Source organism: Microtus oregoni, unplaced genomic scaffold (genome assembly GCF_018167655.1).
Source record: "Microtus oregoni isolate MIOR12 unplaced genomic scaffold, Mior012 000067F_001, whole genome shotgun sequence".
In the NCBI taxonomy this organism is placed as follows: Eukaryota; Metazoa; Chordata; class Mammalia; order Rodentia; family Cricetidae; genus Microtus; species Microtus oregoni.
This window is the reverse complement of record NW_024543954.1, coordinates 1,405,199-1,476,361: the sequence shown is the minus strand read 5'-3', so window position 1 is coordinate 1,476,361 and position 71,163 is coordinate 1,405,199. Positions and strand designations below refer to the sequence as shown.

The 71,163-nt window shown below is 44.0% G+C and overlaps 3 protein-coding genes across 7 annotated transcripts; 2 read left to right on the top strand and 1 right to left on the bottom strand.

The window, feature by feature from the left end:
* Positions 1–985: 985 nt before the first annotated feature.
* Positions 986–2,272, top strand: LOC121440265 (EKC/KEOPS complex subunit LAGE3-like). The gene is made up of 3 exons (XM_041641022.1): positions 986–1,482; positions 1,821–1,949; positions 2,128–2,272. The coding sequence occupies exons 1-3, from the start codon at positions 1,145–1,147 to the stop codon at positions 2,270–2,272; spliced, it is 612 nt and encodes a 203-aa protein (XP_041496956.1). The 5' UTR covers positions 986–1,144.
* A 13,209-nt stretch (positions 2,273–15,481) lies between these two features.
* LOC121440264 (NF-kappa-B essential modulator) lies at positions 15,482–41,812 on the bottom strand. 3 transcript variants are annotated; one of them, XM_041641019.1, is made up of 11 exons: positions 41,678–41,812; positions 36,783–36,981; positions 35,601–35,812; positions 32,388–32,506; positions 29,115–29,267; positions 28,192–28,267; positions 23,101–23,244; positions 22,657–22,799; positions 19,749–19,810; positions 19,283–19,436; positions 17,439–17,452 (listed from the first exon to the last, which is right to left on the bottom strand). In XM_041641019.1, exons 2-10 carry the CDS (start codon positions 36,964–36,966, stop codon positions 19,294–19,296), a joined length of 1,236 nt encoding a protein of 411 aa, XP_041496953.1. In that variant the 5' UTR covers positions 36,967–36,981; positions 41,678–41,812; the 3' UTR covers positions 17,439–17,452; positions 19,283–19,293. The 3 variants fall into 3 exon arrangements, with proteins under 3 accessions (XP_041496952.1, XP_041496954.1, XP_041496953.1); XM_041641018.1 differs by having other exon boundaries at positions 15,482–19,436; XM_041641020.1 differs by having other exon boundaries at positions 15,482–19,436; positions 32,388–32,503.
* Positions 41,813–42,571: 759 nt separating this feature from the next.
* Positions 42,572–61,412, top strand: LOC121440263 (glucose-6-phosphate 1-dehydrogenase). Of its 3 annotated transcripts, none has more exons than XM_041641015.1 (13): positions 42,572–42,686; positions 43,285–43,411; positions 55,401–55,438; positions 55,541–55,649; positions 56,307–56,524; positions 58,382–58,540; positions 58,759–58,884; positions 59,146–59,239; positions 59,372–59,558; positions 59,880–60,115; positions 60,215–60,291; positions 60,396–60,488; positions 60,588–61,412. In XM_041641015.1, exons 2-13 carry the CDS (start codon positions 43,292–43,294, stop codon positions 60,676–60,678), a joined length of 1,548 nt encoding a protein of 515 aa, XP_041496949.1. In that variant the 5' UTR covers positions 42,572–42,686; positions 43,285–43,291; the 3' UTR covers positions 60,679–61,412. The 3 variants fall into 3 exon arrangements, with proteins under 3 accessions (XP_041496949.1, XP_041496951.1, XP_041496950.1); XM_041641016.1 differs by having other exon boundaries at positions 42,656–42,686; positions 43,285–43,324; XM_041641017.1 differs by lacking the exon at positions 58,382–58,540.
* The last annotated feature ends 9,751 nt before the right edge of the window (positions 61,413–71,163 follow it).

The following is a 71,163-nucleotide window of genomic DNA, read 5'->3' as shown; positions in this document are numbered from 1 at the left end:
GTGCCCAAGGCACTGATACAGCTTGTAGACCAAACCATCATCCAGTATGTTCAGAAAGGCCTGACAAAGGATGCTGTCTGTATCCTAGTGCCCTGGATCCTCCAGAGTCTGTCAAGACATCTTACTAAGGCCACAGGTATGAGGCATCTATGAGTCAGGTACATACATCGCCTGTGGCTCCTACCTCTCCATCACCAACAGGGCCACCAATGACTCTGTGACTCCAGAGAATCCTCATCCTTCCTCCCCAACTGCAACAGCATCTTGGTCTTCAGCATGCATGGTTGCTCACCTTCTTTCTACACCCAAGAGGAACCCACAGTCTCTCACCACCTGAATTCATCCAAGCAGGAAACACAACTGGGCAGACACCCCTCCCCCCCGCCCCCCACGAAACACAAGAGCAGCTCTACCCCTGAAAGCACTCATGGCTTCACTGAGAGTATAAATACATCTCTTCCACGTGACAAAGGGTGAGCTTGTATACTGGGCTCCAAACAGAGGCTGCTGCTGTGGCCAATGGTTTCTATAAGCCCACCCTGCTTGTGGAAAAGTTATCGAACTTACTCTTTAGTCACATTAATCAGTATCACTAGGCCATGCCCAGCTGAAGAGCACTGAGTTGTGTACGAAGGTGTTGTGGGTCCAGGCAGAACCATTTGGGCGGGGCAGTTGTGCGGAACCATCATAGCAGGCTCCTAAGATGTCAGGGTGTTGAGGACACTGGTCAGTCAGCTTGAGCAGGTTCTGTGAATACCCAGGCAGCACCACTCACCCACTCCTGTTGCCGAGCTGAGCTTCCCGAAGCCTCAGGCTTGTTGGGATCAGTGCCACTCATGGGTGGGGCAGCTTGGAAGAAACCTTTATTGGAGGATCCCATTAGTACAAGTCCCTGGGGAAGGTACCGTGTGAGAGGGCTGTACTTTTTGAGCTCTCAGAGACGCCCCTCCCCCACCCGCCATGCCCCTCCCCGTCTGAACAGAAAGCTACTTTAGCGGGAACCAATCCTCGCGAGATCTTGTTTGCACACGCGCAGTTGGCTTCACGTATAAGCCCGCTGACCTTGGCACAAGAACTTCCTTGAGAGCGGTAGGGTTGTGTTAGTGGCACGGGTTAGGGTGCTGAGGGGAAAGCCAGAGTAGTCATGCAGGACCCTGATGAGGGCCTAGATGGGAGAGCAGGGGCTGAAGAAGGCGAGGATGGGCAGCAGAGTCCTCAAGGTTCCGAAGCCCAGCCTAGCTCTCAAAGTTTGGCAACGGAAGGTGACTATGGCACCTTCCCTCAGAGTGGCCCACAAGATTCCAGTAGCCCAGCTGCTCCTGGTAGCCAGGCTGCTCCAGGCAGTCCCCGCCCAGGGAGCCCTGTGGGGTCAGGTGCAGCTGCTGAAGAGGCAGCTGTCTTTCTCCACAATGAGCAGCCACCACTTCTCCCTGGACCCAGCGGAGATACTGCATCAACAACGGGAAATCGACTCCTGGAGTTGTATCCTTCCCTAAGAGACCCTCGCCAGGGGCTACTAGATCATAGGGACGCTAAAACTTCCATGGAAGGCCTTGGGGACACGGTGCACAGCTGACTAGGGAAAGGCCAGACGGATGTGGTGTGGGTAGTCCAGTGCGCCAGTTGACATCCTGACAGGACAAGGAGACTCCTTGCCTTAGCGGACTGAAGGGTGTAGAAAAAGACCCGAATCACTGGGGAGTGGGGAGGTGACTGGACTCTGGTGGCGAGAGGGCTCATTGCCAGGCAGGCCTAAGGAAGTGTATCTAAGCAAAGGGAAACTAAGTGGTGGATGGTGCCTTAACCTTATCTCCTCCCAGCTCTGTAACAGTACCTTTCAGGTCTGCAGTGGAGGCAGACATGGCCCGCAGGTCCCTGGTCGCCAATGCCCGTCGCCAGCAAGTGATGGTTCAGCAGGAGTTCACAGTGAATACCACTGTCTTGTCTGTGTCAGTATTCCAAAAGCCTGGAGTAGGGGTGGCCTCAGGGTTCGGGAGGCAGTGTGTACTCTAGGGGTGTCCTAATGGAGACACTGGTAGATTTAATGTGAGTGGGAAGACGTGGTATGGTGGACCTGAAGAGATCCCCCATCATTTCCCTGATAGTGTCTGTTTCTCTCAAGTTTAGTAGGTGGACTACTGAAGACCCTGTCCTCTTCAGAATTTCCATCAACACTTTCCTTGACCAGCTCTCCCTGGTGATGAGAAACATTCAGCGCCTGGAATTTGTGGCTGTTGTCAAACGAGGCCGAGGAAGAAGTCGTGAATCCTAACATATTACCAGATAAAAGAAAAGTCATGGGGGTTTCATGTTTTGAGTAATTGTTATTTTGCCCTTAAAAGGTCAGTGTTTCAATACTGTGTGACACGTATTAGTCGCACGGTTGGATTTTTTTTCCCGGTTGCTTAAGGAAAAGCAATTTAAATGTTACTGGACAAAATAGAATTTAGCAAATATTTTTCATCTGATTTTACTTTTGACTATGACAGAAACTGCCAGGTTTTCTCATCTGTGTGCTTCTGTGGAGGAGAAGTTCTGGAATTTAAATGCTTGAGTAGTACAAAGAAATTTAAGGAAAATTAGGAGATGGATGGAAACGTAAATTACTTAAATATATTCTTTGAGTATTTAATTGGTCTTTTTTTTTATTTTAGCATGCAATGTAGCTTATTTCCTTGTGGCATTTTCATACATACTTAATTTTTTTACTGGTCTTTTCCCTTCTCTCCCTTTTTTCACAGGTATCCCCACTTTAACCCTATCATCTCCTGTATCCTTCCTTTTTTTTTTCATATCACATGTATTCTGACACCCTTCTCTGTTCTCTTCCATAAAGCTTTTTTCACCTCTGATCTCTAGTGTGCACTCTAGGGTTGCCCTAATGGAGATACCATAATAACAGTAGTTATATGCCTACTTTTGTTTCTGCTGGCAGTAATTTTGACTTTTTCCCTACTGAAGCTAAATGTGTCGCAGTTATTCTTTGAGAGCATACTTATATTTCTGAGACAATATGCTTTGGCTCATTTTGTGCTTTCTCTGCCCTAACCATGGAACCTATCAATTCTCTAATAAACTCCCTTCTCTTAGAATGTTACAAAACATAATCTTCCACAGTGCAGAGCCCCTCATTGGTATCTTCAGCTGTGAAATCTCCCCATTAATGCACTGATTCCCAGATAGTGTAATTACCTTTCACTCTAGCTCAGATATAAATTCCTTACAATCTCTGTGATTCTACATAGCTACAATGGCCCCCACACAGTGTTCAGCAATCTTCTAGAGCAGCCATTCTCAACTTCCCTAATTCTGCAACACTTCATACAGTTCAAGTTGTGATGACCCCCAACCATAAAATTATTTTCGTTGCTACTTAACTGTAATTTTACTACTTTCGTGAATTTTAGTGTAAATATAAGATATGCAGTATTTCTGATACATGACCCCTGTGAAAGGGTCATGCAGCCCCAGCACCACAAAGCTGTCTCAACTCACAACCAAGAACCTCTGCTCTAGACAATGGTGATGGAACTCAGGCCATTGTGACATTGTAACCCATCCTGAACTCTTCTTTCAATCACACAAATATTTAGAGCAAGTTTTCTTACCTTTTTCCACATTTGGACTCCTTTCCATACATATATTTACTATGGAGTCAATCTTTAGAATCCATCAGGCCAGCAAGACACTGTCATTCTCACTGAGTATGCCTTTCTCTCATAGATCTGTGAATCCTCAAAATCTTTCTCAGGCAGGACAGTGCTGTGCTCAGCAAGGAACCAATCTTCATACCAGTCCAACTCTTTTCCCAATGTCCCTGGCTCTCCCCTGAGGCTCACAAACACAATGGCTTTGGGAAGCAGAGCACAAGGGATAGAGGTAGGAGAGACTGGCAGGAAAGTCTGCAGAGTTGCTATTTTTACTAATGATCCCATATTCATATCCCATGATGACTTCAGGTGGCAGTTGTCTTCCTTGCAAATGTCCAAGATCTTTGATAGTTTTCTATGTGTCTTATGTCATATTAGTGTATGTGCACATGGGTGGAGGTTCTGCACAAAATCAAAGGTCAGAGGAAGATGCCAGGTGTCCTTCTCTATTATCTACTCCTTATTCTGTTGAGACAGAGTCTCTTATTGAAACTGGAGATAGACTGGCAGTCAGCAAACCCCAACTAATCACATCTCAGCCTTCCATAGTGCTGGGGTTCGAGACAAATGTAGCCATACTAAGCTTTCCCCATGGGTGATAAGGATCCAAACTCAGATCTACACACTTATGTAGCAAGTATTCTTACCCACTGAGCCATCTCCCCAGCCTCTTATTTGCTTTTATAAGGTGTCTCAGATTTGGTCCAGTGAGATGACTTGGCAGGTAAAGGTGCTTGCCATGCAAGCCTAACACACACACACACACACACACACACACACACACACACACTAATTTTTAAAAATGTCTCTGGTTTGGGTTGACATGACAGCTCAGTAGGTAAAGGCACTTGTATCCAACACGGATGACCTGAGTTCAATCCCTAACAAGTACATGATGAAAGAGAACAAACTCCACACACATTGTATTCTGACGTCAACACACATGCCATGTTGTACCTATGTGCACACATAAAAGGTCATTTTTTAAAGTCTCAAGTTTACCTTGAGTAGATCCTGTCTCATGACTGAAATAAGTCATTTCTCTCCAAGAAGCCCTGATTTCTTTCAGTGGAAACGTTTCCAAAAAAATCTGTTTTTGTTTTTTTAATGGTGCTATGATAAATTGTACTTATTTGAATTTATATATATTCTATACTGAGCCAGCAAGACGGCTCAATGTATAAAAGTGCATCCTACTGAGCCTGACAACCTGAATTTGATCTCCAGGGCCCACAAGATGGAAGTCAGCGCCTCAAGTTTACCTCTGACTTGTTATGCATACACACAGAGAATACATATAAATTTGGTGCCACCTGCTATTGTTATTCTTGTTTTGAGGTCATTTTAAGATGAGAAAAAAACTTTTTTTCCAAAATAAAAATAAATCAGGTTTATGTTAATATTCCAAACTCAAAAGTTTTTGCTTTGTGTTTATAATCACTTTCTTTAGTATCTTATTCCTTACAAGTCTCCAAACTTTTTTCTTCAAATATTTTTGCAATACTTGAGACAGAAACCAAGTGCACACAAGTGCCCTACCACTAAGTTCCATTATCAGACTCTTTTTTTTTGTTTTGTTTTTTCAAGAAAGAGTTTCTCTGTTTTGGAGCCTGTCCTGGAACTAGCTCTTGTAGACCAAGCTGGCCTCGAACTCACAGAGATCCACCTGCCTCTGCCTCCCAAGTGCTGGGATTAAAGACGTGCGCCACCACCGCCAGGCAGTAATCAGACTCTTTTAACTTTTTTATTTTTAATTTTGTGCATTGGTGTTTTGCCTGCATGTATGTCTATGTGAGGGTATTAGATTCCTAGAGCTGGAGTTACAGACAGTTATGAGCTGCCATGTGGGTGCTGGGAATTAAAACAAGGTCCTCTTAAAGAACAGTCAGTGCTCTTAACCACTGAGTCATCTCTCCAGACCCTTTTAACTTTTAAAAAAGATTTATGTTACGCCCGAGCCAGCAACCTCTGTCAGAGCAGGCCCGAGTGAGTGACCTCTGCCAGAGCAGGTATGAGGGAGCAACGGCCAAGGGAGCAGGCCTGAGCCAGAGACTCTGCAGGATCCAGCCAGGGATCTCCATGGGAGCAGGCCCAAGCCAGGGACATCCACGGGAACAGGCCAGAGCCAGTGACCTCCACAGGAGCAGACCCGAGCCAGCGACCTCTGACGGAGTAGGCCCAAGCAAGCAACCTCCACAGAAGCCAGTACCAGGGAGTGACTGCCAAGGGAGCAGGCCTGAGATAGAAACCTCTGTGGGAACAGGCCCAAGCCAGGTACATCTGCAAGAACAGGCCCAAGCCAGCAATCTCGCCAGAACAAGCCTGAGTCAGCAACCTCCACATGAGCAGGTCCAACCCAGTGAACTCCACATGAGCAGGCCTGAGCCAGTAATCTACACAGAAGCAGGCCCAAGTCTGCCATCTCCAAGGAACCAGGCCTGAGCCAGCCAGCCACCTCCAGAGGACCAGGCCCAAGCCAGTGACCTCAGTGGAAGCAGGAACGAACGACCTCCAGGATTGTAGAGCGAACACCAGGAGCACCAAGAAACTCCAGGAAAACCAAGTAACATCCAGGGTGACTGGAACTGTGGCCCCGACTGCACCATAAGGAACAACCATCTGAGCTTTGGATCCACTGGCACCTGGAAGATGGATCATCAGAGACACAGCCCCAACTACACCAATCATAGGAAAAGATGGGTAGACAAGGTAAGAACACGCTCAACACCACAACGAGAAAAACAACACCAACAAAAATTTAGTGGCTCTATAGCAACAAGACTTGAACACCCCAATATAGATGAAGCAGAAGAAAATGACCTAAAAAATAACTTTAGGAGAATGTTTGAGGCCCTTCAACAGAAAATGAAAAATTCCCTCAAAGAAATAGAGAAAAAGACAAACAAAAAAATGGAAGAAATAAACAAATCCCTTAAAGAAAACCAGAAAAAAAACAATCAAACAGATGAAAGAAACAATTCAAGACTTGAAAACCAAAATAGAGACAATAAAGAAAACATAAACTGAGGAAATTCTGGAAACAGAAATTATGGGAAAATGATCTGGGACCACAGATGCAAGCATAAACAGCACAATACCAGAGAGGGAAGAGGGAATCTCAAGCACTGAAGACACAATACTGAAAATAGACTCATCAGTCAAAGAAAATATTATATCTAACAAAAACTTTACACAAAATATCCAGGAAATATGGAACACCATGGAAAGACCAAACATAAGAATAATAGTGATAGAAGTCCAACTCAAAAGCACTGAAAATACATTTAACAAAATCATAGAAGAAAACTTTCCCAACCTAAAAAAAAGATATGCATTGAAGATACAAGAAGCGTACAGAACACCAAATAGACTGGATCAAAAAAAAAAAAAAGTCCTCTCACCACATAATAATCAAAACACTGAGCATACAGAATAAAGAAAGAATATTAAGAGTTGCAAAGGAAAAAAAAGGCCAAGTAACAAATAAAGGTAGACCTATCATAATTACACCTGATTTCTCAATCGAAACAATGAAAGCCAGAAGTCAAGTGTTATGTAGACATTAAGAGACCATGGATGTCAGCCCAGACTATTAAACCCAGCAAAACTTTCAATCACAATAGACGGACAAAACAAGATATTCCACAACAGAACCAGATTTAACCAATACCTAGCCACAAACCCAACCCTACACAAAGTACTAGAAGGAAAACTCCAACCCAAGGAAGTTAGCTACATCCACAAAAACACAAATTATTTGATAGATGATCTCACAGCAGCAAATCCCAAAGAAGGGAAAAAAAAAACACACAATAACATCAATAATGAAAACTAAAATCACAGGAGATAACAATCACTGATCATTAATAGCCTTTAATATAAATGGACTCAACTCAACTATAAAAAGACACAGGCTAACAGACTGAACACAAAAACAGAATCCATCCTTCTTCTGCATACAAGAAACAAACCTCAACCTCAAAGACAGACATCGCCTCATAGTAAAGAGTTGGGAAAGAAAATTTCCAATCAACTGGACCTAAGAAACATGTGGGTGTGGCTATCCTAATATCTAACAAAATAGACTTCAAGCTAAAATCAATAAAAAAAAGGGCATTTCATATTAATCACAGGAAAAATTCATCAAGAGAAAATCTCAATACTGAACATGTATGCCCCAAATATAAAGGCACCCTCATATGTAAAAGAAACACTTCTAAAGCTTAAATCATACATTAAACTCCATACTAATAGTGGGAGACTTCAACACTCCATTCTCACCACTGGACAGGTCTGCCAGACAGAAACCTAACAAAAGAAATAAAGGAACTAACAGATGTTATGACTCAAATGGACTTAACAAACACCTATAGAACACTCCATCCAATCATAAACGAACATACCTTCTTCTCAGCACCTCATGGAACCTTCTTAAAAATTGACCACATACTAGGTAACAAAGCAAACCTCAAAAGATACAAAAAAAATAACCTGGAATAACCCCATGTATCTTATCAGATCACCATGGCTTAAAATTAGAATTCAACAGTAAAAATAATTTCAGAAAACCCAAAAACACATGGAAATTAAAACATGCTCACTTGAATCATCAATGGGTCAAGGAATAAATAAAGGAAGAAAATAAAGACTTCCTAAATTTCAATGAAAATCACAACATAAAATACCCAAATTTATGGGACACAATAAAAGCAGTGTTAAGAGGAAAGTTCATAGCACCAAATGCCTACATAAAGAAGCTGGAAAAATTTCACATTAGTGAGTTAACAGAACACCTGAAAACTCTAAAAACAAAAAGAAGCAAACTCACCAAGGAGGAGTAGATGGCTAGGAAATAATCAAATTGAGAGCTGAAATCAACAAAACAGAAACAAAGAAAATACAAAGAATCAATGAGACAAAGAGTTGGTTCTTTGAGAAAAATCAACAAAATAGACAAACCTTTATCCAAACTAACCAAAAGGCAGAGAGAGAATATACAAATTAACAAAATCAGAATGAAAAGGGGGACATAACAACAGACACAGAGAAAACCCAGAGAATCATCAGGTCATACTTTGAAAACCTGTACTCCACAAAATTGAAAACCTTAAAGGAAATGGACAATTTTCTGGATAAATACCACTTAACAAAATTAAATAAAGACCAGATAAGCAAATTATATAGACCTATAATGGCTAAAGAAATAGAAACAGTCATCAAAAGTCTCCCAACCAAAAAAAAGCTCAGGACCAGATGGTTCCAGTGAAGAATTCTAAAAGATTTTCAAATAAAAACTAATACCAATACTCCTCAAATTGTTCCACACAATAGAAACAGAAGGAACATTGCCAAACTCTTTTTATGAGGCTACAATTACCCTGATACCCAAACCACATAAAGACATTACTAAGAAAAAGAATTACAGACCAATCTCACTCATGAACATTGATGCAAAAATACTAAATAAAATACTGACAAATCGAATCCAAGAACACATCAGAACCATCATCCACCAAGATTAAGTAAGTTTCATCCTAGAGATGCAGGGATAGCCATCAAGGTAATCCACCATAGAAACAAACTGAAAAAAAAATGATCATTTCATTAGATGTTGAAAAAGCCTTAGACAAAATATAATATCCCTTCATGATAAAGGTCTTGGAAAAAGCAGGGATACAAGGAACATACCTAAACATAATAAAGGCAATATACAGCAAGCCAACAGCCAACATCAAACTAAATGGAGAGAAACTCAAAGTGATCCCACTGAAATCAGGAACAAGACAAGGTTGTCCACTCTCTCCATATCTATTCAATATAGTACTTGAGATTCTAGCTAGTGCAATAAGACAACAAAAGGAAATCAAGGGGATACAAATCAGAAAAGCAGAAGTCAAACTCTCAATATCGGATGATGATATGATAGTTTACATAAGTGACCCCAAAAATTCTACCAAGGAACTTCTACAACTCATAAACACTTCCAGTAATGTAGCAGGATACAATATTAACTCAAAAAAAAAAAATCAGTAGCCCTCCTGTACTCAGATGATAAATGGGCTGAGAAAGAAATCAGAGAAACATCACCCTTCAATAGCCACAAATAATATAAAATACCTTGGAGTAACTCTAACCAAACAAGTAGAAGACCTGTATGGCAATAACTTTAGATCTTTGAAGAAAGAAATTGAAGAAGACACCAGAAAATGGAAAATTCTCTCATGCACTTGGGTAGGTATAAATAACATAGTAAAAATGGCAATCTTACCAAAAGCAATCTACAGATTCAATGCAATGGCCATCAAAATCCCAGCAAAATTCTTAAAATTCTTCACAGACCTCAAGAGAACAATACTCAACTTCATATGAAACAGCAAAAGACCCAGGATAGCCAAAACAATCCTGTACAATAAAGAAACTTCTGGAGGCATCACAATGCCTGACTTCAAAATCTACTTCAGGGCTATAATACTGAAAACAGCCTGGTACTGGCATAAAAACAGACAGGAGGACCAATAGGACCAAATCCAATAACTGAATATCAATCCACACACCTATGAACACCTGATTTTTAACAAAGAAGCAAAAAATATAAAATGGAAAAAAGAAAGCACATTCAACAAATGGTGCTGGCATAACTAGATATCAACATGTAGAAGAATGAAAATAGACCCATATCTATCACCATGCACAAAACTCAAGTCCAAATGGATCAAAAAACTCAACATAAAACCAAGCACACTGAACCTCATAGAAGAGAAAGTGGGAAGAACCCTTCAATGCATGGGCACAGGAGACCACTTCCTAAATATGACCTCAGCAGCACAAACACTGAAAGAAACAATAAATGGGACCTCCTAAAACTGAGAAGTCTCTGTAAAGCAAAGGACATGGTCAACAAGAAAAAACAACAGCCTACAGAATAGGAAAAGATCTTTACCAACCCAACATCAGACAGAGGTCCGGTCTTCAAAATATACAAAGAACTCAAGAAATTGGTCATCAAAAGAACATGTAATCCAATAAAAAAAAACCCAAAACTTGGAGTAAAGACCTAAACAGAGAACTCTCAACAGAGGAATCTAAAATGGCTGAAAGACACTTAAGTGGTCAACATCCTTAGCCATCAGAGAAATGCAAATCAAAACAACTCTGAGATTCCATCTTACACCTGTAAGAATAGCCGAGGTCAAAAATACTGATGACAACTCACACTGGAGAGGATGTGGGGTAATGGGAACACTCTTCCATTGCTCATGGGAGTGCAAACTGGTACAGCCACTTTGGAAATCAGTATGGTGATTTCTCAAAAAATTAGGAAACAACCTACCTCAAGACCCAGCAATACCACTTTTGGGTATATAACCAAAGGATGCTCAATCGTGCCACAAAGACATGTGCTCAACTATGTTCATAGCAGCATTGTTTATCATAGCCAGAACCTGGAAACAACCTAAATGATCCTCGACTGAAGAATGGATAAGGAAAATGTGGTACATTTACACAATGGAGTACTACACAGCAAAAATAATAATAATAACAACAACATCTTGAAATTTGCAGGCAAATGGATGGATCTATAAAACATATTGAGTGAGGTAACCCAGACCCAGAAAGACAAATATAATATGTACTCACCCATAAGTGGCTTTTAGACATAAAGCAAAGAAAAACCAGCCTACAATTCACAGCCCCAGAGAACCTAGACAACAAAAAGAGGATCCTAAGAGAAACACTATCCTGAGTGAGGTAAGCCAGACACAAAAAGAGGAGCATGGGATGTACTCACTCATATTTGGTTTCTAGCCATAAACAAAGGACATTGAGCCTATAGTTAGTGATCCTAGAGAAGCTAAATAAGGAGAACCCAAAGAAAAACATATAGGCATCCTCCTGAATATTAACCTTCATCAGGCGATGAAAGGAGACAGAGACAGAGACCCACATTGGAGCACCGGACTGAAATCTCAAGGTCCAAATCAGGAGCAGAAGGAGAGAGAGCAAGGAACTCAGGACCGCAAGTGGTGCACCCACACACTGAGACAATGGGGATGTTCTATTGGGAACTCACCAAGGCCACCTGGCCTGGGTCTGAAAAAGCCTGGGATAAAACCAGACTCGTTGAACATAGCGGACAATGAGGACTACTGAGAACTCAAGAACAATGGCAATGGGTTTTTGATCCTACTGCACGTACTGGCTTTGTAGGAGCCTAGGCAGTTTGGATGCTCACCTTACTAGAACTGGATGGAGGTGGGGGTTCCTTGGACTTTCCACAGGGCAGGGAACCCTGATTGCTCTTCGGGCTGAGGAGGGAGGGGGACTTGATTGGGGGAGGGGGAGGGAAATGGAAGGTGGTGGCGGGGAAGAGACAGAAATCTTTAATAAATAAATAAATTTTAAAAAAATTTTAAAAAAAGAGAAACATACATGGATCTAATCTACAAGGAAAGTAGAAAAAGACAAGATCTCCTGAGTAAATTAGGAACATGGGGATCATGTGGAAGGGTAGAAGGGGAGTGGGAGGAAGGGAAAGGAGGAAAGAAAAATATATAGCTCAATAAAAACAATTTTAAAAAGATTTATGTTGGGGCTGGAGAGATGGCTCAGAGGTTAAGAGCACTGACTGCTCTACCGGAGGTCCTGAGTTCAATTCCCAGCAACCACATGGTGGCTCACAACCATCTGTAATGAGGTCTGGTGCCCTCTTCTGGCCTGCAGGCATGGAGGCTGAACACTGTGTACATAATAAATAAATATTTAAAAAAAAGATTTATGTTGCATTTATTAATGGAGGAGGTGGGAGGGTATACATGGAAATCAGAGTCCTCCTTCTTCCATGTGTCCTGAGGGTTAAACTCGGGTAGTCAGGTTTGGCAGCAAGCACCTTTACTCACTGAGCCATCTAACTGGACCTCTTTTCTTTGGCCATAAGTCTGCATTATAGAAACTTCTGTTTGTGAGCATCTCATCACATTGTGAGGTTAGTTTTATGGGATTAGCTGCTGCTGCTGTTTAATTTCGGCTTTCTCCGTGCAGTGACTGCTTTGCAGTGCTTGCTAGGGTAGACACACAGCCCTTCACTCCAGCTGCCAACAACCCCTGAATATGGGGTAAGTCATTATTTCTAGGTCTGATAGATATGTGTCTACCATGGCTCTGCCAGACTAACAAATCAAATTTCATCCTCAGTCCAGATCCTGGGACACCTGACACCAATGGAATCTTAAAAAAGCTGTCATGCTTAGAGGTCTCTGCTTCCTCACTGCCAAGTATCTACCAAACTTGCCCACCTAATTCTGTTCGTCTGATGAAGCAGCAGTGTCCACCTGTTGGTCAGCCCACCAGTCCATGCTGGTTAGAGGCAGCTGCTAGTCTTCAGTTAGTTCCAACCCTAGGACTATGAAGAAAGGACATGGTGTGATCATTCTATTTCATGAGACAAATCAATCATACATGCCCCACCTCCAGTTCTGCCTTTATAGTTAGTGGAACACCACCAAGAATCCATCAATATGTCACTTGTCAAACAGCTTCAAATGCAAATATTCAACTCTTTCTGTATCTTCATCTGCATTGTCACAAAAGTTTCTGGGATACTGCACAGAACTTAGATAACATTTTAAATGTCAGTTTTATTGTGGTCTAATCCATATACAACATGTAACTCATCTGAAGTGTACAATTTTAATGGTTTGCAGCATATTCAGAGGTGCATGAGAATCACAGTGACCAATTTCAGAACATCCCCACCCCACCCCACCCCCAAAGAACTATGCACCTACAAACTATCACTCTCTCTATACCCCACTCATCTCCAGGAATTCACCAATTGACTTTTTGTTTGTGTTGAGAGAATCTTGCTATGTAGCCTAGCCTAGCCTGGAACTCATTAGCATCCTGCTTCAACTTCAAGTACATGCTCTACCAGACAGGTCTAACTGACTTTCTTACCAGCACTCAAAACCTAATGGAAAATCTAGACTTGGGTCTAAACTAAAATTGATTTGTAGTTTTACAGATAAGAAAGCAAAGGCTCAGGGATTTCATTAATGTTCAGACTGGGATTTGTCCATATGACCTCAGAATCGGTTTCCTTTATACATTATGAAGCTCACATGGTCCACCCTCCCAAATTCTGTTTTTCTTATCTGAAACCAAGTCTCGCTTTGTAGCCCAAGCTGGCCTCAAACTCCTGGTACTCTCCCTGTCACTTCCTCTCAAGTGCCAGAATTGTGTGTACCACTACGTCCAGATACCCATTCAAATTCTGAACAAAATGAAAAATGCTAGTCAGGCATAGTGGAACATATTTGTAATCCTAGCACTGGAGAGGCTGAGGCAAAAGAATGGCTGCAAGTTCAAGACCAATCTGAATTACATAATAAATCCCAAGTTAGGCAGGGCTACAGAATGGGACTATCAGAGAGAAGAGTAGGGAGATACAGAGAAAAGCTGATAAACTGAGACTGTAGCTCAGTGGTGGTGTGCATGCTTAGCATGTGCAAGAGGCCAAGTTCCATCCTCAGCACCAAAATAAAAAGCTATAGCTACAGTTACTATAGTTATAAAATAAGATTTCTGTACTATCATTCCTAGTACATTAATGTAATAACTTCTATAAATCACCAATTGTGGTGATAGGTGATGTCTCTGAAAATATTAGCAGGGGAATCCTGATGTCATGTCAGATAAGTTCAGCTATCAGTAAACACAGAGTATCCCTGTGATGAGCTCCTGTATAGTGTTACTAAATTGAATTGACAAGGCTTCTGTCTCCCTCTAGTGGGAGGGAAGAAACAACAGAATACAAAAGGTCAGTTTTGTTGATGTGAGCAATGTGATTAAGTTGAAGGTAATGTGATTTAGGATGAAGACTTCAGATGAAAGAACTTTTGTTTACACTTACATCTGAATAACAAAAAAAATCAACTGTACAGATTAGAGGACAGAGCCTTCTCAGCAAAGGAGACAACAGAGGCAAAAACCTTAAAACACAGAAGTACTAGTGGGTTTGAGGAAAAGAAAAAAGGTCAGTGTGGAAGGGCTGGGCCTTTAGGGAAGATGATATGAAGTTAGAGCAACACAAGGCTGAGGATGGAGTTTAGATCTGAAGAAACAGAAAATCAGTGAAGGACATTAAGCAAAATGGAAACAGATTTACCAGATCACGCTGGTTGCCAATAAGCAATGGATAAATGAAAAGCCTGCAGTTTCAACGTGAAACCACCCTAACAAATCAAGGCAAGATGAAGGGACCCAGGACATCTCACACTGAGCCTGGCTGGATCAGAACTGAACACTGAACTGTTTCTTTCTCACAACTCTGGCATCCCTTTCCTTAGTCTTCCCAGTGGTAGACAGATGGCCCAGGTACCCAGGTGTGAAAAACCAAAGCCCAGTAGTCATTAGATGCCTCTTCCTCTGTCCTCCATATCCATGATGTTGACCACAGCTCCAAACCTAAAACACTCATGATGTTCTGACCATCTCTGCAGATTGGCTCTTTCTATCACTGTCACTTATAATATTTTGTCTGTGCTCTAACAAAGTTTGCCTGGAGATCAAAGGATGGTGCTAGCCACCTAGTTAACCACAGAGGCCAGGCAGTGGTGGCACACACCTTTGATCCCAGCACTTGGGAGGTCTAAGCAAGAAGATCAGGAGTTCAAGGCCACACTGGGCTACGTGAGATTGAACCAGTACAAAAGAAACAGAGCTCACACCTTTGATCCCAGCACTTGAAATCTCATGTCTTTAATTACAGCACTAGGGAGTTGGAGACAGGAAGTGATATCGCTGTCCCAGAGAGGAATATAAGCTGGGAGGAAACAGGAGTCTGAGGATTTCATAGAGGTGAGAACTAGTGGCTGGCTATTCTGTTTCTCTGATCTTTCAGCTTTCACCCCCTAATATCTTACTCCAGGTTTTTATTATTAAGACCAATTAGAATTCATAGTACAATCACTAAATACTGAACAAAATGTTTTCATGTTACCAAATATTCACCTTTGTTTGATATTGATATGCTTATAAAAAAGGAAATACATAAAGTGACCATGTGACAAAAGTGGCAGAGCCAGAGTTGCAGGTCCAACCAGAGAGCACTAAGAATTGCTGGGACCTGCTACACAGTGGGAGAGAGGCCTGGAATGGGTTATCTCTTATGAGGAACCCACTCTACCCACACTTATCTCAGACCCCTACCCTCAGAATAGGCGGGACAGGAAATCTCTGTTGCCTAAGCCCCCAACATGTGGTACTTTGTTGCTACACTCACAGGAAATCCAGGCCCCATGTTAGTTGATTTTTGCCCCTTGCACCACCCTGTTGTGTCAACAATGAGCTTTTCTCAGTCAGGCAGAGGAAACCTCAAACGCATGTGTAACAGCTACTTCCTATATAATGCATGAGAATTAAAGGCATAGAAATAGCACAAAAGAAAAACTTTGTTTCTGGCAATTCTCCCCCTACATCCACCAACTGAGGACAGTATGCATGCTTGCAGGTCTTCTTTATTTCACACTATTTTTTAATCCTCTGTGTTCCATGTAACAAAATGTTCACAATGCTGGCTATGCAGGCCTGTGTCATAAGATATATAGCCTATTTCATCACAGCCTTTGGTGGTGACAAACATGGTACTATGAGAGCCACTCCAATTAAGTAGTCACTGTGAGGACCAAGCTGTCAGATAGAGGGCTGAGGATGTTTCCAAAGTGCTTGCTCCATCTCACCAAACACCCACCCCTTCAAAGGGGAAATGCTGCAAGGTCTCACCATGCCTGACGGCATCACACACAGGACTACAATTGTTCCTATTTTGACATCATCTCTACTTACAATCTGCACCTTATCATTTGTTACTACAGTGGGTAAAGTACTCTGCACTGTCTCTTACTGACTCTCTGGATTTCTCTTGGTCATAGGCCAACAGGAAGAGAGCATAAGTAACAGTAACGGGACTTCTGGGAAGGACATGTTTCTAGCTGTCTGAATCTAGAAGCTGTCTGCCAGGGGCACAGCTCTTAAAAGCAAGTAGGCTAATTCCCTTGAAAGAAAAAAAAACAACAACCAGTTTTTCTAGGTCTAGTTAAGTAATTCCAGAAAAGAAAGAAGCATGTCCCATGTCAGGGAAGATGGTATAATCTCAAATCCTTGATATCTCATGTGTAGTTAATCATACACCATACTTCAGTGCAAGGAAGTGTCAAGGGCTCCAACCTTCTGAGAAGGGTATTTAGTCCCAGCCACCACCTGGGCCACCCTCATATTTTGGCATGACCAGACCATAAAGCCCAAACCAGAATGTTTCAAGCTCCCGGGTGATCCTGCTGTAAAACCTGGGTCACACCTGCTTTCTGAGTCCCTTTGAGGATAAAGTGCTGGTCAGAAATGTACCTATGTATCTCTATTTATCCAAGAAGCATGAACCCCATACAGCCACTGGAGACAGTCCAACTGCTCTCTCCCGCTGTAGCCTACCTGTCTTTTTCAGTCACACCTTCTGGCCCTGCTGGGAGTGTAGCATCTATAAAGGCCTGACCTTCTCCAAATTCTGAAGCCTAGTGGTCACCATCACCCTAGAGACCAAGTCTCTCCAGCAGAATTGCAAGGCTTAAAGGCACATGTCTTTGGCTGCATTTACTCAGGTTCTTATGATATCCCTACCCTGGGTTGTGTAAGTCCAAACCCCCAGAACTTGAGAACACGACTTTATTTGGGAAAAGGGTCTTGGTAGGTGTAGTGAGGTAAGTGTCATGAGCTGGAGATCCTCCTTAATTACCAGACAGACTCCACATCTACAATACAGAAGTAGAGGAGGAGACCATGAGGCACAAGAACCAGAGATTGGAGTGATAGGTCTATAAGCCAAGCAACACCAAGGACTGCCAGAAACCAAAAGCAAGGAGAAAACCTGGAATTGATTCTCAGAAGAAACTTAACATCTGACTTCCAGGCATGAAAGACTGATTTTTTTTTTGTTGCCACTTCAAGTCTCTGAGAATTTTTAGAACAGCTATAGGAATGCCATATACCACCACAAAACTGAACTGAATCAAACCAAACCAATAGCACTTCTGAAGGAAAATTAGAATGGGTATTTAAATGAAGACCTCATGAGCAAAGAACATGTCTGTTCCTTTAACATTTTCCCAAAGATCTGTCTAATAAATACCTAGGAACTAGAAAATGGAAAACTTGCTCCCCACCCCCTGAGAATTCTGAGGAAGAACCCAGCTCAGGCTTACTTTTTAAATCCCTTTTTAAATCCTGATTCTACTCAGCCTTCTCACCCTTAATAGGCAAGAAGTCTTGTGAAAAAAAGCCGCAGACAGGGATGGATTTACAGATCCCACTCAGAACTATGAAAGCATTCAGGAGGGCAGGAAGGGTTTCAGATCTGAGGAGTCAGCAAGGCACATCTATTACTTTCTCAACTCCAACTTCCTTTTCTTTACTAGAATTGCAAGGCTAATACCAATGACTGTAAGGCTCCAGAAAATGTCTACAGCCTTGCCAAACAAGTGAAGAGTTTCCTTGTTCACAATCTGCCAGTCACTACTAAATGGCTCCCAAGACAGAACATTTGGGCTGGTGCAGAACATGCCATCACAGACTCCTGGAGTGTGATGAACTATGGAAATCACCATTCACATAAGACAAGAATGTGCTTCACAAAGACAAGAGCACACTGGTGCTGGAATAAGAATAACATGTATGTGAAATAGTCTTCTGTCAGACCACAAAGCAGCCATAACTCCAAAGCCAAAATATGGAGGAAAGCATGGGTGTGAGTACATAAACAGCTTCTAGGCCCCAAAACAGTAACACAACCAAAATGGAACAAGGTGTGCAATTTCTGTGATAGACAAGAGCTAACCTGACTGATGATCAAAAAGCTTCCCAAAGCCCAAGAACAAATGGCAATGATACAACAGGAAAATGGGTAGAAAATATGAAAATCCAAGTTACATGAGTGGAATTTAAAAAGGCCCATATACCCCAGAAAAAGACACTTTGGCATACTCTTTAGTAAAAAAAACAGCATGTCTAGCAGATGGCAGAAACACAAAGGTCCACCAACCTCCTCCAAGGCAAGGCTCAATGCTACGTCTAAGCATATGTCTTAAAGGTACACACAGATCAGTGCACAAGTACTTTCACTGCACCGTTACTTACAGTAGCAAAAGACAGAATACTTCCCAAATGTCCATCAGAGGCAACACATGTTATGGCCTTACGTGCCATATGCCCTGGGAGAACAGCCTGCAGCTCAGGGCAAGAAAGGTACCAGCTGGAGGAAGAGCTGCACCCAGTCCTGCTTAGAGAAAGGGTGCTCCCTGAGAGCCTCTGGCCTCCATTCTAGACCCCCTAGGAGAATGGGAAAAGGGGGAGGAAGAAGCTAGCAGAGGCAAGTGGCTCAGGCACATAGAAAAAAACGGAAAAAAAATTCCTGACTAGGGCTGTCTACCCTAGTGAGGAACTAGCAGACCAAAGAGCTAAGGCAAGGGTCCTGCTAGGTCCTAGGGCCAGCTCTTTGAGATCAAACCCTTAATTGTGGACTATGCAGGTGAAACAGGAAAGCATAAGTTGCATAGTACAGGACATGGTATTACAAGTGGCCTTACATCTGCTGCTTCTACTCTATGCACTCCATGACATGTATCTGTAGAGTGTCCATATCAGGAGCCTGATACTGGCACTTGGGACAACGCATGTCAGGTGGTTCCTCAGGAGGGCTTCTCCGCTGGTTGGGTAAGGTCAGATGAAAGGAATGGTGAGCTGAGAAAAAAAAAGAACAGAGGCCAGCTCGGTAGGCTTCATGCACAGACTGGGTAGACCTCAAAAGGAAGGAGAGGCTAACAAGGTATTGAAACTTACTGATCCCACCATATTTGACTATATGTGTGGCTGGTAACCATCTCTACCAGGACATTCCTCCTTTTGCCTCAAGGTGGTGCAGGCTACTGATGGGGGTAGCCAACAGGAGCTCCCCAAATGAAAGCAGCAGGGAGGTTAATGCATGCTTTCCCTCAGCACAATATTCTGCCCTTCCTGTCCATCTCCTCCACCATCTACAACCTGCTCACTCACCTGATGCAGGGAGTAAAGGGGGCTGAGAAGTCTCTACATGCCGCTTCCTCATGTCCTCAATCCTTTGAAAACAAAAACCATTCAATCAATGCCTGCAGGGTTTTTTAATGAATAAACACCTTCATTGAGATATAATTCATACACCATACAATTCACCAATTTAATCTGTATTGTTCACTTGTTTTTACTATATTTAGCATGTCCATATATCATCTGTATAACTTTAGAATCTTTTCATCTCCCAAAGGAAACTTTGTACTTATTAACAATTACTCTTGGGTTCCCCCCATCAGTTTCCTCAGAACCTCACTACAAACTACCACATACCTAGTGGCTTAAAATAACAAAAATGTACTCGATGCAAGCAGGTGCCCTAAATCAACATGTCAGAGAACTGGACAGAAGTACCATGCTCTCCTCTACTGGTGGTAGTTAAATGACTCCTTGGCATTTCTTGGCTAGTAGCGGAATCCCAGTGTTGGCCCTGGCCTTCTTGGGGATGCCTTCTGTATCTTAATGTGATGTTTCTATAAGGACCACAGCCAATTAATTAACCTGATGTGACCTTATGTTAACTAATTACATATGCAAAGATACTATTTCCAAATGAGGTCAGATTCTGAGGTTTTAGGTAGAGAGAAATTTGAGGGAATTCTATTTGTACTGGTTAGGTTCTTTAATTTATTGTTTTATTTTTATCAATTTGACTCAAACTGAAGTATCTGATAAAAGAAAACCTCAACTGAGTAAATGTCCCCATTAGATTGACCTGGAGGCAAGCCTGAAGGGCATTTTCTCCATTGATAATTGATGTGGGAGGGCCTAGTTTACTTGGGATGGTGCCACCCATTGGGTAAGCACCTGGGCTGTATAAGAAAGCAAGATGAGCAAGCCATGAAGAACAAGCCAAAAAGCAGTTCCTCCATGATTTCTGCTTCAAGTTCCTGCCCTGACTTCCCCATGATTAACTACAAGCTGAAATAAACTCTTTCCTCTCCAAGTTGTTTTTAATCTTGGTGTTTATCACAGCAACAGTAACCAAACTAAGACAGACATTAGTACCAGGCTCTTGGGGAACTGCTAAGACAGACCTGGCCATGTTGTTTTCTGGAAGATTGTGGAAGGACTTTGGAACTTTGGGCTGGAAATGCCATTAAGTAGTTAGAACTTTATGGACTGTTCTTTGGGAGCCAGGAAGATAAGAATACTAAGAGCAATGCAGATGATAAAGGCCTAGCTTGTGAAGTTTCAGAGGGAAGCAAAGATTCTATCATGGCCATATATGTGGTATTTTGAATTAAGAATCTGTAGTTCTGGTCAGCTGGTGCTGAAGAATCAGGTGGGATGAACAAGAAACCAGAAGCACTGAAGTAAAAACCTTTCCTGGGATACTTGATGCTGGTTAACTGAAGCTGATAAAGCAGCTATGATCAAGAAAAGACTAGCATGATTGAGGCGAACTCTTCTAGACTCTAAAATCTAGAGAGTATCTCCTCAGGGTTAGGACAATGAAGCTCTGGTCCAGATATGGCCAAGGCTGTATCTCATGCTATCAGTCAAACAGGGTAATATGAAGGGGTCATGAAAAGTAGCTGAGGCTTGGCACTACTTGAAAGGTCAGGAGAAGCTATTGGTGAAGGTGCATCCTCAGAGCAGTGGAGACCCCAGCATATTGGAGATTCCAGTACCATGAGACAAGAACAGCAAAAGCTGTGGAGCAAAGCCAACCTGAGCTTATGAGACAAGCTATGTGTACTATAAATGGCAAAGCCAGAGAGGTATAGCTGCCCAAGCCCTTTGGAGCTCAGAGGATCATGAGTGTGGGTCCTAGACATCAAGCATTGCATTTACACTGTTGAATTTTGGCGTTGCTTTTTTATTTGATTGTGACTGTGCCATGGCTCTTCATTCTTAGAGTAAGAAAATATGTAACTTATTATTTTATAGGAGCCCATTTAGACGTTTACAGAGACATTTATTTTTTTAATGAGTGGTGGAATGTTTTAAAGACATTTATGGGGGTTTTTTGGTTGTTTTTTGGTTATTGAGACATAGTTTCTTTGTGTAACAGCCCTGGCTGTCCTGAAACTCACTCTGTAGACCACGATGGCCTCAAACTCAAAGTTTCATCTGCCTCCCAAGTGTTATAATTAAAGGCATATATCACCAAGCCTATTCTAAATTTATGTTTTATATTGTGATTTTTAACATGAATTGGAGGACAAACAAGTAAGGAAAGGTTATGGTTTAATAGTGGTGTGTTTGTATGTCAAGTTGACAAGGGGTTAATCGTGCTGATTGGCTTTTGACAACACAAACTGGAAAAAGAGAATCTCAATTAAGGAACTGTCTCAAATAAATTGTAGGTAAGTTTGTGGGGGCTTTTTCTTGATTAAAAATGAATGTAGGATGCCCAGCCTACTGTGGGTGGTGCAACCCCTAGACTTCTGGGCCTGGGTTATATAAGAAAGCAAGCTGAGCAAGCCAGTAAATAGCATTCCCCTGTGACCTATGCTTCAGTTTCTGCCTCCAGATTCTAGCCCTGACTTCTTTCCATAATGGATTATAAACTGTAAGCTAAAATAAACCCTTTCCTCCCCAAGTTGTTTTTGGTCATGGTGTTTATTACCAATAGAAACCAAACTAAGACACTATGAAACCTAATATATCCCCACAAAAACTCCAGCCTTAGATACCTCTCAATACATGCATTTCAGTGAAGTTTCTAACTGGATAAGTGTGAAAGGTCACTGTTGAAAGGACAAGACACAGGGAGAGCAGAAAGAGGTACAGGGAACTTAACACAAACACCAAGAGCCATCAACCTCCTGTAGCTACTTCTGGTTAATGCTAGTATATGCCTGTTTTGTGTGTGGCTGTGCTCCTGTCTGTACTCTTAGAGGCCCACCTGGCTGACTCATGGCAGCCAGCCTTCAGTTTGCTGAACTCGCGCTGCAGCTGCTCCAGCTGCTCCTGCAAAAGCTCCTTCTTCTCCACCAGCTTTTCCCGGGCATGCCTCTCAGCTTGGAAGTCAGCCTTGTAGATATCCGCCTGGCAAATAGAAGAAAAGTATGTCAATCATCCATCAGCTGCCTATCAAGCATTCTATGCCATGCCCCCAGAGGAACAGAGTCTTGTCCCGTCCCCAAAGATCACATGATAGTACACCAGGAACAGATATGAAAGCCCGTGATCCCAAGGGCACCAAGAGATCAAAGACTCAAAGGAGGTGCAAAGGACTCACGAAGACTAAAAGAGACCACCAAAAATGATGCCAAAGGGGTACACCAGACCCCACTGCCTGGAACAGTAGGCCACTCATGTGACAGGCAGGCAGGAGCAGAGCTCTCACCTGGGCCTTCAGGACTGGCACAGTCTCCATCATAATCTTGTGCTGCTCAGCCTCTTCTTTCAGCTTATCAATCAATTCCTGTTTGGCTACCAGGGCCTCCTCAGCTTGCTGGAGCTGTTGCCTCAGATCTTCTAGCTGCATGCCCTAGAGAGGACAAAAGGCAGAGTCTCTTGGCCCACAGTGGGGCCAAACTACTTCCCTGGCTGGCCACTGTTCTGAGAACTAAGAAGGAAAAGCTGGAGCAAAGCCAGTCCTTTGGACTTCGGGGCAAATGTCAAAATCTCAATGTGTGCAGGGAGAAGGCTGCATCCTGCTGTGGCCCTTTAATACAGAAGAAATGCCGAGGTCTTTCTTAGGATGCACAAAGATCTTAGGACTGATAAGAACGTTGAGGATATATAAAGCACTGCCTCCTACTCTGCGTCATCCCCTTCAGAGAATTTCCAGCTAGGCAGCCTTCCTCTTAACTCTTCAAGGACAGGAGCCATCCTCTCTTCTAAGGCTTCCCACTCCAAAGTGAGTAAGTACTATGCAGTAACGCTGTACATACTGCAGGCCCACCATACACCAGACAAGGCTGCAAAAGGCTGCAACCCACTGCTTCTTCCACTCTGCCACTTGGTCAAAGGTCTGCTCTCTCTCTCTCTCTCTCTCTCTCTCTCTCTCTCTCTCTCTCTCTCTCTCTTTCTCTCTCTCTTTCACACACACACACACACACACACACACACACACACAACACACACACACACAAAATACATATGCACCCATGCTCTCAAACAATAATTCCCTCCAGAGATTAAGCAGCTATTTGTAAAAGATTTTCTCAGCCACAGTGGATGATCTTTTTGATGTGTTCTTGGATTTGGCTTGCCAGTATTGAGTATTTTTGCATCAATATTCGTGAGTGAAATAGGTCTGCAATTCTCTTTCTTTCTTGAATTTTAGTGTGGTTTGAATATCAGGGTGACTGTGGCCTCATAGAAAGAATTTGGCAATGTTCCTTCTGTTTGTATTTTGTGTAATAACCCAGACGGAGAAAGACAACATATTATGTACTCACTCCTAAGTGGATATTAGCTATAGAATAAAGGATAACTATGTTGCAATCCACAGACCCAGAGAGACTAGCTAACAAGGAGAGTTCATGGGGGACACCCAGTGCAGTGATAAGTTATTTATGTTTTAACAAATAGAGCTTGCCTGGAGATCAGAGTGCAAAGCTAAGCCACTAGAGGCCAGGGAGTGGTGGCACACACCTTTAATCCCAGAAGTTAGCAGAGGGGTCTGTTAGTTCAAGGCCACCCTAAACAACAACAAGACTGATTCTGTCTAAAAGACAAACAGAACTCACACAAAGGAAATCCTAGCTCTTGGGATCCCACACCTTTAATTCCAGCATTGGGAAGTGGAGACAGGACTGATATGGCTGGGCGGAGAGAGGAATACAAGGCGGGAGGAGACAGGAGCTCAAAGCAGTCTCAGGTTTGGTGGAAACGGGCAGTCTGAAGAGACAATTTGAGGACAGGATTGCCCCTTCGGTCTGAGCATTGGTAAAAGGAAAAGGTGTCTCTAGTGGCTGGCCACACTGCTTCCCTGATCTCTCAGCTAATATTAATTGCATATATTTATTATTATTATTATTAATTATAAAATAATTATTATAATAATTCCCTAAAATCTGACTCTGGGTTTATTTATTAAGACCAATTAGAATTCATGCTACAACCCAAATCTCCCTGGCAAGAGATTTCATGAGTGAACTGAGGATGGGTGGGGATGGAAACATGAGTGATCAGGTTGGAAGGGGCACGGAGGAAGAGAGTACTGAGAGGGACTGCTGGGGGAACATTTGGGAGTCAGGTGGAAGCCTGGAGCAGGGGGATCTCCCAGGAGTCTACAGGGAGGACCCCAGCTTAGACTCCTAGCAATAGTGGATAAGTAGCCTGAACTGGCCATCTGCTGTGACCAGATTGGTGTCTGGCCCAATAGTCATCGGAGAGGTATCATCCAGCAACTGACCCACAGCCAAACATTAGGTGGAGTTCAAGAATCCTGCAGAAGGGGAGGAAAGAGTATAGGAGCCAGAGGGGTTAAGGACATCACAGGAAGGCTCACACAATCAACTAAACTGGATTCATAGGTGCTCACAGAGACTAAACTGACAAACAGGGAGCCTGCAAGGGACTGACCGAGGTAGCTTGGTCCTCTTATGAGATTCCTAACAGTAGGAATAGGGACTGTCTCTGACTCTCTTACTAGCTTTTGGAACCCTACTCCTCATACTGCATTGTCTTGCCCAGCTTTAATACATGGGGAGGTACTTAGTCTTTCTGCAACTTGATATGCCATGTTTTATTGATACTCATGGGAGACCTGTCCTTTCCTGGACGGAGACAGAAGAGGAGGGGATTGGGGATGGGAGGGAGGGATAGGAGAGGGCCTGGGTGGGGAGGATAAAAGGGAGTCTGTAGCCACAATGTAAAATAGATGGAAATAGATGAAAAATAATTTTAAAAAACGATTCTTAATTTACATATGTGTGTATGTGTGCCACATGTGTGCAGGTACCCACAGAAGTCAGAGATAGTATCAGATCCCCCACAGCTGGAGTCACAGGTGACTATTAGCCACCCGATGTGGGTGCTAGGAACTGAACTTGGGTCCTCTAAAAAAAACAAGTGCTCTTAACCATTAAACCATCTTACTAATCCCTTAAGCAGCTATTTACAGTTCTTCATCATGTGACCTAGTTTTATGCTTAATATTTATATATCTCTGGGTACATTATGGATGACAATGTCCTTCTTAAAATGTGACCATTAACTTGAGTAACTATGCACAATTTTGTGTTAGCTTTCAAGTTTTTTCTCATTTGACTTCTATTATTAAAGTAATTATTTAAATTTTAGGCAAATAAGAAAACGTAAGTTTTTATTTTTAAATTAATATCTGAGTTAACTCATTTCATAATAAATTTTTCATGAAGAGAGGTCTTCATGCTTTTATTATTTGAGCCCTCCCTTAATGTATTTGCTAGGAATAATAGTATTCAAATATTTTTAATCTACTTGTGTAATACTATAGTGTCTTTCAAAAGTTGTTCATACAATTTCTGAATTAAGGCCATATTTAAGGGCTAGAAGAGCTCACCTTTTCACAGAAGGTAAAAAAATTCATAGTTGTAACTGCAGATGAAAAAATGTTTTCATGGAGATGTAGTAATCATTATGGCAGTGGAAACACCCAGTTCATAGTCTAAAATTTTAAATGCATGTTTAGGGAGGGGTTAGATTTTAATGACTGTTTTAACCACAACTGGTTATGTTATAATAAAATATATATAAAAATACAAAAATTTGTTTAACTAAACTCTGCAACTATAAGAATTATTTTTATACAGTTGTAATACACACACACACACACACACACACACACACACACACATATCATGGGGTTTGATTTTGTCCAACTGCCTTTCCATCTAGTTCTCATTTTATTCATGGGAAAACAGATATACTCCATTTTTGTGAATCCCTTCATCTTGCATAGCTGCACTGAACTAGAACTGCACAGATCTTTATGGTAAACAATTCTAAGAAATTTACTGAGAGTCAGAAATGCTTTCAGAAAGCAGTTTCTCTAATCTGTTAATACCATTTGGCTTCCCACTGCTCTCTGGAGTTGTTAATTCAACTGGGGGGTTGTTTGGGGAGGGGAGTTGTTTTGTTTTGAGACAGGACCTCTTTCTATAGCCCTGACTATCCTGGAACTTACTATGTAGAGCAGGCTAGCCTCGAATGCACAGAGATCTGTCTGCCTCAGCCTCCTGAGTGCTGGGATTAAAGGTGTGTGCCATCACAGCCAGCATCAATATGTGAGCTTTTGATAACCTTGTTAAAATGTCTTATATGAGCACTAGGATGTAAAGAATTACCAACATTATCCATTCTATTTAGGAGAAAAAGAACAGCTAATAAACTTTATTATGGGGGAAAATGTGACCACTAGAAAACTAGTCATCATGGCACACACTTGTTATCTAGGCACATGGAAGATGGAGGCAAGAGAATCAGGAGTTCAAGGCCAGTCTCAACCACTTAAGAGTTCAAGTCCAGCCTGGGTTATATAGGACCCTGTCATTAAAAAAACACAAAAGAATAGGCTATGAAGATAGTTCAGTCAGTTCAGAATTCAAGCCCCAGAACCAATGTAAGAAAAAGAGCTGAACATGTATAGCTCCTAAGGAATAACACCAATGTCATCCTCTGAATTCTACATACATTAATACATATGCATACGTACAAAGTGAACACTAGAAACTGTGCCCAGCTTAGGGTTGATGAAGATAAACTACCAAAGAGCTCCAAATCATCCTAGAAATGTTTCTGGGGGATGAAAGAAGAGGCTGGAAAGACGGCTCAGCAGTCAAAAACACTTGGTGCTGCTGGAGAGGACCCAGGTTCAGTTCCCAGAACCCACAAGGTGTTCACAACCATCTGTAACTCCAGTTCCAAGGAATCCATCATTCTTTCCTGTCTTCCAAAGGTACCAAGCACACACTTAGTGCACATACATATACGCAAGCAAACATTTCTATACATAAAATAAATAAGTATAAAAAATGTTTTAAGAACAGGGCAGGGAACCCTGACTGCTCTTCAGACTGGAGAGGGAGGGGGAGAGGAGTGGGAGGGGGGGGGGAAATGGGAGGCTGGGAGGAGGCAGAAATTTTTTTTTCTTCAATAAAAAAATAATAAAAAAAATGTTTTAAGAGAAAAAGAAATGTTTCTGAGACTTCCCTCCTGGCTCTGAGCATGAAGGAATGACCATGCAGAAAAGCATCCTTACTCTATAAACTGAGTATTTGAAGGTCCTATGGATGCATCCCATCTTCTTGTGGCCATCTCTAAACTGTCAGAGCTGCAGCCCTAATGAAGGTGTCAGGCAATTTGAGAGTCCCTTCCAAAAGTTAGATGAGCTACATCTCAAAGGTCCCATTGCTCCCCTTCAAGTACATGGGAGAAGAAGGGAAAAATCTTTCCCTGGACAGCCCAGGGCAGCCATACTTACTAGCTTGTGCTCTCCACTCACCTTGCTGCTCTTGATGTGACTGTCATAATCTTGGAAGAGCTGGTGATAGGCTGCCTGCAACTGAGCCAGTTTCCTCCTGTACAAAAGGAGCTGTCACTGAAGAAACAGCTTGCCTGGTACAGCTTCCCCCTCTTTCTTCTTGTCCCATAAAAGACCTGAAATGTGGGCTTCCTGGATTACATGTGGACTCCTGAGGCCGTCAACTCTAAGGTTGGCTTTGCTTACTACAAGAATACAGTGTAACTGATTTGGATGCTACATAGTTCATGTTTCCTTAAAGCCAACATCTTGGGGTGTTTCTAACAAGGGCTAGGGTACAACTCAGGAGTAGAACCTTTGGCTAGTGTGCTTGAGGTCCAACGCTCCATTTCTAGCACCAAAAAGAAAATAAATGGGTGAAATGTTTATAATAAAACAGCACTTGACTGCACTCTGTAGAAAACAAAGAGGCAGGGAAATTGTTCTAAATTAAAGAAAACTCAAATGGAAGCTGAACCAGATGCCAATAGCATGTTTAGAGCCTGTGCACAGATTGTGGGCCCAGATGAGTCTTTAGGGCCAGCTTGAGGCACCATGATTCCTTGCTTTCCTTACACCAAGAGCATATTTCAACTGTGATGAAAAAAAAACCTGTGTAGAGGGGGAGGGAAATGGGAAGCGGTTGCGGGGACGAGGCAGAAATCCTTAATAAATAAATAAATTTAAAAAATAAAAAAAAAACCTGTGTAGGACATATAGTAAACTATGAATATGAATGGAAAATATTTCTGTTTACATAATAATAGTTGACTCTTTCATTAGCAAGGCAAAGGGAGAAAGTCAGCTCTTCTAAACACAGCCAATCCCTACCAGGACTCCCCAAAAGACAGAAAGCACCATGGGTGCTCTGAAATCTCTTGGTTCCGACCCTCCCAGCCACTCACTTCTCCTCTGAAGCAGCCTGACGCTCCATTCGCAGGGCAGCATCCACACTCTGGTTCTGCATGCGCAGCTGGTCCACCTGCACGCTGTGCTGCTGCTGCAGCACCTCCCGTTCACTCTCCAGCTGTCTAACCTGCTCACTAACAGCTCGCATCCTGACATACAACAAAAAAGAACACACTGAGGTGGCTGGAACAAGGCAGCCTGGGGAAGGGGTCAAGTCCTGAATAGCCAGTGTCCGAGAACTAATTCTGGTGGCAAAGTAAAAGAACCATGGCACCCAGAAAAAAGAAGCATCTCCTGGAAATGGCCCTGAAGTCATTAAGAGTGTGAAAGCTATCCCTGCTCCTCACCAGTTACAACGCTTAAGAGAGCAGGCCCTATACCTCAACTGGGTAACACAATAGAGCCAACCTGGTTGGCAGAGGTGTGGGTGAGACGGCCCCAAAGTTGTAAGCATGGGAGAGCTATCCCCACTACTTGCCTGTCGTGTGACGATGTGGGAGGGTGAAAGATGCCCCCCCTTTACCCCTTGCCCCTTACCACCTCCAACAGACAAGAGAGCTGACCCTCCCCCTTACCAGCTGTAGCACTTAGTTAACAGTCCCTGCCCCTTGCCTAGGCAGCACAGAAGAGATGCCCAGTGGCTGAAGGTGAGGGTGACCCAACCCTGATGTTATGAGCAAGGGAGAGCTGCCCTCATTCCTCATTTGGCATGTGGTAGCCCCACCTCCGGCCCATTAACACTTGAGAAGTGTGGAGGAGCTGACCCTGGGGTCATAAGAGAGAAAAGCTGTTCCCACTCCTCATCAGCAGCAGTACTTAGGAGAGAGGCCCCTGGCAACACAAGAGCTGGCCCTAACAGTGTCAGTGTGAGAGAGCTGATCCTGAGGGCATGAAAACAGGAAAACTGGCCCCACCCTTGCTCACTGCTGAAAGAGGTGAATTAGCCAGGGCAGTGCTGGTGGTGAGGACAGGGGAGAACTAGCTGGCAGATCAACCCTACAACTGCCCAGGCCCAGATCCAGGGTTATGAGTTGGCCCACCCCAACATCCACCCATCTTTGATCTGCTGGAGCACGTGAAGGGACCTGACCCAGACACCCAATGCTGAAGGATCTCCACGGCACAGGGTGACAACAGGATATCCAAGAGGAGTCCTAGTGAGGGCCCAGCATTGATAATGTAGTGGAAACCAAAAGCCTCAAACCAGACCAGTGACTCTTTGCAATGAACACTTGCAAATAACGATATATGAACAAAGGGATTTATGTTGTGATTCACTGTGTCACACTGCAGCTTCCATGATGAAATTTTTAATTCTTTCCCTTTTTAATTTTTTTTCCTTTTTTCTCTTAAATGTTGTTTTATTTGGGGGTGCAGGGGAGAAAGGAGGATCAAAAGGAACAGGGAAATAAATGGGATCAAGATACATGATGTAGGGGCTGGAGAGAAGGCTCAGAGGTTAAGAGCACTGACTGCTCTTCCAAAGGTCCTGAGTTCAATTCCCAGAAACCACATGGTGGCTCACAACCATCTGTAATGAGATCTGGTGCCCTCTTCTGGCATGCGAGCATACATGGAAAGAATGTTGGACACATAATAAAGATACATGATATAAAAGACACATATAATAAATAAAAAGAAACATCTCCTGACATCTGTTTGCTTCTTATGCCCAACAGACAATCACATGCAGTTGGCAAGGAGATAAACTAGGAAGGGGATTTAGGTACCTGCACCCCAAGCTGCTGCTGGGACCAGGTGGGAGGAGTCACTGGGAAGATGCCAAAACAGTCTGGGTAAAGTGATGTCAAGAGACTGTTCAGAGTCCCAGGCACCCTCATTGGAGGCTCAAGTTCCATACCTGGGGTATACAGCCTCATGGAACAGAAGATGGCATCAAAGTCTCAAGAGAATTCATCTCTCCCTCTATACTCTCTCACTGTAAAAGCTTTAAGTTGTCTCACCTATATCACCCATAGTCCCTACATCTTCTGATCCTGGTCCACAGTACCCCACAGTTTCCCTTAAACCCCAGACCCCAAGCACTAGCCTCATCACCCTGGTACCTCCCTATGTATCCATTACAAAGGCAATAATGGGCATATCCATGGGCCTCTGAAGTAGCCTCTGACCGCAGGTCACCTCAACTTTGCCAAGGCAAATCTAGACTACTGGGCCTGCTCCCCTTTGGCTTTTGCTCACATTGTTCGTCCCCTAGCCACCACAACTAGTGGTCTCTGAGCCCAAGTCGAACTGTCCTCCCTTCCACAGGACAGAAGCCCCAACCCACTGCTTCACAAACATAATGACTACCTACTGTACTGAAAAGGCCAAGACTACCCTTCACCAACTATCTGGAGGACAGCAACAAGGCAATGAGATAGGCACAAAAATGCCCATGTCTGTGACATGGTCTCACGTGGCAACCCTTGGCAAGACCTAAGGCCACTACTTGGCAAAGTCAATCAAACACTCTTTTCTGCCAATGTGATCAACTCCCAACAGAAACATGGGGTTCACAGTCTCTAGTTAGAAATAGCTCATGGGTGCTCCGTGCTGTTCATAGGAGTAAAATGTATTCAGTCTTCTTCATCTAGGACATTCTGCCTTGGTAGAATCCCATTGCATGCCTTTCCCATGATAAACTTTAGTCTGATTAGTGAGATCTTGCGTGTAGTTTTAGGGGGCCCTGCAATGGTTCCTAAAGAATAAACTGATCCTGAATGTAATGGTTTGAATGAAAATAGCCCTCATAGGCTCATATGGAGCAGCATTATTTGAAAAGATTAGGACATGTGGCCACGTTGGAGTAGATGTGGCCTTGTTGGAGAAAGTATGTTACTGGAGTGGGCTTTGAGGTGTTAGAAGCTCAAGTCAGACCCAGTGACTCATTATCTCTTCCTGCTGCCTGCCAATCCAGATGCAGAAGTCTTAATTCCTTCTCCAGCACTATGTCTGCCTGCATGCTGCCACACTTCCTGCCATGATGATAATCAACTAAACCTCTGAATGTAAGCAAGCTCCAATTAAATGTTTTCCTTATAAGAGTTTCCATGATCATGGTGTCTCTTCACAGCAATAGAAACCCTAACTAAGAACACAGTAAAGGGTCGGATACTGGAAACAAAAGTGGAACTAGATTCATAGATGTTGGACCAGGGCCACCCTGAGGGCCCCAGGAAATCAGAGGAACTCCTAGGGGCTCCTACATTTGCCTCATTCAAAACCCTGGAAAGGGCCTCATGGGCTAGATTCCCCTCCCCACTCACCTTCCCTCTAAAGTTTGCCGTTCTTTGGTGGCAACCTCCAAGCGACTCTGGCTTTCCTGGAGTTCCCCCAGTAATGATGTCACCTGGGCTTTCACAGAGGCCTTGTCCTCAGCCATCTGCTGCAAGAAAAAAGGTCATTTCCTATCAGTACTACTTTCTCCCACGATGCCCACTTTTAGCATCCACAAGACCCGAGGCAGTCTGCAAGCAGCTGATGTACTAAGGGATTCTCCTGCCCCTTAGTACCTATTTGGTGCAGGAGAATTGTCTGTATTCTGTCAATCATGTTATAAATAAACGCTGATTGGCCAGGCAGGAAATACAGGTGGGAAAACCAGACAGGAAGTAGAAATGATGTAATGAGAACAGGAGAATTCTGGAAAGGAGGAAGTTGATTCCTCCCACTCCTGCCCAGACCACCAAAGCAGCAGGATGGGATATGCCCCACTGAAAAAAGGTACTGAACCACATGGCTAACATAGATCAGAAAAATGGGTTAATCAAGATGTGAGAGTTAGCCAGTGAGAGGCTAGAGCTAATGGGCCAATCAGCTTATAATTTATGGAGACCTATGTGTGATTTTCTTTGGGGATAAACAGCTGGGGAACTGGGCAGGACAAAAACCACAACAACAAACAAGCAGGCCTGGCCCCTCCATGTTACACCTATAAACCTAGGTATATTGGAGCCTCATTAGCCCAATAGCTATCTGTCCTCCCCAAGTCACCAACCTAGACTGTCAGCTGATAGTGAACCTTTCTCAGTCTCTTTGAAACTCTGTAAAAGGAGACCAGACTCAAAGACATCCACAAAAATTAACAACCTAGTCTATATACACAACAGGTAAGAAGTCTCATTTTAAAAAATGGAAGAAAATACTGAATTTTTTTAAATACTAAGAGCTGAACCAGCAAGAAGACTCATCGGGTAAAGGTACTTGCCACCAAGGCCCATGACCTGATTTTGATCTTTAACTCAACTCCCACAATCTGTCCTGAGTGCTGAGATTAAACTATACTCAGCTCAGCCAAACTTTAAGGTTGACCAAACCTTAATATATCTTCAAACAGCTTAAGATCACATTCCTAGAATGTCTCAGGCCCCTTCCTAGTTCCTACTTGCAAATACTGAGAGCTGTTAAAGGAACTATTTTAGCCAACACTACATAGGCTGGAAGGCTAATAAGTACTACCAGTCATGACTCCTTCTTCTATCCCTCTCAAAGTCCACGTATTTCCTAAGGTCCTAACCCTGTCTCAAAAACCTGAATGCCACTCCTTTGAAATGAAATCATCAGAAAGGATAGGACTCAGACTCCCAGTCTCATGGTATAGTAAAATCCTACATTTGATTGTACAAGACTGTAAATACACTGAACTCATTACATTGACACTAATTCCCTTTGTCATTCACTTGAGCTCCTTCTCCTGCCCAAATCCTTCATTTTCTTTCTACCTCTATTTCTGTCTTTGTCTTATTTTTTGAAGTACTAGAAACTGAATTCCAGGCCTTACACATGCAAGTACATGTACTGAACCACACTCTGGTCCCTATTCTTATTTTAAAATTCCCGGTCATTAGGTAAAGAGATGACTTAGTGGTTAAGAAGAGTACTTGCTGCTTTTTAGAAGATCAGAATTTAGTTCCTAGCACCATGACCATCTAGTAGCTTACAGCTACCTAGAATTCCAATTCAAGGGGATTTGACACTCCCTTCTGACCTCCAAGGGGCATCTGCACACATTACATACACAGACAGACACAAACATCCAAACACATCAATAAAAATAAATCTTAAGATAAAATACCCAGTCACCTTTGCAGATCACCCACCAGAGCTCAGCTAGCCCTTTCCCTCTCACTGATATCAGTTTCTGAAAAAAAAAAACCTGTTTCCATGACTTTAACAACTGTCCACCTTTATGTTTCACATTGGTATCCTTATTAAAAAAGAGGAGGATTTTGAGACAGCTCAGCACGTCTCAGCAGGTAAAGATGCCCGTCATGAAGCCTGACAACCTGCATTCAATCCCTGGGACATATATGGTAGAAAGAAAACTGATTCCTGCAAGTTGTCCTCTGACCTACATGTACACAACATGACATATACATGCCCACATGTGTGAGTGCTTGCACAGACACACACACTACACAAAATAAAATGTAATAAAAATTTTAAGAGAAGAAGAAAAGACCATGTGACAAGAGAGCTGGGGCGCACCAAGGACTGCCAACACTGATAATACACTTGGAGAAGTACCTGGAATAGCCCTTGTGAGGAACCTACCCATACCTCCATCCTAGACCTCTAACCTCCAAAACTGGGGACAATCTGTTACCAAAGCCCCAAGTATGTGGTACCTTGCTGCTGTCTCCCTAGATAGAAACCAAATGCTTTGACCAGGCACTCCCAGCAGCACTGTGAACTTAGCCCTATATTATAAAAACCTGACTCTGGCAGGTCTTCCCTAACCTTTCTTCCAGGATTACCCCTGCCAGATCCATAATCCCTGCTCAACTACTATCACTGGGGTCCTGAAATCTGCTGATCCAAATGGCCCCAAAATACCCTGTCATCCCACACTAAGCACACCATCCTTTGGGGACAATGCAATACAAGGGCCAACTTAAAGGCCTGGAACCATATACTTCTCCAAAGGCTCCTGAGGATCATCTCTGAGCCCCCTGGGAAATCCTGCCTGATGAGAGTGCCTTGGTTTAACAAGGGTCTAGGCTGTCTGGGCTGATGGCAGGGTATAAGTGAGGGCCTTAGAAACATGGTATGGTGCCAGCTGGACTTCAGGGTGGCTAGGACCTAAGCAAGCTGGGTCAGGTACCCAAGCACTCCATGCCTTCATAAGTGAGCCCAATATAAACCCAAGACATAGGCATGCTTCCTGCGTGACATTGCTCCATGTACACTGTCCCCACCGCCCACAGCAAAAGCACTGCTCCCTGAGAAGCTCACATCTGTCCTCTCCTGGCTCCTGCCCTACTTGCCTTGTACCTTGGATAATTTAAATGTGGACCCTTTCAATGTAATAAACTAACAATGAGTGTGATGGCTTCTCTTGATTCTCAAAGTGCCCCTACCAATCAAGCCAGAAGAGGTCCTGGGGGGACTCCCAACAACATGCCTCCTATGAGAATATGCATGTTATTACAGTCTTCAAACACAAGTGAGGCAGAAGGGCCTGCCCACCCACGAATTACCTGCTGGCATTTCTTCAGGTGCTCCAAATCCTTTAAGGCCTGTTCCCTCTGTCTGTGCAGGTCAAGCTTCTCCATGCTTAGTCTCTCTACCAGCTTCCTGGCTTCCTGGAATTTGCACATGAGGAACTCCTTCTCCTCCCGCTGGCTGACCTGGAAATGCAGCAGCTCCTCACAGCATTCTCTTAGCATCTGATTGCTCTGCCGGATGGCATCTGGGGACAGGGAAGACAGCAAAGGAGATATGGGTCCTGACAGCCAGGCACTCCCGTAATACCAGGTGGCCTTTCTCAAAGAAGTCAAATCAATTCCACTGATGATATGCTCCCAAGTGTCTGCAATGCATTACTAAACACATCATATTCACTTGAAGGGATACATCAAATGCAGCTTTCTTTTTAAGTACTTCATTTATATTCCGGTCAGTTGGAGGTAACCCTACCCTGGAGCACTCAGTTCCAGTCTCCCAGGCCTGCATCTCTGTCTTCAAGATCAGGGGATGCTAAACATGCCTACAGACTTGGGGAGGTAGGGAGACAGTCCCCAAGACAAATCTCACTGTGTAGCTTCTGGCTACAGCCTGGGAGTCCAGAAGGTGCAGACAGAACAAGTTAGTAATATCTGAGTTTCATCATCTTCAGCTGCATATTCAATAACAGTTAACAACCACCTTGCAAAAATAAGGGTGGCATGAGAAAGGACAGGCTGCCTGTGCGGGAGACACACTCAAAGACCTCTTATCACCAGAGCTGACCATGCCCTTCCAAGAGCAGGCCACACTACATCTTAGGACAAAACCCTCTCTCTCCCAAGGAAAACCATATTCTCTCCCACCTTAAAGCTTGCTGTGTCCTGAGAAAGATGAAACCTACTCCCATTGATCCATATAGCCCACTTTTCCCCCCTACCCACCATGGCTTCTCAGCTTGTCCTCTTTCCCCTTTCCCGTCTCCTTCCCCCTTCCTGGTGCTGGCCCTGAACCACATTATTTCCTATATGTGAATCTTCACAGAGAACCCCACCTGAAACCAAGCAGGAAGATGGCTAAGATGGCTGGTTCTTAAGCAAATCATGGCCTCATAGCCTACCAATAATGAGGTGCAGGTGAAAATAAGTTTTGTCCTTAGTGTGCCAGGCCACTCCTGACTATTTTACTCCATGCCTCCCTCACACTGCAACCTTCACCTCGGAGCTCTTGGTTCTCTTCCAGGCAGCGCTGGAGGGTCTCGGGAGTACCCTGCTCTGAAGGCAGATGTAACATTGCCGGCTTTCCCAGAGATTCTTCACCCGGCATGTCCTGGTCCCCTGCTGGGCCACCACTGGGCTGCACCATCTCACTCAACTGATTCTTCCAGAGGTGCCTGCTCATCCAACAAAACAGTATCTAGAAAAAGACAGTAGGAGTGCATGACACAGAGCAGAATTCTGTCAACCTATACAGAAGCCCTAGACTTTAATTCACAGCAAAAGGCTGGACATTTTATCTGGTGGAACCAGGTACAATATAAAAGTGGAGTCTGGGTCTAAGATGTAGCAAATATTCCCATTCCAAAGGAGAGTTATTTGTGGAAGGAAAGGACAGTGTACTGGGAATCCTATCTCCTCCATATACCTTCAAGTAGAAGCAGAGAGTCCTGGCCCCTCACTTAATGTAGTAGAATGGTTCATATATCCATGTCCTAATCCCTGCAACTCAAACATGTCCTCTCTCTGGAGCTGACCACACCCTTTCAAAAGAGACCACACTCCATCTTGGGGGGAAAAAAAACTTCTCTCCCAAAGGAAAACTATATCCCCTACCACCAAATGCTTGCTGTATCCCAAGAAAGATCAAACCTACTCCTACTGATCCCTACAGCTCACTTTTCCCCCTACCCACCATGACTTAATAGCTTGTCCTCTTTACCTACAAATGTGACTTTACTTGGAAAAAAAAGGATCTTTACAGATGTGGTTAAATTAAGGATCAAGTCAAGAATGGTAGTGCATACCTTAAATCCCAGCACTTAGGAGACAGAGTCAAGCAAATCTCTCTAAGTTCAAGGCCAGCCTGATCTACATAGTAGTAAGAACCAGTCTCACAAAAATTAAGGCCCTCAAATTGAGATCATCATAAGTTACATGGGTGGGCCATCACCCCAATAACAAGAACCCTTCTCAAAGACAGATGAGACAGGACTGGAAATGTAGTTCAGTGGTAGAGCACTTACCTAGCATACACAAGGCCCTGGGTTCAATTCCCAGCTCCTCACATACACACAAAAGAGACAGAAGAGAGAAGGAAAACATACAGGAAGACAGGCATGGGAAGACAGAAGCTGAGAATAGACTGATATAACCACAAACTAAGGAACAACTGAGCCACCAGCAGCATCAACAGCTAAAAGACACAGGAAGGATGCTCTTGTACAATTTGCAGATGGAGTGTGGCTTTGTTGACCCTCTGGTTATATTTCCCTGGCCTCCAGAACTGTGAGATATCAAATTTCTGTTGTTTTATGCTACCAGGCCTGTGGACATTTCTTATAGGACTCACAGGAAACTCAAATACTTGGTAAGAGAGACTTCAGGAGATGATACTGTACGTGAGGACAGAAGAGAACCCTGGTGTCTTCTGTATGCTAAGAATTTTGAAAGTGGGACTTGGGTTGTCAGTGTGAGACACATGACCCCTGATCTGTTTAGGTTGGCTTGTAAGTCAAATGGAGGACATGCAGGGCAGAGTTTACCTAGAGACTTTCTAAATCCTGCCTGATTGACTATCAGGAAGAGTATAATTTCAATGCAAGCTTCCAGAAGTGGGCCTTCAGTAAGGGAGGACACCTGTAACACTTGAAGAATCTTGGCTATTTACACTAAAAGTGTTGATACCCATAGATCCATTTGCCTGAGCTCACCCAGCTGACCCTTCCCTCTTCTTCACCTTTCTTCCTTCAGCTTCCAGAAAAGCCTCTTCTGGTGTCTCTCACTCCCTCAAAGGATGATCCTGCTGAGGCCCTTTCACTGAGTTCCCATTCCTTCATGTTGAGGTGCCTGGGGGCCTATTTCCTAACTACATTCACCCCTGCAGCAATTCTAGCCAGTCTCATGGTTTTAACCCAAATTTTAATGTTGATAATATCGCAAACAGTTCTCACTTCTGAATTCCAGACTCACATATCAAAATACTTGGATGTTTAGAAGTCTACTCAAGGGGCTAGAGAGATAGTTCAGCTGTTAGGAGTGCTCAATGCTCTTCCAGAGGAGCCAAGTTTACTTCCCAGTACCCATGTTGGGTAGCTCATAACCATCGATAACTCAAGCACCAGGGATCTAATGTACTCTTCTTCTGGTCTCCTAGGCGTGTGCACATGCGTAAACACACACACACAAAGAGGTAGTTTCAAAATTCATTTCTCAGGGCTAGAGGTATAGCTCAGCAATAAAGCACTTGCCAAACATTCACCAGATCCTGGATCCCAGCACTACCCAAAAAAGTGAGTCTCCCAAATCCACTTCTACCCACAACTTCCCTTACTATCAGCTGAAAACAAATCCATCCCCCAATTATCAGAACAAAAAGCTTGAGTATTTCTGTGGTTTTGTTTGCTTGTTTGTTCAAATAGTTTCTCTGTTCCTTTTCTTCTCCCTCCCTCATCATAACAAATTCATGAAGAACCTCTATAAACATTAAGTATTTTAAGTGCGATAATAGTATTGTAGTTATGTTTATTTAGAGTCCTTTCTGAAAGAGATGCATAATGAAATACTCACATGTCTGAAATTCACTGCATAATAAAAGGGAGATGCCTAAGGATATATCCAAAAGAAATGAAAACACAAGTCCATATATAAATGATCACAGCAGCAGCATTACTCAAAGCAGCCAGAGGGGAAACAATCCAAATGTCCATCAACTGATAAATAAGCAAAATCTAGCCGGGCGGTGGTGGCACATGCCTTTAATCCCAGCACTTGGGAGGCAGAGGCAGGCAGATCTCTGTGAGTTCGAGGCCAGCCTGGTCTACAAGAGCTAGTTCCAGGACAGGAACCAAAATGCTACAGAGAAACCCTGTCTCGAAAAGCCAAAAAAAAAAAAAAAAAAAAAAAAAAACTAGTACAGCCACATGCCAAAACAATAACACATGCTCTAAACTGCTAAGAGAAATGTTACCAAACGCTAAATACTGTATGTACTTCCACTCATAATAAATATCCAAAAACATGTAAATCCAGACAGAAAGTAGTTTAGTGGTTACTTAGATTAGGTGGATTGGAGTTTCTTAGGATTTCTTTTGGGGGTGATGATGATGTTCTGCAATTAGTGATGCACACTCCCATGAATCCACTAAAAAACACTGAATTAAAGACCTTAAATGTGTGAATTGTAGCCAGGTGTGGTGGTATACTTCCCAGAACTTGGGAAGTAAAAGCAGGAGGGTTAGAACTCAAAAGAATGGGATCCTCATGAGACTCTATCTCCAAAAATTTTGAATTATGGGCAAGTGAGATATCTCAGTGGATAAATGCCCTTGTTATGCAAGCCTAGAGATCTGAGAACACATATAAAGGTGGAAAGGAGAGAGTTGGCTCAACAACATTGTCCTCTGACCTCTACACATTCAGGCCACAGCACCTATACTATCTCCCCCACCCTCACCCCCCTACCCACACAATAACAGTAAATGAATATTTTTTTAAACGTAAATGGTGCAGCATGCAAATTATGTCTCAAGAAAGCTGTTACTGAAAATCATAATAGGTGGGGCAAGAGAGATGATGACTCAGTGGTTAAGAGCACTTGCTGTTGCTGTGGAGGACAGTTCCCAGCACCCACATGGTGGCTCATAAACATCTGTAACTCCAATCTAAGGGGACCTGACATCTTCTTCTGACCTCCTTTAGCACCAGACAATCATGTAGTACCCATACATACTCAGCAAGCATGAAGTACACATACATACTCACAGCCAACACACCCATACACATAAAATAACATCTTTTCTAAAGAAGAAAATAATCATGGTAAAGGGTGTGAATTAAAGTTAGCTATGAGTTGATAGAGAAAGCTAAAGAAATGTGTACATGAAACTTACTTTTATACATTTTTTTTTGATTTTTCGAGACAGGGTTTCTCCGTAGCTTTTGGTTCCTGTCCTGGAACTAGCTCTTGTAGACCAGGCTGGTCTCGAACTCACAGAGATCCGCCTGCCTCTGCCTCCCGAGTGCTGGGATTAAAGGCGTGCTCCACCACCGCCCGGCTACATTTTTAAAGTTTTCAATAATAAAAGGCTGACAGCACTATCATCTTCCCCATGGATGACTGCAAAAATCTCTTTACAAATCACAATGCTTTGCTTCTTCCCTTGCCCTTTACAATCAACCGACCCCACTGGGACCAGTTACCTCAAAGATAACTCAGACTACTTCTCCCTTCTACTAAGAACCCTATCAGAGTTCCCATTTCTCCCAGTGCAAAAAACAAAGTCTGTACAACAGCCTACAAGGCCCAATACTACCTATTTCCCCTTCTTTCCTTCCTCTCCACCAACTATTCCTCCCTCACTGCTTCTGCTACCGGTCCTTCATTTTTTCTAAGAAATACTAAGACAACACATTCATTCTCAGATCAGATCAATGGTATGAGAACAGACCAATCAATTACTAATCATTTGCAAAGTGAGCAGAGGTGCATAAGATATTTAGCTGTCAAGATACACTTGAAAACTTTTTAAAGACTTCAAATGCACTCAAGTTTGATAAACAGCTTGGCCTAGTGGCGCACACCTATTACTCCGGCACTCGAAAAGGCTGAGGGAGGAGAATCTTGAGTTCGAGGTCTGCCTGGCCCACATCGCGAGACATTGTTTCAGAAAACTAAGTTTGATCAACAGAAAAATGTCTCCGAAGCCTTTAGGCGACAGATGCAGCAGAGGGAAGCTGGGTCGCGAATCAGCACTCCTGAACCAACGCTCTAAAAGCATGCGAAAGCTTGCGACAGAACAAACTGGGCCCAAGGGGGGTAGGGTGGGGACTCAGGAGCCTCGGAAGCTGCGGAACGGCCACGGATGGAGCCCTGTCTTTGGAGAAGAGGACCGCACCTGTCAGCAAAGTCAGCCAGAAGTGAAGAGGGCGGGAACAGCGGGATCCGACCTCTCAGACTGAATCGGAGCTCCCAGAAAGTCGTAGTTTAAGCGGTCACCCTTCCTTTGTCGGCTGTGGAAACTCCCGCTTCCGGCTTCCGGTGTCGTAAGTGTGGGATCCGGAAGTAAAACACAGACTCGAAACCGTGGAGGTTAACTGTAGATGCGAAGCTAAATTAGTGCTGCATCTTGCTCAGAAGAGAAGCCTCAGAGCTCCAGCCTGCGTTGGCCATCCGAACAGCGAAACGCTCCTCACTGATAAACATCACCTCCACGCAAACTCTTTTTTTGAGACATGGTCTCTCTCCTAGCTGTCCAGGCTGGCCTCTGAATTCACAGCGATCTACCTGCCTCTGCTTCCCGAGTGCTTGGGATTAAAGGCGTGCGCCACCACACCCACACTCGCCCCCACTCCCACTCCATTTTCAAGGCGTCGCATCCACACTGAAACATCTTAGTTTAAGTCTGGTCACTGGGCTCTCTATCACTGAGTCCCTACGGTGAAAAAAGCTTAGAAGAAGCTGCGAAACGAAGCCAAACCGATCACAAGGGGGGGCGTGGCTATGCTACTAGCGGAAATGGGGTCATACTGGAGGGCGCAGGGACACGAGGGTCCACCGAAAAAACAGACCATACAGTGTGCCTGGGGTGGCGATGGGGACCCAGAAAAACTGTGCGGAGCTGCACCTATGCCAGCAAGGCATCGCTATCGCGGAGCAGGAGAAGCAAGGACTGCCAACAGGATAAGGCTTGCAAGGGCTGCGTGCGCATTTTACTTCTACTCCTCTCCCCTCCCTCACCGATGAAGTAGTCGGAAGCTCCTCCCCTTCTGCCTCTCCTGAGGCGGGTCAGCTCAGCCAAAGCACCCGCCCTCCTGCGTTAAATGGGCCAGTGAAGGGCAGCCCCCCGGAAACGAGCTGTGCACTCCAGAACTGTGAACCTGTTTGGCAGCATCAACTAAACGCAGGTAAAGGGGTGGTCTGATGGCACACCGGTGGAGGGATGTGCGCCGCGTGTCACTTTGATTCGCTCTATTTGTCATGCTTGGATATGGAAGAAAATCTACGAGGTCTTAACCTATCCCTTTGTACCCCACACTTCCCCGCATTGGGCCCATAAGAACTAGACTTTTAGAAGAGAAGGAACTTTCCGGGATCACCTAGCTTGGCTAGAAGAGAGCTGGAGCTGAACTCCATCATCTGCACAAACAAGCTCAGTTCATTGTGGTGTTTCTGACAGAGTGCGATGGCCCCAGACACAGTGCGATGCCCTGGCCGGATTTTATCTCGCTTCCCAGAGTGGATGCACTAACTGAATTACATTAATGCTTATAGTGATTTCGTAATGTACAGCCCCCCGAGAAGACAACATACGGGGGTATGGCTGAAGCCCAGAGGCGGCAGTTTCTGACTCTGCATGTGCGAGCACACACAGCATTCCCAGTCAGTAGCTTCAGTCAGTAATCAGTCATTAGCCTGGTGAGAGCCCATAGGACCCTTGGATAAGGTTAAGTTGTCAATGCTCTTCTGTTCTCCTGCATTATCAATGAGCCTTTCTTCCACCAGAAACATCATGGCAGAGCAGGTGGCCCTGAGCCGGACCCAGGTGTGTGGGATCCTGAGGGAAGAGTTGTACCAGGGTGATGCTTTCCACCAAGCTGATACACACATATTTATCATCATGGGTGCATCGGTGAGTCTCCCCTTAGGCCCGAAGTCTGAAAAAAAAATTCAAATGTGTACCTCAACTTTCCCAGCTGACTGCTAAGGGGCCACACAGGTTCTACTAGTTTGAACTTTATGGCGTATGTTCCCACCTGTGTGTCTTGATCATCACAGCAGTACCTGCTGTACATCATGTACTTGTGTTGAATTTCTCACTTGCAAGGCGTTTCAGAAATCTATGCTCAGCAATTGAATGTGGACCAGACATCCATGTTATAAAGCATCCATCTAGCTGAACTTCTTCCTCCTGGATGGAAAAAAACTGAGGTGCAATTAGAGAATGCTCTTCAGTATATTTTTTTTCCAAATCTGTAATTTGACAAATGTTACAGTCAATTTCAGTGAAAGGATCTGAGGTCCTGCCTCTGCCTCTTTTCTCTCTACTGAATGAAGCTCCCTAGAGACAAACACCTCCTCTTTGCCACATCTTCCAAAACCTACTTCAGATTTCTGTTAATTCCACCTGGTTTCCAGTTGTCCAACTGGAACAACTACCATTGTGCTCTGTTAGGATAACCTGAAGAACAGAAGCCCAGTCAGAGGGGTGGTATTGATGGTACCCAGTGAGACTGGGACAGGTGGGGGCACCCTCTTATGTGCTATGTGGCGGGAGGGCATGTTCAGTGACCAGAGTTTGATGGCAAAGGTAAACTCAGTTGCTTGCTTTTTAACCCTGGAATCAGCTCACCCTCGTATGACCATCTTCACTATTAACTTATTGTGTAATCTTGAGCAAGAACTTCATCAGAACTGGTGTGTTCTTGAGAAGGTAGCCACTGGCTCAGCACCTTCCATGCTCTGGGCCCCTGAATGCTGGAGGAACTCTATGGTTCTTTGTTTATACATAGCATTACCACCCACTAAGGGCTAGGGCTGTAGCTCAGTGGTAAAGTACTGACCTCTTATGCATGAGGCCCTAAGTTCAATTCCAGTACTACCAAAAAAAGGAAATCAGAACATGCCACCCCCTTTGCCAAACCTGTTCTTTGACAACCTGGTATTTCTGAGAAAAACTGGGAGTGGGAAAACTTAGAAAAGGAATGCAGAAGCAGAGGAAAGGGGCTCTGCTCCTGAAAGGGCAAGGGAGAGACACCCCAAGACACTGTGTCCTGACTCCCTGTAACTCTTAAGACCCAAGAGAGGTACCCGGTCAGAACACACAGTACAGCAGTTCTACCCTCAGTCCTGGCTGCAACCTAGTCCCCTTAAAAGAGCAATGTGTGCATGTATCAACCACAAACCTTAGTATATATGACTCTGTTAGGCCCTTCGATCTAAAGGGCCATCTGGAAGAGAAAGTAACTGAGGATGACTTCCCCTGCCCCACCCATGCTTTCATAAGCTTGCAGCAACAATAACCCAAACAGCAAAGATGGTTTCCAACTGCAGGACCTGAACTCTTAGACACCTCATTGATAGCTTGTTGTGTGACATGGAACAAATGTCTACATTTCTCTGAGCCTTAGTAGTTTTCATCTAACAAACAAGGGCCAGCTTTATCCAAGGCTGATTATGTGAGTTTTAGCCTGAAGTTGAGCAACTTCATTTCACTGCAATCAGTATGGTTCCCCTTTTACTCTCCTCTGCTCTGGGAGTGAGAACTAAGGCTTCCAGAGTAGAAATGGGAAGTGCTAGCTCCAGCAGAAAGAAGGGAGTGGGGAAGAAAGAGAGGTTTGCTGAAGAGCACCATTGTTTCTCTCTGTTCCTCTCAGAGGGCCTGAGACCGACAGACCCTGTGCTGTGACAGCCCCCAGAGTATTTCCTGCCTGATTCTGAATGCACGAGGCAGGCAAGGTGCTAGCTGATCTAGGAGACCTGCAAGTTCTCCATTCATTCAATGTAGCAATCAAGTGTCTCTTGCAATCCACAACAGCCTCAGTCCCTATCCTCCTTGTGGGGACACTGTATTTTAGGAACAAACCAACCAACAGGGTTTTAGGGAGCTGTATGGGGCAGAAGTCACAAATGGGCTCTTATGTACTAAGGCTTCTGCAATACACAGGTCCCAACTTGAGGATAAGAGGGCAATTGTCCTCTAGGTTGGGAATAAGCTCAGTGTGATTTTGAGACTAAAAGGAATCCAGTGACTGGCAGGCCCAACCCTAGGACACTGGGACACACCAGGGCAAGTTGAGCCCAAGTAGCCGTCCTCTGCCCCTTCTTTCTCCCCTTCCTTACCCAATCTTTACCCAAGTACCTAGCTTCCTACCTAGGGGCATTCTTATGCTGCCTCATTGTAGTTACTCCTCTTTTCAAGACCCCACCCAAACAAGGAAGGAAATAGAAATCCTTACCATCCTACTCCAGTAAACCCTGTCCTTATGGATCAGTAGGGGGAAGAAACTGTGGACCTAAAAGGGCATCTCCCCCAGCCAATAGGACCTTGGTGAGACTGGAAAGGAGTTCTTTCCCCTTATGCAGAGAAAAGGAGTAGGCCTCGGGAGTCCATAGGGACAGATGGGCTTACTACAGGGTTCATCTTTATACATCAGTTTCCCCGCCTAGACCGTGTGACAGCCATAGACTGTGGGTAGTCAGGGTCCATCCTGCTGACAGGCCTGTGTGAGGTGTGACCTGGCATTCCAAGCCCATCCCTCTTCTTGAGTCATTTCAGATCTGACTTCTCCCTTGGGCTGGTAATATTCTTGCTGTGTCATGATGACCTTGGCATTCTCTCAAAAGCCTGGTGACTCATGGGGCCCCAGAGTATAGGAAGAAGGCCTTTTGTTAGATTTTTTTTCAACCAAAACCTACCTCACATTTCCCCCTGTTTCATTCCAACGGCTGGAAGCCAGCTGATCCCCTTGGAGATTCAGCCCAGAACTCCACCTTGGGAAGCTGGGGAGGGGGGGGGGGGGGTCCCTCATTCCCAACAACCCTTGCGTGTGATTTGGGTTTATAAAACAAGAGGTCAAACCTCAGCTGATCACAGGTCAGTTGGTACTCAGGTCTCTTTGCCCTTATCTGGCTGGAGATCTTAATCATGCTCTAATTATCCTAAGTCACCACACGTCTAGGTGTCTCCTTCCCCTGCCATGATCCTTGGGCAATGTGAGGGGGTGGCAAAGATGAGAGACTTCCAGCTACCTCTCTAATTGCCCCCACTCCCACACATGGTAAGTTTAGATTTTAGTTCTTCTCATATCCCTTATTTAAGATGAGTTCAGTAAGAATCATGAAGCCAGCAGGACAGGCAAGGTCACCCCCATCCCTGAGAAGAATGGCTGTTCCCCCCACCCCCTGCTGGCCCCACTGTCCTTAGTCCTACCTCACCTCCCTTGAGTGACTTGAAGCCAGGCAGGTTGCCGGTTGCAGAATCCGAGATAAAACAAGGAGAGCAGGTTCTATGTCTGGTTAATCCCAAAAGGAACAAGAACAAACAGCTCTGGGTGTGAGGCAACTGTGACTCAGCAAACCTGTCCCTTACCACCAATACATTGGCTGGAGTCTGTCCCGATTCCTCCCAGTCTGTTGGGATTTGATCATGAGCAAACACTGCCTGCTAGGAGAGGTTTGCAGGCCAGGGTTCTCATTGTTTCTTTCAGTGCCTAGTTTCCAGCAAGTCAGCTCTTTCTGGAGTGTGTGAGGCCAAGACAAAGTCCTCTGAACATGAGCAGTAACCTACATCCCACTGATGGGAGATGCCAGAGGCAGGCATTGAGGGTACCCTAAGGAACCAAGAACCATCCTCAGGGGAGATCCTGGCCCAGAATGAGGCTTGTCTAAGCTGACCTTTGTGGGACCTGTAAGAGCAGCCATCTGGCACAACAGGGTAAAAGCTTTGTCCAGCAAAGTGACTTAGGGGACAGTAAGTAGGACAATCAGGTGGCCAGGCTAGGTATCACATGAGGGAATGACAGATGAGGAGGCTCTAGAGCAATAGGAGCCCAGCTGGCAACAAGTCTTAGACATTTTCCTAAAGAAAGTCATCGTAGAGCATAGGGCTAGAAGGTGGCCATTGGGCTCAGACTCCCAGAAGTTTATAGGAAAGATAGCAGGTATCATATGAACCCACTCCACAGTGCTCAGGACTTTAATCCTGAGAAGTTGGGAGATGTGGGCACTGAGTGGAGGGAATTGCTCCCTCAAGCCAACACAGGTTGCCAAAGTTTGGTAACCACCCCCTGTGGAAGTTTTGGGAACCCAGTAGAACCTGGAAATGACCTGCACACATTTGCTTCCATAGATCTGTCACTCAGCAAACCTCTAAAGACAAACATTTAAGCCACTGGAAATCCCTGAGTGCCCATAACCATTCTTATCCAGAATTGCAATTTCCTATAGAAATTAATTCATCAATGCAGCCCACATAGCTCAATCTCTTGTTTGTTAATACGTTACTGGGGAAATACCTCAGCCTCCCCCACAAGCCTCTGCCCCCATTTTTTAAAACAGGCTCACTGAGTTTCCCTGGCTGGACTTGAACTTGTTATTCTCCTGTCTCAGTTATTCTCCTCCCAAATACTGGGATTACAGGTATATACTACTATATCTGGCTCAGTCATTTTTGAAGTTTGTATCTAAAGTTGTATTACCTCTTTAATGTTTTGATTTTGTGTTATTTATTTTATGTATATGGGTATCTTGCCTGCATATATGTCTGCACAACTTGCATGCCTGGTGCAGTCAGGTCAAAAGAGGGCATGAGATCCCCTGAAACTGGAGTGACAGATGGTTGTGAGCCACCATATGGGTCCTGGAAATCAAACCAGGATCCTCTGAAAGAATAGCCAGTGCTTTTAACTACCAAGCCACCTCTCCAGCCCTACCTCTTCATTTTAAAAAGCTAGTCAACATGGGCTTATGCGGTATACTAGTTCACTTGTGTTGGCAGGAACTTTCCTATTGGTTATTGTACTAAAGGGGTCAGCAATTCACTTCACTTTCTGAAGGTCCCTGGTCCATGGAGCCCCACATCTTTCCAGGTAACAGTGGGCCCAGGTAAGGAGTATTGTTCTGGCTGTATTCTGCGATAGCTTGTTTAAACTTAGACCAACTCCATCTGAAAACTCATACCAAACATCTGGGAAATTAGTGCCAAGATACCTTGTTAGATAGAGTGGTGTTTTGAAATTTTAATTGGATATCCCTGTAATAAAAGTTTCAACAAATTACTTTTGCATAAATATTCAGGTCCTTAACACTCAGAGTTGCTTTTTCTGTAGAGTGAGTTGGGATACAGATGGGACCAGTGCATCACACCTGGTGCCACTTACTCACCTCTCCAAATGTAGTAGCAGTACCCTGTGCAGTATGGGTTTGCACCCATCCCATGTTCCTAATTATAGGGTTTGAGATGAAAGGGCAGATGCCCTACTCTATTCTTCAAGAGCTTGGTAGCCATTTCAGCCCCTCCTTTTTATAACTTGTTTGGCAGGGTGCAAAATGAAAGCATGTTGGGCTGTTTATGATAGGAGATTGAACTGGGTGTGCATATTGACTTAGAGAGGAACATGGGGTCTTAAATAGGTCATCTTTTAATACAATTGGATCATTTTCTCTGTAAACCCACACATGTATTCTATTGAACTTATTTCTAGGTTCTTTATAATATTAACTTCTGTAATGGTATTGTTTTAAATTGCTTATTGTGGCAACTGCTTAATGTTAGTAAATAAAAGAAGTTAACTTGTATCTATTAAAATTTATAGTGTTTTTTTTGTGGGGTGCTGTTTAGTTTGTTAGTTTTGCAGTGCTAGGGATCAAACCCACTACCTCATGCCTGCTAAATACTTTACCACTGAACTCTATTTTTACCCCAAGATGATTGTAATCTTTATTAAAAAATATACATCAAAAAGAACACAGACCTTAAGTGTGCAGCTGGGCAACATTTCACAAACTTGGCACACCCTTGTAAATTTCTCCCACATTAAGAAATAGGCTGGAAAGATAACTCATTGGTTAAGTGTACTTGCTACTTTTGCTCAAACCCAAGTTTGGTTCCTAGCACCCACAACAGGCAGTTAACAACTCCCTATAACTCCCAGTCCAGGGGATCCTGTGCCCTCTTCTGCCTTCTGTAAGTGCCTGTACTAATGTGCACATGCCACCACACATACACAGAGTTAAAAATAAAATAATTATTTAAGTTAAAAAAGAAACAATTATCATCTGAAGTCCTACCACTTAGGAGACTGAAGCAGGAGATTCACTTCAGAGAAGACTAGCCTGAGCAACATAGCAAAGCTCTTGCTTAAAACAATATAAAATATATGGTGGTACTCCTGTAATTCTTGAGAGGTGGGAGCAGGAGGACTAGGAGTTCAAGGCCAGCCTTGGCTACATAATTAGTTTCAGGCTAGCCTAGGATACATGAAACCCATTCTCAACAACAATCAATTTTAAGTAAATAAAGCCAGGTGTACTGGTACTTACCTATAATCACAGCTCTTAGAAGACTGAAACAAAAGGGTTGCTTTGTGTTTAAGGCCAGTCTGGGCCACTTTGCAAGACCCAAATTAAGATTACATAGCCAGATCCTGTTTCAAAACCTTCAGTAAAAATCTGTACCCAAGAAGTCTCCCAAATTCCCCACTTTGTAGTCATTGCTTCCCAGGAGTAATATCAAACCTCCTCTCTACCTTTTGCTCAATTTTTACCCTCTTTTCTGAGTACACATTATAATGCATAAATGGTAGCTGTGCTGGTAATGGCCTAATCTAGAACATTTCTGTCTCCCCACACAATTCTTGGGTACCCTTGCTAGCTAGTTTTTTTTTGTCTAGATTCTGTGGTCTAGCATAAAGTATTTGAGATTTGCCAACACTGGAATGGTAGCTCATTCCTGAGTAGCTGAATACAGATATACAGTTTTTCTATCTGTGTGCTGGTTGATTTGAGCATCTCTGGACTCCATTGTTGTTGTTGTTGTTGTTGTTGTTGTTGTTGTTTGAGATAGGGTTTCTCTGTGTAACACTGGCTATACTGGAACTCAATCTGTAGACCGGGCTGGCCTCAAACTCACAGAAATTCACCTGCCTCTGTCTCACGAGTACTGGGATTAAAGGTGTGTGCCACCACCACCTGGGTCCAGGCTATTTTAAATTAAAGTTGCCATGACCATTCTTGCACAGATCTTTGGGTGGCTGGCTGCCTGCTTTTTTCTCTAGGGTAACATTTAGTAGAGTAATGGTGGGTCATAAGATAGGTGTAGGTCATAAGATAGGCTGCCAGAATGTTTTAGATTGAACTATTGCACATTTCTACCCACAGTCTGTGAGTTCCATACCAACAGTTTGATTTTGCAGGGGAGGGAGTTCTGTTTGACACGGGGGTCCCATGTAGCTCAGGTTTGCCTGGAACTATGTTGCCCAGGCTAGCCTTTTACTCATGAAGTTCCTCCTGGCTCTTGTAAGTATGTACCAACGTATCCAACTATTATCAACTACAACCATTCTAATGAGTATGAAGTGGTGTCTTATTCAATTTGTATTTTCTGTCACCTGATGATCTTGAACACTTTCCATGTATTATTTAATGGCCATTCATTTTCTTTCTGGTGAAATATCTGGCCAAACCCTTTACCCATTTTAGCTAGATTGTTTTATAGTGTGTCATAGGAGCTATTTAGATATTCTGAATACAGATAAGTTTATTAACTACTATCTCTAAGGCTGCATCTTATCTTTTTGGTGGTAGGAATTATACTCAGGGCCCTGCACATGCTAAACACATGCCCTACCACTGAGGCTGTAATGCCAGGCTTGCCTACCTATTTCTCTTTCTTCCTTCTTTTCTTTGTTTTATAATACTGGAGACTGAACCTAGAGTTTCACACATGCCTTTCATATTTTCATCACTCTCCTCTCATCTCTCCCTTCTCTCTGTGCAAACCTTGAATGCAAGTATCTAAGGATAACTCTGAAGTCCTTATCTTCCTCCTACCTCCACTTCTAGAGTACTATGATTACAGGCTGCAGTACAGTGCTGGCTTATGATTATTACTTTATATCCTAAGAAATAACTACCTACTCCTATCACTTTTTTTAATCTAGCAACTTGGCCAAACCCTCATTAGCTCTAATAATTACACTGTAGGTTGATTTAAGGTATTTTTAAATAAATAGCTATCATTAATAATGACAGGTTTTTGTCTTTTTACCAAACCTTATGCCATTTTCATTTTCTTGTCTTATGATACTAGCAAGGGCTTCTAATTAGAGACTAACTAAGGAAGCAATATCAGGCATTTAGACTCTCCTTTTAGACACCCAGATAATCATATTTACAGAAAGATTTAACTGAGGAAGGGAGACCTACCATGAATGTTCATGGTGCACCCTATTGGTTGGTATCCCTGACTGAACAAAAGGAAAACAAGGGAAAGTGAGCTGAGTATCCAGATTCATCTCTTTGCTTCTTGACTATTGACACAAAGTACTTCACACCCCTATCACCATGTCTTCCCTGACATGACGGACTGGACCCTCAAACTGTGAGCCTGAATGAACTCTTCATCCCTCTAGTTACTTTCTGTCAGGTATTTTGTCACAGCAACAAGAAAAGTAACCAATGCCCCATCGTGTATGGTGTTCTTAGGGTGTTTGATAGATGTCCAAAATCAGATTAAAGCGATCCCCTTCCCTCTTTGATAAAAATATTTTTAAATAGAATTTTTTCTAGACCCCTTTATCTGCATTTGTTGAACTTAACAGAGTTGCTATAGTTAAATCATTACACAGAAATAGGTGAAGATTTCTCCAAAGGCCTAATTGTGCAGACCTCAAATCCCAGCTACTCAGAACTCTGGGACAGCATTCAAATCCAACATGGACTACAGAGTAACTTCCAGGCCAACCTGAGTAAGTTATTGGGACCTTGTCTCAAGAAATATTTTAGGCAGGCATGGTGGTACATGCCTTTACTCCCTGGAGGTAGAGGCAAGTAAATTTCTGTGAAATTGAGGCCAGCCTGTTCTACATAGCAAGGTCAACCAGGGCTAAGCAGTAGAAGCCTATCTCAAAAAAAATAAAGATCTGGGACTATCCTAGTTAGAGTTACTATTGCTGTGATAAACCACCATGAACAAAAGAAAACTGGGAAGGAATGGGTTTATTTACACGTCCATGTCACTGTCCATCACTGAAGGAAGTCAGGACAGGAACTCAAACAGGATAGAAACCTGGAGGCAGGAACTGATGCAGAGGCTATGGAGGGGTGCTGCTTACAGGCTTGCTCCTCATGGCTTGCTCCGCCTAATCTCTTATAGGATCCAGAACCACTAGCCCAGAGGTGGCCTACCCACAATGGGCCGGGCCCTTTAAATCAATCACAAAGAAAATGTCCCACGGGCTTACCTATAGACTGATCTTATGGAAGCATGTTCTCAATTAAGGCTCCCTGCTCCCTCTTTTCTAATGACTCTAGCTTGTGTCAAGTTGACATAAAAACTAGCCAAGATAGAGATTATAGCTCAGTAGTTGAGTACTTGTCTAGCATGATTGAGTCCCTGAGTTTAATCACCAGCACTACAAACACACACATGAACACACAATGACTTTTTGCAATTTTTCATTTAATTTCTCTCGGGGGGGGGGGCTTTTTGTTTGCTTTGGTTTGGGGGTGAGGTTGTTTGTTTGTTTGTTTGTGTGAAACAGTTTCTCTGTATAATAGCTCTGGCTATCCTGGAACTCACTCTGTAGATCAGGCTGGCCTCAAACTCAAATATCTGCTTGGCTAGCTGGCATTAAGCTTCAAGAATCTGCTGTCCCCACCCCTCAGCTCTAGGGTCACAGATGTGCACTTCCCTGCCCAGCTTTTCACATAGGTTCTGGGGATCCAGACTTACTTGGGTCCTGGTCTACATAGTAAGTTCCAGGACAACCAGGGCTATGTAGAGAGACCTTGTCTCCAAAAAAAAAAAAAAATCAATAAGTAGAAAGGCTTTTGCATCTGCCTTTGTCATCAAGTTGTAGAACTAAGGTTGTCAACTTAGCTTTAGGAATACTCCCCTTTTCTTTTGTCCTCAGGGGAAATTTGCTTCAGACTCAAATTCTCTCTTCCTTGATTTTGATAGAAGCCACTGGCAATGCTATCCAGGTCAGGGGTTGTCTTTGTAGTCATTGCCTTTGCTCCATTATATGGTAGGTTGAACTTTTTCCAGACATTTCTCCCTCTTGCTGAGCATGGTGGCACATGTTTGTAATCCCAGTACAAAGAAGGCTAAAACAAAAGGACTGTCTGGAGTTTGAGGCTAGCCAGTACTACATACTAAATTTAAGACCAATAGGACAGGGCAAGTGACACCTATCTTTAATCCCAGCACTGGAAGATTTCTGAATCCAAGGCCAGCCTGGTCTACAAAATTCGCCCCAGGACAGCCAGGACTACACAAAGAAATCCTGATTTGGGGGAAGAACAACCTGGGTTACATGGCAAAACCCTGTCTCAAAAAATAATAATAAAGCTGGGCAGTGGTGACACACATCTTAATCCCAGCACTTAGGGGACAGAGGCAGGTGGATCCCTGTGAGTTTAAGGTCAGCCTGGTCTACACAGTGAGTTCCAGGACAGACTAGGTTGTTACACAGAGAAACCCTGCCTTGAAAAAAAAACAAAATTAATAATAATAATAACAATAACAATAATTCTCTATCATTCTAAATTGTAAGGTTTTGGTTGGTTTTGTTGTCGTGGTTTGGTTTGGATTTTTGTTCGTTGTGTTGTTTTGGTTTTTGTTTTTTGAGACAGGGATAGGGTCTTACGGTATATACCTCAGGCTAGCTTTGAAGGCCTGATCCTCCTGCTCCAACTACTCAAGTACCAGGATTACAGACCTATGCCACCAAGCCCAGTTTTTCTTTTTTGTTTGTTTGTTTTGTGTTTGTTGTTGTTTGATTTGGTGCTTAGGGAAGTTGGTTTTACTTTGGTTTGGTTTTTTAATAGTTCTTAATTTATTCTTTGAGAATTTCATACATGTATATAAAATATTTAAAGTATATCCACCCTCCATTCTCCCTCTAACTCCTTCTGGACCCCCTTCCCCCTCACCCTCCCAACTTTTCTTTTTTCATAACCCACTAAATGCAATTAGTGCTCCATCATCCACTCTTTAAGCAATCAGAAGCCACACCCATGAAGAAAAATTAAACTCCCCAGCAACCATCAGCTGCCAGTAGATCCTAACCTAGGGGTAGGAGCTTATGAACCCTCCCCGCCACACACACACTCACACACTCCCTATTGGCATGTGACTGGCTTGATCTTGTACAAATATTGTACAAGCAACCACAGCTGCTGTGACTTCTTCATGTGTGCCACAGCCATGTCATATTCCCAGCTCTCCTCCCCATCCTCTAGCACTCTTTTATTAGTTTTCTATTCTATTTCAGTTTGTTTCTTTGTTTTTTAGTTCAGAGATAGAAATGAGAATCTGCACCTTCTTCAAAATCATTGAGCTTCATCCCTGGTCCAATTTTTTTATTGTATTTTTTTCATTTCTTCCTCATAAATGTTTTATTGTCTTAAAATTCTGATTTGGAGGAGAACTTTTGGAACAATTTCTCCCTATATGTTGGAAAGTTGTATGCCATCAAATCTGGCCTTTATATTGAGAAAACCTCACTGCATCATCAAGCCCGGCTTGCTGTCATTTTTCTAACTTCATTAATTGAATGCCCATCTAATTACTTTGTAGCCTCTTTTATGCTAATGTGACATCTGTCATATCTCACAGGTTTTATTTTTGTTGGATGTGCTGCCTTTATCATCCTTAAGTTCTAATGAACTCAATGTCTGGGTTTTCATTTTGAACCCGGCAGACTCATCTATCTATTCACCTGTATTGCTACAAGGCTGGGGCAGGCTTGACTCTCTGAGTTCCCCTGATGATATATGGGGGCATAGTAGATCTATTTGTAGCTGAGTGGTAACCCTAAATGAGGACCCAGATCACCAGTGGTAGGGAATGACCAAGGTCATGTCAGCTCTTTCTGACCACGTTTCCTCTGCTGCAGGGTGACCTGGCCAAGAAGAAGATCTATCCCACCATCTGGTAGGTATATATCTACACTACGCCCTAAAAACACCTCTACTAGGGACAGGCTTTGGCCTTCCCTACCCAGCCTGAAAACAGTCTTATTGTACGTACCCTCAGGTGGCTGTTCCGGGATGGCCTTCTACCCGAAGACACCTTCATTGTGGGCTATGCCCGCTCCCGTCTCACAGTGGATGACATCCGCAAGCAGAGTGAGCCCTTCTTTAAAGTGAGTGACATTGGAGTATACCAGAGCCTAACCCACAGCAAGACTAGCTCAAGGCAGCCCATGAGGAGACATGTCCCATTCCCATCATAAGCAAAACTTCCTTTCCCACTTCTCACTTGACTGACTGAGAAACAGGGCCACCCAGAACACTCAAGATCTGTTTCCCAGCTCCACTATGACCCAGCCTCTCTGGTTCTATCCTGCTGTCCTCTGGTGCCACATTGGGTCAGGCCAGCAGCTGGTAAATGAGCCATGTTGGCATTTTCTCAGCACCTATGGTTTGCTGTTGATAATTTTGAAGAGACATCCTTCCAACATTCTTTTCTCTCAGGTCATAGTTTCCTGAAATCAGATTTCAGTTCTAGGCATGAGGAAGGACCCTGAGGATATGTAAACTATACCAGTGATTTGCACCACCAGCATACAGTAGTAGTCCTGCTGTATGCCTCAACTTCTTCCCCATGGGTATACAAAGTTAGCAAGATGGATGAAGGAAACTCTTGTACTTGTGGAGTCAGGACAGTTGACTCAAGGGAAACCCAACTTAGCTGTGGAGTAAGACATTGTAGAAGAATGAGATGCTTCACTCCTTTAGGGCAGAACAAGTGTAGACTCTGAGAGAAGCAGAGCTGACATTTGTCTGTCTATCTCTCCCAGGCCACCCCAGAGGAAAAACCCAAGCTGGAGGAGTTCTTTTCCCGTAACTCCTATGTGGCTGGCCAGTATGATGATCCAGCCTCCTACAAGCACCTCAATAGCCATATGAATGCCCTACCCCAGGGGATGCAGGCCAACCGCCTATTCTACCTGGCCTTGCCCCCCACAGTCTATGAAGCTGTCACCAAGAACATTCAAGAGACCTGCATGAGTCAGACGTAAGGCCTATCTTTCTCTCCTTGTTTCTGTCTGTTTGCTTTTGCTTCTGCTACTCAGGTCAAGCCAGTCTAAGCAAGCTGAAAAGCTGAATGCCTCCTGTTTGTTGTCTAGATGGATTAGCATTCCAAAAAAAGGAACAAGCTATAAGTACTGGATTTTTCTAACAGCCTTTTATTACCACATATACTTCACTGGGCAGCTTCTAGCAACAGTTCCCACCATGACCACTAGATGACAGTGTTGCTCCACAGAACAGCTACTATGCGGTATTTCTCCCCACCACTTGTGTGCATGTGTGCGTGCGTGCGTGCGTGCCTGCGTGTGTGTGTGTGTGTGTGTGTGTGTGTGTGTGTGTGTGTGTGTTTCAGAATCCCCAGCAGACTACTGCAGACTAAATACCATCTTTCTCTTGCTCCTGATTTTGAATTTAGAAAACTTTAGTACTCTGTTATGAGCTGCAAAGAAAAGAACCTGTTCTTTTAAAATCAATGAAAATCTGGGCAAGGTGACTCACACATTATAATCCCAGCACTGTGGAGACTTAGGCAAGAGGAGTACTTGTAGTTCAAGACTAATCTGAAATTCAGAGTGAAACTGTCTCAAAGAACAACACAAAAATTTAAGGAAGGTATACTACTGGTACACACTTGTAATCCCAGTATTCAGGATACAGGAGGATCACTATGTAGTCAAGGCTAGCATGAACTACATAGTGAACTTAAAGTTAGCCTAGTCTTTATAGTAAGAGCCTGTCTCAAAAAGAAAAAAAAAGTTACTTTAAAAACCAAATAAAACCAATAGAAGTCAGTTGCACTGAGCCATGACTATAGTCCCAGGCACTCAAGGGATGATGCAGGACTACCCAAGAGTTTCAAGCCAACCTGAGTAACATTGCATGACTTCATCTCAAGAATATAAAACCAGTGTCTAGAAAGAGACTCAGTGGTTAAGAGCACTGATTGCTCTTTCAGAGATCTTGAGTTCAATTCCCAGCAGCCACGTGGTGGCTCACATCTGTTATATAAGATCTGATGCCCTCTTCTGGCGTGCAGATGTACATGAAGACAGAGTACTTGTATACAGTAAATAAATAAGTAAATAAATAAATAAGACCGGGGGCTGAAGAGATGGCTCGGCGGTTAAGAGCATTGCCTGCTCTTCCAAAGGTCCTGAGTTCAATTCCCAGCAACCACATGGTGGCTCACAACCATCTGTAATGAGGTCTGGTTCCCTCTTCTGGCCTGTAGGCATACACACAGACAGAACATTGTATACATAATAAATAAATATTTAATAAATAAATAAATAAATAAGACCAATGAGGGCAGCCAGACATAATGGCACATGCCTGTGATCCCAGCTCTTAGGAAATGGAGGCAGGAGAATCAGGAGTCTAAGGTCATCCTTGACTTCATAGCAAGTTCTAGGCTAGCCTTAGATACATGAGATCCTATCCCAAACTAATTAAAGTAAAACTAGTAAGGAAGCTGTGTCCTTGATGTCCTATCTACCTACTTTTCTGTTGGCTGCTGGGCTACTTCTGACCCCCTGAGGATCTAACAAAGGGAAAGAGTGGAAACAAAGCCACCCAAAAATGTGCCAGTCATGCTCCACTAGCACCAAGGTGGGCAAAACCCAGAAACTGATCCAGTCCTCATCATGTTGGCAGGAGGGCTTCTAAGACACTGTCAGTGCAGGGTAAGAATCAGTAGCAGTCAGCAGAGCTTCCCTGGGTCACCTGAGAATACAATGTGGATGAAAGCCCTACTCCCTGGGGTAAGGGTCAGAGTGACATGGCCCTGGGCTTATTCCTGGAGAAAGGTTTGGGAAATAACATGACTGGGGGCTCCCGGCAGAGGCTGGAACCGCATCATAGTGGAGAAGCCCTTCGGGAGAGACCTGCAGAGCTCCAACCAGCTGTCGAACCACATCTCCTCTCTGTTCCGTGAGGACCAGATCTACCGCATTGACCACTACCTGGGCAAGGAGATGGTCCAGAACCTCATGGTGCTGAGGTGCAAAGGGGACAGGGTGGAAAAGGACCAGGGCAAGGGTGGCAATGTGAGGAACCCCTCCTGCCCCGCTGCCCCAAAAACAGATTCTTCAAAGATGCCGGCCGGGGTACTAGACTCTAGCTTGGCTCAGATGCAACTACTATACTGTAGAATCCCAAGGGTAGATGAGCTCTTCCATAATGTCTCCCATGCTAGCCTCTCTCCTGTACCTCCTACAGATTTGCCAACAGGATCTTTGGTCCTATCTGGAACCGAGACAACATTGCCTGTGTGATACTCACATTTAAAGAGCCCTTTGGTACTGAGGGTCGTGGAGGCTACTTTGATGAATTTGGGATCATCAGGTAAGAACCCACATCCCACCCTAACTCAGTTAAACCTCATACCCTAAGGGCTAGTATTCAACCCATTCAGCTAAACCTCAAGGTCAGTGTCTACTTCCTTGCCTTAGACCTGTAAGACACTACAGATAAAGAAGCAAGGTTTTCCATCTTGTCACTAGAAAGCCTTGTTTAGTAACCCTAGTGCCCCTAGAACTTGGTCATCCGTTTGTTCCCATGCTGGAAGTGGCACTTGACCAGAGTATCTGCTTCTTCTGATACTAGGGATGTTATGCAGAACCACCTCCTGCAGATGTTGTGTCTGGTGGCCATGGAAAAGCCTGCCTCCACAGATTCAGATGATGTCCGTGATGAGAAGGTAGGTAGAGAGGCATGTCCACCAGGTCCCCAGCAGTTATATCCCATGGCAGGCAACTCTATGACAAGGCACTGGGCTCATGTCCATTTCCCTACAACTGAGGGGCCCATTCTGCATTGGTTTGTCTCCCAGGTCAAAGTGTTGAAATGTATCTCAGAGGTGGAGACCAACAATGTTGTACTTGGCCAGTATGTGGGAAACCCCAATGGAGAAGGAGAAGCGACCAATGGGTACTTAGATGATCCCACAGTGCCCCGTGGGTCCACCACTGCCACCTTTGCAGCAGCTGTCCTCTATGTGGAGAACGAGCGGTGGGATGGTAGGTGACACCTCTAGGACCCAGAAAAGTGGGGCTTGATGTACCCTCAAAGATACACTTACTAGCATGGTCAGATACATGGTGCTAAGTGGTAAGGGATGCTGGAGAGGAGGGCTGGCACAAGTGGAACACCACCCTAGCCATACTTATCCCTCATATACACATTCACACATGTGCACAGGCACAGTGATCTGCCCCTCTTCCTCTCCCCCTCTCTCCCCCTCTCTTCCTCTCTCCCTCCCCTCTCTCTCACACACACATACACACACACAGCACAAGACTGTAGGAAAGCCAGTCCCTGAGGACAGCCCTGCCCTGTAGGGGTACCGTTCATCCTGCGCTGTGGCAAAGCTCTGAATGAGCGTAAGGCTGAGGTGAGACTGCAGTTCCGCGATGTGGCAGGCGACATCTTCCACCAGCAGTGCAAGCGTAACGAGCTGGTGATCCGTGTGCAGCCCAATGAGGCTGTATACACCAAGATGATGACCAAGAAGCCTGGCATGTTCTTCAACCCTGAGGAATCAGAGCTGGACTTGACCTATGGCAACAGATACAAGGTTCCCACAGGGAGGACCATCTGGGCAAGGCCCTAAGGGAGGCCATGGGTGGCCAAATACAGTGGCATCAGCAACATTCCCCCTTCCCCAACCCTGCAGAATGTGAAGCTCCCTGATGCCTATGAACGCCTCATCCTGGATGTCTTCTGTGGGAGTCAGATGCACTTTGTCCGCAGGTGAGGAAACCCCTCCCCAAAGTCTAATACACTCAGGCAAGAGAGGTGGCCTTCTCCCTCCCTCCCTATGTGTCTCTGCTCCATCATACACTGTATCCCTTCAGTGATGAACTCAGGGAAGCCTGGCGTATCTTCACACCACTGCTGCACAAGATTGATCGAGAGAAGCCCCAGCCCATTCCCTATGTTTATGGCAGGTAAGGGAAGGATGGGAGCTAAGGGAGCCAAGCCAAATGAAGCAGGACAGTGGGAATTAGCAAGGAAAAGGGTCACTCATGTTTCCCTTTGCCTCCCAGCCGTGGCCCCACAGAGGCAGATGAGCTGATGAAGAGAGTGGGCTTCCAGTATGAGGGCACCTACAAGTGGGTGAACCCTCACAAGCTCTGAGCCTTGAGAACGTACACCATCGGCACTCTGCCCCTTTTGACCACCCCTCTGTGTCTGTCCTTCCTATCACCTAGCCCTATATTGGAAGGACTTTGGGACCATAGACCTTAGCCAAACATTCCAGTCCCTGGGCTCAGGCCACCACTCTCTATCCTATGCTGCTGCCGCCCCTGCCACCGCCATCACTGCTGCTGCTGCCAGTGCCACCACCACCGAGCCCAGCTACATTCCTCAACTACCAAGTGTTCAAAGCTCACTGTAACGCTTTCAGAGCCACCATTGGCCCTATCTGAGCCACCCGTCTCTCCACAAGACCTGAATCACCTCCTCCCCTTACTCCAGCCCCTGCAAAAGGAAGAATAGTCTATCAGTCTGTCCCTAGACTCTTCAAGATAGGAGTTAGAAACAATGGGGGAAGAGCCTTGAGCCTCAGAGGGATAATGACCATACCACACTCCCTAGTGTCTATGGGCAAACTCCTCAAAACTCGAAGGAAGTGGTCAAGAATACCTGTGTGAGAGGATCTGCCCATGGTCACTTAACATTCCTCCTTACCAGCTGGAAGAGACCTCATACTGCCTAGCAATATTTCGGGGCCCTAGATATCCCCTAACCAACTCCATACCCCATGGTCGTCCTCATCCCACCCATGGACAGCCTTCTCACCAAAGGAAGGCAGAAGTAGCAGCGAGGATTTCCCTACCCCAACCTTGCCATTAAATCTTCAAACAGTTTTACCTGTCCCCTTTGTCATTTCTGCTCCACCATCCAGGACCATTAGTGTTCTATAAAGGAACAGAATCAATTAAAATATATGTATTTGAGTTGCTCACAAGTTGCAGTTCAAGTAGTCCAACAATGCTATTTTCTGATAGAAAGGCCAAGGATCCCATAGCTGTTCAGACTGTGAGACTGGATATCTCAACAGCCCCAATCTCATGCTGGAGTCCCAGTTTTCAGTCTAGGTTGGAATCCTAAAGAAGTGGGTTCTAACACCAGCAAAGAAATAAATGGCTTGTAAATAAGAAAGATTAACTTGCCAGCAAGAGTGAGAGCAGGCAGGCAAAAAGCAAGTTTCCTTTGTCCATGTCCTTCTATGTGGGGTGCCACCAGGAGATATGACCAGATTTAGGGTGGGTTTTCTGACCACAAATGATCTGGATTTTGAGTGGGTCTTCCACCTCAAATAATCTAACCAAGAAAAATCTCTCAGTAATATACCCAGCTCCTTGGATTTAGTTAATAACAGATGTAGTCGAGTTGATGACCAAGATTAGGCCATCACACCATGTTACCCTCTGAATTTCTACCCCACCTGCTCCATGCTTCCCCTCCTTTCCTGCCTCTCATCATCGTTACTTCTGAGGTGTCCCACAGTAGTTCAGGCAGGAGCCTGGGTCTGACCTTCAGTCTTTCTAACTTCTCCCTTATATCTGTTTCCTTCTATCACTTGGTACCGCTCCATGGATGTTTCTCATTGAGACTAGCCTGAAGTACAAGGGCAAATCACCCTTGTTTTTACCTTCTACATAAATATCTCTCCCACTTTATCATTCATGTATATTAGCAAAGTAGCTAGCTTTACCCACACCCTGTCCCTGCCACACCCAATATTTAGGAAAGAGAGTTGATGAATTTATAAGTTTTATGAGTGACATTAAAAGAAAGGAAAAGGGAATAGAAGTGTTACTTTACCAGGCTTCTAGCCTAAGCAGCAGCTAAAGAGCCAGAAATCTGAGCTTGTTTGATCTACCAGTTACCTTCCTCCAATAACCATAAGGTGCTTCCAAAAGTGGAAGTTCAGTGTCATCCTGCTGGATGCCAGAAACCCAAAATCAATGTATAAGGCAGTGCTCCCTTGGGAGGCTCTAGAGAAGACCCTTCTATTTATCAGTTTCAAAGGATTCCAGAAATTCCTGGTTTGTGACTGTCTAGCTTTTGCCTCTTAGGGTACCTGTCACATTAGGATGTATGCCCATCTTACTCTGGTATGATATCAGCTAACTACACCTACAGGTACCCTTTTGTCTGGTAAGCAGCAATTTGGTTCAACACATCACCTATGCTCCCAACAAAGACAATGGCCCTGAGTGTGGCAACCTGTTGAGCCCTGCTCTAAGTTGAGTCTTGGGGATATAGTAGGAAGCACCGCCACCATTACCCTTATATTCAAGGCCTTAGTTCTAATAAGGGTGACAGGACCAATGATCAAAGAAAGGGCAGAGGATCTATACAGTAAGCAAACCAGTGGCCCAGAAAATAGGCAGTTGAGGCACAAGTTATCCTGGCAGCGAGCTAAAATCATGTATCTAAGCCATGCAGGACCTACTGTTTCAGGACTAGGAGGCCCTCAAGCACTCAGAAGGAGGCTAATTACAAAAAAAAAAAAAAAAAAAAAAACAACTTGGGCTTGGGCTTCCCAGTTGGGAAGGCAACTTTGTTTTCAGATAGAGTTCTTGCTATATTAAGCAGTCTGAGCTCAAGCTATCCTGCCTCTGCTTTCCATGTAGCTGAGACTACAGGCATGTGTCTATCACCAGCTGTCCAGAGCTGCTTGTTTGAACCTTTAAGACCTCTCACTAGCCTGCTATTGAGAACTAGATGCCCTGCTTTCCTATACAGGATGACAATACAGTGTGGTTAGGGTGAGGATGGCAGGCAGGGCCTCAGACCAAAAGGATAAGCTGAGGCCCCTTCCCAGAAGCCTGCAAGAAAAAAATAGATAAAGGCAAAAGAAACTTGAACATTGGCAAGTTTGTTGTTGCCTATTCACTAGGGTGACACTGTTGAGAAGAGTAATCTTAGTGCCGCACAATCTCAACAAATAATTTCTTTTTGAAAAAAGAGTGTGCAGAGGCAGGCGGATCTCTGTGAGTTCGAGACCAGCCTGGTCTACAAGAGCTAGTTCCAGGACAGGCTCCAAAACCACAGAGAAACCCTGTCTCGAAAAACCAAAAAAAAAAAAAAAGAGTGTGACAGAACCCAAGTTGGACTAGACAACACACATGTCCTGTCTTTTAACCCTGATATAGGCAGTGATCACATCTCATCCCATTGCTGGGAGTTCAACATCACAATCTGACATGATAGGCTAATTCACACAAAGGCAAAGGAGATGTGGGCCCTTCTAAGTTTGTCAGAGCAGCACCTCTACCTACCACCATACTGGAGTGTTAACTGCATTCCCTGCTTTAAGTAGAAGTGGTACCTCCAGATTGTGAGAGGAGAGGCTTCACCTGGATACCAAATAGTGGGGAAAGACACTTGATAAGACAGACAAATCAGACTTCTTTTTCCTTTGGTTTTTTTTCAGACAGGGTTCCTCTGTGTAGCCCTGGCTGTCCTGGAACTCACTTTGTAGACCAGGTTAGCCTCAAACTCACAGAGATCCTCCTGCCTCTGCCCTCCTGAGTACTGGGATTAAAGGCATGTGCCACCATCATCCGGTAACAAATCACAAACTCTTAAAAGTCCTTCTTGTTATTTACCTTAGAGTCAGAGCCTGTGCCCCTGGCAGCCCTAATGAGACAGGCTCAGGCATCCATCTCAGTAAGTCAATTAAAAGAGCCAAGTTAATAATGAAAAAGGTTTATTCAATGTGGCCACATTGAAAAGAGGGACAAACAGATCTAGTGACCTCCTTGCAAAGTCCATATTTAGGGTCCTGACATGAGGTTAATGTTTAAATTGAAGGCACACATAAGCAGTCTTGGCCAAGGTGTAATTCCACTCATCACTGACGCATCATCATTGTCTGGGTCTCAGTCCCATCCTGCAAGGTTGTCTGCCGAGCTTTCTCTGGAGACAAGATCTCCCGCTGGCTGACACTGGAATTTACCCTTTTTTTTTTTCCCAGCATGAGATTCCTGGGTAAAATTCCTATTCCCTGGGTGCCTTGTTTCAGTCTAGTAGCCAAAAGAGGGGACACAAATGTCTCTTTAGAATATTCTCTCTCTCTCTCTCTCTCTCTCTCTCTCTCTCTCTCTCTCTCTCTCTCTCTTTCTCTCTCTCTTTCACACACACACACACACACACACACACACACACGACGGTGGGAGGTCTCACTGTGTAGCCGTCGCTATCCTGAAACTTGCTATGTAGACCAGTCTCGTCTCAAACTCACAGAGATCCACCTGCCTCTGCCTCAAAGTGCTGGGATTAAGGGTGTGCACATGGTTAGCCTATAGAATATTTTCATTCTTTGCAGGTATGACAGTTACACTTCTAGCCAAGATCCTCCAGAGCAGGCAGCAGGACTCCATGGACAGGGCTAGAGGCCAGACTTTAGCACAGGGAGGGCTTCCATCCTACATCCTTCTGGTGCCTATGGTCTTCTGGAGCAGAAATCACAGCAAAGGCTGAGAAGGGTGAGCTGATGGTGCCATTGAGGTTGGGTCTGAGAGCAACAATACATACAGTGCAAATGTGTCTACCAGCAAGTCAAAACTGCCCCCATTGTCCTTAGAGGCTCAAAGCTGTGAGATAAGCTGAGCTGTAAGAGGTTTTCCAGACTAGCTTCACCACTTTTACTACACAGCCCATGAGAAAGCAAGTAGATATAGCAAGAATACCTTCTTGGGGACAGGGCACAAAGTACAAGTGAAACCTCAATACCACCTCCAGTCATTTCTATGACTCTCATGATTATCATTCTGACCACCATGCTTAGACAAAGAACCACAGTTTCTCTTTAACCCCATGAGAAAGAGAAGCTTTCTCTTGACTCCTGGTACAGCAGCCATGTGACTACAATGAGTGGACAAGGATTTACAAAAGGCTAGTGATGATGTAAATAAAGTCTGTCAACCCCAAAATGGCAGAATCTTGCCCAGATTTCCCTAAAGACTCCCCTACACCTTCCTCCACATAACACCAAGGGGCACCAGCCCCATGCCTGCTCCTGGGAAAGAGCGCTTTAAATCCTCAACCACTTTGATGGGTAGTGCTGGGTTTTGCCTAATGTTTGCCTGAGGATGGTATTAAAGCTTGGGGAAAGGGAAAGCAGGCAATGACACAAGAAGATGGTCCTGACCATGCAGAGGCCCTTTGTGCTTAGAAGTACTGTTGCAAACCCTTTTATAGACTGCAAAGATGTAGCAGAGCAGACTGCAAGACATGTAGGGAATCTGCTGGTATAGCATTTCTGAAGCAGAGGTTCCTATACAGGGGCAGCACAGGCAGTCTAAAGTACAGAAGGGACATGAAAGTGACTGTGAGTGAGCAGGAGGAAGGACTGAGTAGGCCAATCAGATCACACACACATGCACTGGAACAGAAGCCAAGGCTCTAGTGAGGACACTCTGCTGTTACCTTACCTCTTGGTATTATATGAGGGACAGAGATGAGAGTCCTGATGAGAACATTCAGCTGTAAGCTCCATGAACCTACAATGGGTAAGAGGCATGTGATCCTCAGTAAGCATATTCACAGGTCACTTCAGCTCTGAATGCCTACACAGAAGCGCAATCATGAGGGACCAAGTGAGCACAGTCAATTGATGGGAGGTTTGAGATTCCCTTGAATTAAGGGTCAGCTCAGCTATTGGAGCCCACATGGGAAAAATGACAGATATGCTGAAGAGAGTCATCCATCACCTTAGTTATTTTTAAATATATATATTTTTTTATTTATGTGTATGTATCTGTACATGCACATGGAGGTCAGAAGAGGGTGTCAAATGCCCTGGAGCTGTGAGCTGCCTGATATGGTTGCTGAGAACCAAACGCAGGTCCTTTGCAAGATCAGCAAGCACACCTAAACACTAAGCAATTTCTCCAGTACATTACCTTAGTTCTGGTGCTGAGATTCATGGCCTAATCTGGGGAGTTCAACTAACATAGAATCTCTGTATGCCTACACTGATTGAAATCAGGAACTTCTAGGTGGGACAGTCAACTGTCACCTTAGGTGTTTGCAGCTGCACTAGAATAGGAGGCTACAACACTGTCTGTCTCTGGATGAGCAGACTACAGTAGTGCATGAAGGCCCAGATGTAGTTAGTTGCCTTTCACCTAGGCTCCTGGGTCCTAACACAGAGAGGCACAAGAGAGAGAGATGAGGACATTCAGCTAATCATGCAGATGTGACTCTCTACCGAGGAACAAACATACAATAGGCCAACAGCACTCCAGAAATGAGAGGTACAATGAGAGTGTTGCAGGAATCTTTCTGGAATAAGCACACTGTTACCAATGAGAGTAGAAGAGAGATTATCAATAGAGTAAAGCCAGCATAGCTCCTGAAAGGCTTCAATGCTGGGTCTAATTTATATTCTCGTTTTATACTCTAAAACCACAAGGTGGGATAGGCAAGCAAGCAGAATTTACAGAAGCCTTTGTGGCAGTCAGCAGTTTGTTAAGGGCAATGACCCATTGGTTTCAGCTATTTCTCCAGGTCATTCTGTTCCAGGTAGCAAGTGAAGTCATGTTTGGCAAATAGGCATTACAAGCAGTGCTTTAAGTAAATCACTAAATAAATCAATAAATCAATGTCTAGTAATTTGTCTTTTCTAACTTGTTCTACTTTGGGGGCATGACAGTGAAGCTCAGCAGACAGCAAAGGCTGCCTCAGCTCCATGTAGACACACAAATCAGAAATTAAAGTCCAAATGATGACATTAAAGTGAAATTCAAGGTCCTGGTCCCTCTACAACTCTAGGACACAAAAACATAGATGGGGACTCTCAAATGTCACCTAGGATCTTGAATACTAGAGTAGAAGCAAGAGGTAAGGAGGTGGAGGCAGGAATATCAGAAGTTCAAGTCATCCTTGTCTATACAGCAAGGTGGACACCAGCCTGAGAAATATAAGTACCACATCTCAAAACTTAAAATGAAGAATGGAAATTTGACATAAAGGTAATTCACTTTACTAGGTCTGAGAATAGACTTTCATAAACACTAAAGAAAATTGGGGCCAGGGAGATGGCTCAGTGGTTAAGAACACTGGCTGCTCTTCTAAAGGACCTGGGTTCAATTCCCAGCACCAACATGGCAGCTCATAACTGCCTGTAACTCCTGTTTCAGGGGATCTGACAGCTTCACACAGACATACACACAGGCAAAACATGAATGCAATGAAATAAAAATAAATTAATTTAGCCTGATAGTGGTGGTTGCACACCTTTAATCCCAGCACTTGGGAAGCAGAGGTAGCAGGCAGATCTCAATGAATTCAAGTTCAGCCTGGTCTACAGAGCTAGTTCCCGGCCAGGCTCCAAAGGTACATGGAGAAACCATATCTTGAAAAAATTTCATTTTAAATAAATAAATAAAAGTAGCCAGACAGTGGTGCCACACACCTTTAATCTCAGCACTCAGGAAGCAGAGACAGGCAGATCTCTGTGAGTTTAAGGCCAGTCTGGTCTACAGAGTGAGTGCCAGGACACCCAAGACTAGGAAAAAAAAGTTTCTTGAAAAACATAGTAGAGGCTTTTATTTAATGATTGTTTGGTTTTTTAACTGCATACTCTCAGTGTAGTTTGTTTTGTTTTGTTGCAGTTATTTTTGAAACAGGATTTCATATAGCCAGGCTGGCCTCAAACTTGCATTGTAATGGAAGATGTCCTTTAACTTCTGATCCCCCTACCATGCTTGAGCTGTGGTTCTCGACCTGTGGGTCACAACAGTAACAAAATTATAGTTACGAAGTAGCAACAAAAATAACTTTACGGTTGGAGGTCACCACAACATGAGCAACTGTATTGAAGGGTCACATTAGAAAGGTTGAGAACTAATTGCTCTTGAATGTGGTACCATGCCCAGGTTTTTCTTGGTTTTTTTTGGAGGGTTTTGTTTGTTTGTTTGTTTGGTTGGTTGGTTGGTTGGTTGGTTGGTTGTTTTGGTTGGGAGGACTTGGGCTTCATGAGACCCAGTCTCAAAACAATAAACAAAAAGTACAAGGGCTTGTAAGTAGCGTGTTTCCTTCATTCTGTGTAAATGTGGATATGTGGTACTGAGACCATAAGTAGGGGGCCAAGGAGCCTGCACTGGAGGAGTCTGTTATTCATGGCCTTCAATCCTATCAGAATGTCCCCCAAGAACTTCTAAAATAAGCTAAGCAACAGTTCCTAGCCAGGATGTAAATGTTTAGAATTTCATACAAAGTAAAATTGGCTGGCTCATCAGGTAAAGTCACTTGAATCAAATGCTAGCCTGAGAGCACAGCACAAGCGCAGTGACCCAAGTTCAATATTAAAACATGCAAACACCTACATATACACATATCATACATGCACACAATAAAAAATTGTAAGTGCCCAGCTGAAGAATCAGCCCTGGTGACTCAGACCTGTAATCTCATCACCCAGAAGACTGATTTCTGAGGATTACCAAAATTCTAGTCCAGCCTAGATTACATAGTAAATTCTCAGTTAACCTAGGCTACAGTACAGAAACAACCTGTATGAAAACAAAAAGAAAGGAACAAAATAACCATCTGAGTGCAGTGTTTTAAACCAGTAATCTTGGCACTATGGAAGCAGAGACAAGATCAATAGGACAAGGTCAGCCTGAACTACATTCAAGACCTTGTCTCAAAAAACTGAGGACAGAGCCAGTGAGATGGCTCAGTGGCTATAGGTACCTCTTGCCAAGACCGATAACCCAAATTTGATCTCTGAAACCCAGACGGAAGGGAAAGAACCAACTCCCTCAACTTGCCCTCTAATCTCTGCATGCACTTTGTGGCATCTGCAGGCCTGTACACACCCCACACAACACGTCAATTCATAAAATAAAATTCCAAAAAAATTTAAAAAACTAAGAGTGCCTTAGAACTTAACTAAAATTTACCTAGCATGCCCATGACTCTGGGTTAGATCCCTGGCACTGAAAAAAATAAAAGGCTAGCCCTCTGGTTAAAAAATCAGAGAGGGTGGTGGTGGCTTATACCTTTAATCCCAGCACTTGGGAGGCAGAGACAGGCAGAGAAACCCTGTCTCAAAAAACAAACAAAATTAGCGAGACCTGGGTTTGGTCTTTAATGCCTTTATTCCCAACACTCAAGAACCAAAGTCACACAGATCTCTGTCAGTTCAAGGACAGCCTGGTCTACATAGCAAATTCCAGGCCAACCTTGTCTCAAAAAAAAATTTTTAAATAGAGGGAAAATGTCATTAAACATAGAAAAAATAATGGTTTTGGTGTCTGTTGTTTGTTGTACTATCTATTGAACCAAGGATAACATGCTTAGCCCTTTTTATTTTGTGTTTTGCTATATAGCTCCAACTGTCCTGAAATTCACAGAAATTCACCTGGCCTCTGCCTCTCAAGTACTGGGATTAAAGAATTGTGCCACCATGCCCAGCCCCCTCCTTACTTTTTTCTTCTACACATGATCTCATTAAATTGCCCGGGCTGGCACTAAACTTGTTATCCTCCCATCTTAGCCACCTAAGTAGCTCTTATTATAGGCCTGGCTAGAAAAGATTGTTTCTAAGACTAAGAAGAGTACCAGGTGGGACTGGAGAGATGGTTCAGCAGTTAAGAGCACTGTTGTCCTTCCAAGATGACCAGGTTCAGTTCCCAGTATCCATATGACAGCTCACAACTGTCTGTAGCTCCACTTCCAGGGGGTCTGATAACCTCACACAGACACACATGCAGTCAAAACACCAATGTACATAAAATAAATCACTAAAATCAATGCACATAAATTAAAAATAAGTATTTTTTTTTTTGGTTTTTCGAGACAGGGTTTCTCTGTGGCTTTGGAACCTGTCCTGGAACTAGCTCTGTAGACCAGGCTGGTCTCGAACTCACAGAGTATTTTTTTAAAGTACCAGGCACACCTGTAATCCCATCACTTGGGGGGTCAAAGCAGGAGAATTAATGCAAGTTTGAAACTAGCCTGGTCTACACAGAGAGTTCTAGGCCAGCCAGGGTTATAGGGAGAACCTGTTACAAAAACAAGAACAGAGCCAGTGAAAGGGCTCAGCAGATAAAGATGTGCCTACTGCCAAGTTTGAGGACCTGAATTCAATTCATGAGCCCCACATGTTAGAAAGAACTAACTCCTACATGTTGCCCTCAGACCTCCACATGAGTGTGGTGGCACTCAAGTGCATGCACGCACGCACACACACACACACACACACACACACACACACACACACATCACAAGATAGATAGATGATAGGTAGATGGATAGATAGATAAAATATAATAAAATATGTTTTTAAGGAGGTGCGTGCCATGAGCCATGCTGGGTATGTGGTTCTGCTGCAGTTGGGAAGCATCTTGATACTCATGGCCCATGTTACCACCAAAGGCCATGCAGATATCTGTAGCCCATGCTGCCACCTAAAGTCATGTTGGTATCTGTCAGTCATGTTCTGCCAGAGACCATATTGATGTGAGTGGCCTTAGCTGATACCCAAGACCTGTTGATGTCTGTGGTATATGCTGCCACAGAGGGCTGTTGTTGTTGTTCTTTACTCTTTATTCTTTTGTTCTTTGGAGGGCCATCACCCAGTTCCCAAATAAA

Bases quoted from the DNA above. Each gene is read 5' to 3' on its own strand.
- LOC121440265 (XM_041641022.1), top strand. From the start codon at position 1,145: ATGCAGGACCCTGATGAGGGCCTAGATGGGAGAGCAGGGGCTGAAGAA. The intron at 1,483-1,820 runs GTATCCTTCCCT...ATCTCCTCCCAG, and splicing joins GGAAATCGACTCCTGGAGTT to CTCTGTAACAGTACCTTTCA. The intron at 1,950-2,127 runs GTCAGTATTCCA...TCTCAAGTTTAG, and splicing joins AATACCACTGTCTTGTCTGT to TAGGTGGACTACTGAAGACC.
- LOC121440264 (XM_041641018.1), bottom strand. From the start codon at position 36,966: ATGAGCAGGCACCTCTGGAAGAATCAGTTGAGTGAGATGGTGCAGCCC. The intron at 19,811-22,656 runs GTGGGCCTCTAA...TTGTTTTCAAAG, and splicing joins GGCTGCCATGAGTCAGCCAG to GATTGAGGACATGAGGAAGC. The intron at 19,437-19,748 runs GTGAGTGAGCAG...TTTTTTTCTCAG, and splicing joins CCCTTTACTCCCTGCATCAG to CTCACCATTCCTTTCATCTG.
- LOC121440263 (XM_041641015.1), top strand. From the start codon at position 43,292: ATGGCAGAGCAGGTGGCCCTGAGCCGGACCCAGGTGTGTGGGATCCTG. The intron at 60,292-60,395 runs GTGAGGAAACCC...GTATCCCTTCAG, and splicing joins CAGATGCACTTTGTCCGCAG to TGATGAACTCAGGGAAGCCT. The intron at 60,489-60,587 runs GTAAGGGAAGGA...TTTGCCTCCCAG, and splicing joins ATTCCCTATGTTTATGGCAG to CCGTGGCCCCACAGAGGCAG.